We start from the raw sequence: 72,089 nt of genomic DNA, 5'->3' as shown, positions 1-72,089 counted from the left end.
TCCCAGGCCAACGAAATTCAATCATTCAAACCATCAGCAGTTCCTAGATCATCCGGTCCAATTCCCAAGTACCACCGTCTCAAGTACACAAGCACTCATCACTAGCCATGTCCTGTGATTGGACTGTTATTTGTGAGAACTCTGTCAGAGGGCCGCGACCTCGCCACTGAACGCAGCGGAGTCCGAACTTCCTTGCGGGGTCTCTGGTGAAAACTGTTGGTGGTGTTAGACTCCGCTCCTCTGATCAGAGTCTCGTCAACTCCCTCACCTACCTGTGTCCACAGTGCAAGTGCTTTATGAACTGCCCTTACCTGAGACCCCCAGTGTCACGACCACCAGGTCAGCTACCCTAGCTCTCTGTGCTGTCCCAAGCCCACAGACCTCTGACAGGTTAACTCCTGCCCTGGCGCTCGCCTCCACTGCTGATTCCCATGCTGGCTGTCTGGGTTCCGTCGCCTTGTCACCATCAGGTGACAGTGGTGGCGTGCAGTCTCATGCCATGCGGGGTCTGGGTGGCGTGAGGTATGAGACGCCATGATGGGTCTGCGTCAGGTCAGGCCTCTGGCTGGACAGGCCGGCTACAGCGCCTCCACGCACAAACACTGCCGGCTGGTTTCTGTCGCCGCATCTGGCGGCGGACATCTTTTGGGATCCTTCAGCCTATGCTGCACGGCTCATTCAGTGTGGTCACAGATGCGGCCAATCATCTTGCAGCTCACCCTTCAAATACTGACTTGCCGCTTCTGGTGAAATCTTCTCCTATCTCCTGATGATCGTTCACTGCTACCATATCATCACGGAACCCGCTGCCGCCTATACGGATAGGACAAGGTTAACCCCCCAAAGGGGTAATATCTTCTCCCTCATTCCTGATGGTTATTCTCTGTGGTCATCCCTGGTCCTGCAGCTAGGATCATACTCAGCACAGATTCTCTGGACTTCAACCAATTTTCCAATCCTTCAACCAATCTTCCAATCCTTCAACCAATCTTCCAATCCTTCATCCAATCATCCAATTATTCAACCAATCATCCAATCCTTCTTTCAATCATCCAATATTGCAGTTATTCAATTACTCAATTTATCAATCATCTCCAAAGTTCTTCAATAAGCATTGTATATTATTGACTTTACTATTTATCAGAACCTACAGTTTATCATTGTGTCATCACTCATCTCCTGTACCGCAGTATCTTTATTAAATAAGGTTTTATTTTATCCGATTGCTTCACTCCCTTTTGTCTTTCATGCAACAGCCCTACATCAAAGCACCCAGCCTCCGTTACACTCCAGCTGGTGCTTCACGAAACGTGACACCCAGTTTTCAGAACCTAACACTGGCTCACTGCTGCCACAGCCGGGGACACCAACTTTTGAAGGACAGGAAGCAGAACCTGCCACATGAGAGGTGCGTCCATTCTTAAAAAAAAGGTCAGAGGGGGCAGAGCCGAGTGCAGCAAACCCTGTATAGATGCCTAATACACTGATAAAACACATGTGTTTAACTTAAGATTACTAATAATTTTTTTTACCCTCAGTCATGACTCACTCGCAGCAGCAGACACTATGGGGAAAATTTACCAAAATGGATTCGGAGAAAAAAGGTGTATTCGTAGGGAGAAATACACCTTTTTTTCACGAATTTGTATTTTCGGGATTTACAATCCCAAAAATACAACAATTCGTAGTCCTAAAGATGGAACATTCGTATTTGTAGTTACAAATACAAATGCCCTACACCATCGATAGGATACGACAGAAATCACCATTCAAAAGAATGGTGGTTTCTGATTTACTAAGCAGCCGTACTGACAATACGGCTGCTTAGTGGTGTGAAACACCCACGCAAATACGACAGGAAAATAGAACACCATTTTCCTGTTCTATTTGCGTTTTAGCCTGCACGGATCAGTCAGATCCGTGCAGGCTTTAGTGTAAAAAAATAGAAAAATAAATAAATAAAAAAAAAAACCGGCGTGGGGTCCCCCCCACAGCCGAAACCAGCACCAGGCTGAAGGAGCCGGGGCCGGTAATTAAAAATCAGGGAACCCGACAAATAGGGGTTCCCCGATTTTTAACAACCAGCCCCAGGCTCCAGGTCCGGGGCTGGTTCCCAAAATACGGGGGACAAAATGAGTAGGGGTCCCCCCTATTTTAAGAACCAGCCCCAGGCACAACCAGCCGGCAGGGTAATGTCACAGCCGGGGGACACTTATAATATAAGGTCCCGCGGCCAAAACATTCTCCCTACCGACCAGTCAGCCTGGCCAGGGGCCCTGGGGGAGTGGGGACCCCCCCAATAAAGGGGTCCCCCCCCTCCAGGACTTACCTGACCAGGCTGAAGCCTGGTGCTGTCCCCGATGCCCCTGGGCGGTGGGCATCGGGCTGATTATGTTGTAAAAAATAGATAAACCATTGTTTTTTACTGTGGCACTACAAGTGCCAGCAAGCCTCCCCAGCAAGCTGGGACTTGGAGAACCACAAGTCCCAGCCTGCTGGGCATTAAAGGGCCCGCTGGCACTTGTAGTTCTACAGTTAAAAAAATAGTGCACAAAACACACTGATACACTTTTAAAATAAAACTTTATTACACACAAAGCCCACACATACTAATACTTACCTATCTTCTCTCCGTAGGTAGCCCTGATGTCCTGTGTCGGCGTCTTCTGGTCCTGTGTCGTCTTCTTCCTCCATGTCGACCGTCGCTGTCGCCGTCCGGATCCGACGAAATCCATTTGGGAAGCTGTGGAAGGAAACCATACTCACCTGTCCCAGCGCGACGTAGTCCAGGTAAGGGTCTTTGCAAAAAAATAAACCGAACACCCCGAAACCAGACCGGACTGACGGAGACGCACGTGTGTTTGTTTACATCGTGCGGCTCCGCCTCCCGAATGCCGCTATTGGCCGCCTTGCGGCCTAGCGGCTCCTGATTGGCCGCTAGGCCGCAAGGCGGCCAATAGCGGCATTCGGGAGGCGGAGCCGCACGATGTAAACACCGTGCATCTCCGTCAGTCCGGTTTGGTTTCGGGGTGTTCGGTTTATTTTTTTGCAAAGACACTTACCTGGACTACGTCGCGCTGGGACAGGTGAGTATGGTTTTCTTCCACAGCTTCCCAAATGGATTTCGTCGGATCCGGACGGCGACAGCGACGGTCGACATGGAGGAAGAAGACGACACAGGACCAGAAGACGCCGACACAGGACATCAGGGCTACCTACGGAGAGAAGATAGGTAAGTATTAGTATGTGTGGGCTTTGTGTGTAATAAAGTTTTATTTTAAAAGTGTATCAGTGTGTTTTGTGCACTATTTTTTTAACTGTAGAACTACAAGTGCCAGCGGGCCCTTTAATGCCCAGCAGGCTGGGACTTGTGGTTCTCCAAGTCCCAGCTTGCTGGGGAGGCTTGCTGGCACTTGTAGTGCCACAGTAAAAAACAATGGTTTATCTATTTTTTACAACATAATCAGCCCGATGCCCACCGCCCAGGGGCATCGGGGACAGCACCAGGCTTCAGCCTGGTCAGGTAAGTCCTGGAGGGGGGGGACCCCTTTATTGGGGGGGTCCCCACTCCCCCAGGGCCCCTGGCCAGGCTGACTGGTCGGTAGGGAGAATGTTTTGGCCGCGGGACCTTATATTATAAGTGTCCCCCGGCTGTGACATTACCCTGCCGGCTGGTTGTGCCTGGGGCTGGTTCTTAAAATACGGGGGACCCCTACTCATTTTGTCCCCCGTATTTTGGGAACCAGCCCCGGACCTGGAGCCTGGGGCTGGTTGTTAAAAATCGGGGAACCCCTATTTGTCGGGTTCCCTGATTTTTAATTACCGGCCCCGGCTCCTTCAGCCTGGTGCTGGTTATGGCTGTGGGGGGGACCCCACGCCGTTTTTTTTTTTAATTTATTTATTTTTCTATTTTTTTTACACACCGCAGCCTGCACGGATCTGACTTGATCCGTGCAGACTGCTAGAAATAATTCGTATTAGCAGCCGTATATACGGCCGCTAATACGAATCATTACACCATCGGAGGGTTACAAAGCAGTCGTATCTGACTGCTTTGTAAATCCCCCTCCGGAACACGACTTTGCATACGACTTAAACAGTCGTATGCAGTCGTAGGGAAACAACCAATACGAAAAACTAGGTTTTTCATATTGGTAAATTTCCCCCTATGGGTCATTGCACACAATCAGAATTGATAAGAAGACAATGTGTGATTATGTGTCCCCCTGTACCATTGCTGTTTCTCCTGCCAGGGGAGAATGAGAGTTGTCAGCAGGGACTTTGGGATACAGAAATAGAAATCTCCTGCAAGATGCCGGAGGGTAGGCAACTTTCAACTATATATGCTGTAGATGCTAGGTTATGCAAAGTTTCCAGAGTGATGCAAATTCGAGAAATGTCACTGAACACACACAAAGGAGGAAATAATGAGGAAGTGGCCTGATTTCTGGAAACAGGATTTAAATATTTAAAAATTAGGTAGGCACATTCTCGCCTACTCCCTCCGAATTTATGGGAAACCCATAAACTTGGGGGAGATGTTCCCGGTACCCAGGAGAGTAGGCAGCCAGTGGCATAGTTATAATTGGTCCCGGACTGGATAAATTCAATGGTGTCTGTGTGGCGCACCAAATAGTATTCTTGCTACCTGCAGTTCGATATCCATGATGATCATATCTAGCAGATGGCACAGACAGCAGATAATAGGATGCACTGATTGGTAGACTGTGTATATACCCCTCTTGTGGGACTCGGGACTCCTGCCCTGTGAAGAAAAAGGCTGTGACCGTTTCAAAAGTGGAAATGACATTTCTGAGAGCTCCGCCTCCCGTTTTCAGTTACTATGAGGGTTTGCCCAGCCCTCTGTAAGATTAGTGATAGATGATGTGCTGGACACTGCTGCTCGTGAGTGGAACAGAGGGACAGTCCCAAAAAACTTGACTGCTGCACGAAAGAAACGGTACTAGGTTATGCAGGAACATGAGGCGGCAGGTAGGGAGAGCGGCCTCGGTACTAGTTAAGCAGTAAGTGAGCATGGTGGGGATGGCCAGGACATGAGGCAGCAGGTAGGGAGAGCGGCCTCGGTACTAGTTAAGCAGTAAGTGAGCATGGCGAGGATGGCCGGGACAAGAGGCGGCAGGTGGGGAGAGTGGCCTCGGTACTAGGTTATGCAGGAAGTGAGCATGGTGGGGATGACCAGGACATGAGGCGGCAGGTAGGGAGAGCGGCCTCTGTACTAGGTTATGCAGGAAGTGAGCATGGTGGGGATGGCCAAGACATGAGGCGGCAGGTAGGGAGAGCGGCCTCGGTACTAGGTTATGCAGGAAGTGAGCATGGCGGGGATGGCCGGGACATGAGGCAGCAGGTAGGGAGAGCGGCCTCGGTACTAGGTTATGCAGGAAGTGAGCATGGTGGGGATGGGCAGGTCATGAGGTGGCAGGTAGGGAGAGCGGCCTCAGTACTAGGTTATGCAGGAAGTAAGCATGGTGGGGATGGCCAGGACATGAGGTGGCAGGTAGGGAGAGCGGCCTCGGTACTAGGTTATGCAGGAGGTGAGCATGGTGGGGATGGCCAGGACATGAGGCGGCAGGTAGGGAGAGCGGCCTCGGTACTAGGTTATACAGTAAGTGAGCATGGTGGGGATGGCCAGGACATGAGGCGGCAGGTAGGGAGAGCGGCCTCGGTACTAGGTTATGCAGTAAGTGAGCATGGTGGGGATGGCTGGGACAAGAGGCGGCAGGTGGGGAGAGTGGCCTTGGTACTAGGTTATACAGGAAGTGAGCAGTGTAAGGATGGCTGGGACATGAGGCGGCAGGTAGGCAGAGCTGCCTCGGTACTAGGTAATGGAGGAAGTGATCATGGTGGGGATGGCTGGGACATGAGGCGGCAGGTAGGGAGAGCGGCCTCTGTACTAGGTTATGCAGGAAGTGAGCATGGCGGGGATGGTCAGGACATGAGGCGGCAGGTAGGGAGAGTGGCTTCAGTACTAGGTTATGCAGTAAGTGAGCATGGCTGGAATGGCCAGGACATGAGGCGGCAGGTAGGGAGAGCGGCCCCGGTACTAGGTTATGCAGTACGTGAGCATGGCGGGGATAGCCAGGACATGAGGTGGCAGGTAGGGAGAGCGGCCTCGGTACTAGGTTATGCAGGAAGTGAGCGTGGCGAGGATGGCCGGGACATGAGGTGGCAGGTAGGGAGAGCGGCCTCGGTACTAGGTTATACAGGAAGTGAGCGTGGCGGGGATGGCCGGGACATGAGGTGGCAGGTAGGGAGAGCAGCCTCGGTACTAGGTTATACAGGAAGTGAGCGTGGCGGGGATGGCCAGGACATGAGGCGGCAGGTAGGGAGAGTGGCCTCGGTACTAGGTTATGCAGGAAGTGAGCGTGGTGGGGATGGCCAGGACATAAGGCAGCAGGTAGGGAGAGCAGCCCCGGTACTAGGTTATGCAGGAAGTGAGCGTGGCAGGGATGGCCAGGACATGAGGCGGCAGGTAGGGAGAACGGCCTCGGTACTAGGTAATGCAGGAAGTGAGCAGCGTAGGGATGGCCGGGACATGAGGCAGCAGGTAAGGAGAGCGGCCTCTGTACTAGGTTATGCAGGAAGTGAGCATAGCGGGGATGGCCAGGACATGAGGCGGCAGGTAGGGAGAGCGGCCTCTGTACTAGGTTATGCAGGAAGTGAGCATAGCGGGGATGGCCAGGACATGAGGCGGCAGGTAGGGAGAGCGGCCTCTGTACTAGGTTATGCAGGAAGTGAGCGTGGCGGGGATGGCCGGGACATGAGGCGGCAGGTAGAGAGAGCGGCCTCGGTACTAGGTTATGCAGGAAGTGAGCATGGCGGGGATGGCCAGGACATGAGGCGGCAGGTAGGGAGAGCGGCCTCGGTACTAGGTTATGCAGTAAGTGAGCGTGGTGGGGATGGCCAGGACATAAGGCAGGTAGGGAGAGCGGCCTCGGTACTAGGTTATGCAGGAAGTGAGCGTGGCAGGGATGGGCAGGACATGAGGCGGCAGGTAGGGAGAACGGCCTCTGTACTAGGCTATGCAGGAAGTGAGCGTGGCGGGGATGGCCAGGACATGAGGCGGCAGGTAGGGAGAGCGGCCTCGGTAAAGGTTATGCAGTAAGTGAGCGTGGCGGGGATGGGCAGGACATGAGGTGGCAGGTGGGGAGAGCGGCCTCAGTACTAGGTTATGCAGGAAGTGAGCATAGCGGGATGGGCAGGACATGAGGCGGCAGGTAGGGAGAGAGCGGCTTCGGTACTAGGTGATGCAGGAAGTGAGCATGGTGGGGATGGCCAGGACATGAGGTGGCAGGTAGGGAGAGTGGCCTCGGTACTAGGTTATGCAGTAAGTGAGCATGGCGGGGATGGCCAGGACATGAGGCGGCAGGTAGGGAGAGCGGCCTCGGTACTAGGTTATGTAGGAAGTGAGCGTGGCGGGGATGGCCAGGACATAAGGCGGCAGGTAGGGAGAGCTGCCCCGGTACTAGGTTATGCAGGAAGTGAGCGTGGCAGGGATGGCCAGGACATGAGGCGGCAGGTAGGGAGAACGGCCTCGGTACTAGGTAATGCAGGAAGTGAGCAGCGTAAGGATGGCCGGGACATGAGGCGGCAGGTAGGGAGAGCGGCCTCTGTACTAGGTTAAGCAGGAAGTGAGCATGGCGGGGATGGCCAGGACATGAGGCGGCAGGTAGGGAGAGCGGCCTCTGTACTAGGTTATGCAGGAAGTGAGCGTGGCGGGGACGGCCGGGACATTAGCGGCAGGTAGGGAGAGCGGCCTCGGTACTAGGTTATGCAGGAAGTGAGCATGGCGGGGATGGGCAGGACATGAGGCGGCAGGTAGGGAGAGCAGCCTCGGTACTAGGTTATGCAGGAAGTGAGCATGGCGGGATGGGCAGGACATGAGGCGGCAGGCAGGAAGAGCTGCTTCGGTACTAGGTTATGCAGGAAGTGAGCATGGCGGGGATGGCCAGGACATGAGGTGGCAGGTAGGGAGAGCGGCCTCGGTACTAGGTTATGCAGTAAGTGAGCATGGTGACTAGGTTATGCAGGAAGTGAGCATGGCGGGGATGGCCGGGACATGAGGCGGCAGGTAGGGAGAGCGGCCTCGGTACTAGGTTTTGCAGGAAGTGAGCATGGCGGGGATGGCCGGGACATGAGGTGGCAGGAAGGGAGAGCGGCCTCGGTACTAGGTTATGCAGTAAGTGAGCATGGCGGGGATGGCCAGGACATGAGGCAGCAGGTAGGGAGAGCGGCCTCGGTACTAGGTTATGCAGTAAGTGAGCATGGTGGGGATGGCCAGGACGTGAGGCGGCAGGTAGGGAGAGCGGCCTCGGTACTAGGTTATGCAGGAAGTGAGCATGGCGGGGATGGTCAGGACATGAGGCGGCAGGTAGGGAGAGCGGCCTCGGTACTAGGTTATGCAGGAAGTGAGCATGACAGGGATGGCCAGGACATGAGGCGGCAGGTAGGGAGAGCGGCCTCGGTACTAGGTTATGCAGTAAGTGAGCATGGCAGGGATGGCCAGGACGTGAGGCGGCAGGTAGGGAGAGCGGCCTCGGTACTAGGTTATGCAGGAAGTGAGCATGGCGGGGATGGTCAGGACATGAGGCGGCAGGTAGGGAGAGCGGCCTCGGTACTAGGTTATGCAGGAAGTGAGCATGACAGGGATGGCCAGGACATGAGGCGGCAGGTAGGGAGAGCGGCCTCGGTACTAGGTTATGCAGGAAGTGAGCATGGCGGGGATGGCCGGGACATGAGGCGGCAGGTAGGGAGAGCGGCCTCGGTACTAGGTTATGCAGGAAGTGAGCATGTCGGGGATGGTCAGGACATTAGGTGGCAGGTGGGGAGAGTGGCCTCGGTACTAGGTTATACAGGAAGGTGGCATGGCGGGGATGGCCAGGACATGAGGCCGCAGGTAGGGAGAGCGGCCTCGGTATTAGGTTATGCAGTAAGTGAGCATGGTGGGGATGGCCAGGACATGAGGCGGCAGGTAGGGAGAGCAGCCTCGGTACTAGGTTATGCAGGAAGTGAGCATGGTGGGGATGGCCAGGACATGAGGCGGCAGGTGGGGAGAGTGGCCTCGGTACTAGGTTATGCAGGAAGTGAGCATGGTGGGGATGGCCAGGACATGAGGCGGCAGATAGGGAGATCGGCCTCTGTACTAGGTTATGCAGGAAGTGAGCATGGCGGGGATGGGCAGGTCATGAGGCAGCAGGTAAGGAGAGGGGCCTCAGTACTAGGTTATGGAGGAAGTGAGCATGGTGGGGATGGCCAGGACATGAGGTGGCAGGTAGGGAGAGCGGCCTCGGTACTAGGTTATGCAGGAGGTGAGCATGGTGGGGATGGCCAGGACATAAGGCAGCAGGTATGGAGAGTGGCCTTGGTACTAGGTTATACAGGAAGTGAGCAGCGTAAGGATGGCCGGGACATGAGGCGGCAGGTAGGCAGAGCTGCCTCGGTACTAGGTAATGGAGGAAGTGAGCATGGCGGGGATGGTCAGGACATGAGGCGGCAGGTAGGGAGAGCGGCCTTGGTACTAGGTTATGCAGTAAGTGAGCATGGCGGGGATGGCCAGGACATGAGGTGGCAGGTAGGGAAAGCGGCCTTGGTACTAGGTTATGCAGGAAGTGAGCGTGGCGAGGATGGCCGGGACATGAGGTGGCAGGTAGGGAGAGCAGCCTCGGTACTAGGTTATACAGGAAGTGAGCGTGGCGGGGATGGCCGGGACATGAGGTGGCAGGTAGGGAGAGCGGCCTTGGTACTAGGTTATACAGGAAGTGAGCGTTGCGGGGATGGCCAGGACATGAGGCGGCAGGTAGGGAGAGCGGCCTCGGTACTAGGTTATGCAGGAAGTGAGCATGGCGGGGATGGTCAGGACATGAGGCGGCAGGTAGGGAGAGCGGCCTCGGTACTAGGTTATGCAGGAAGTGAGCATGACAGGGATGGCCAGGACATGAGGTGGCAGGTAGGGAGAGCGGCCTCGGTACTAGGTTATGCAGGAAGTGAGCATGGCGGGGATGGCCGGGACATGAGGCGGCAGGTAGGGAGAGCGGCCTCGGTACTAGGTTATGCAGGAAGTGAGCATGTCGGGGATGGTCAGGACATTAGGTGGCAGGTGGGGAGAGCGGCCTCGGTACTAGGTTATACAGGAAGGTGGCATGGCGGGGATGGCCAGGACATGAGGCGGCAGGTAGGGAGAGCGGCCTCGGTATTAGGTTATGCAGTAAGTGAGCATGGTGGGGATGGCTAGGACATGAGGCGGCAGGTAGGGAGAGCAGCCTCGGTACTAGGTTATGCAGTAAGTGAGCATGGTGGGGATGGCCAGGACATGAGGCGGCAGGTAGGGAGAGTGGCCTCGGTACTAGGTTATGCAGGAAGTGAGCATGGTGGGGATGGCCAGGACATGAGGCGGCAGATAGGGAGATCGGCCTCTGTACTAGGTTATGCAGGAAGTGAGCATGGCGGGGATGGGAAGGTCATGAGGCAGCAGGTAAGGAGAGGGGCCTCAGTACTAGGTTATGGAGGAAGTGAGCATGGTGGGGATGGCCAGGACATGAGGCAGCAGGTATGGAGAGTGGCCTTGGTACTAGGTTATACAGGAAGTGAGCAGCGTAAGGATGGCCAGGACATGAGGCGGCAGGTAGGGAGAGCTGCCTCGGTACTAGGTAATGGAGGAAGTGAGCATGGCGGGGATGGTCAGGACATGAGGCGGCAGGAAGGGAGAGCGGCCTTGGTACTAGGTTATGCAGTAAGTGAGCATGGCGGGGATGGCCAGGACATGAGGCGGCAGGTAGGGAGAGCGGCCCCGGTACTAGGTTATGCAGTACGTGAGCATGGCGGGGATGGACAGGACATGAGGTGGCAGGTAGGGAGAGCGGCCTTGGTACTAGGTTATGCAGAAAGTGAGCGTGGCGAGGATGGCCGGGACATGAGGTGGCAGGTAGGGAGAGCAGCCTTGGTACTAGGTTATACAGGAAGTGAGCGTGGCGGGGATGGCCGGGACATGAGGTGTCAGGTAGGGAGAGCAGCCTCGGTACTAGGTTATACAGGAAGTGAGCGTGGCGGGGATGGCCAGGACATGAGGCGGCAGATAGGGAGAGCAACCTCGGTACTAGGTTATACAGGAAGTGAGCGTGGCGGGGATGGCCAGGACATGAGGCGGCAGGTAGGGAGAGCGGCCTTGGTACTAGGTTATGCAGGAAGTGAGCGTGGCGGGGATGGCCAGGACATAAGGCGGCAGGTAGGGAGAGCAGCCCCGGTACTAGGTTATGCAGGAAGTGAGCATGGCGGGGATGGCCAGGACATGAGGCGGCAGGTAGGGAGAGCGGCCTCTGTACTAGGTTATGCAGGAAGTGAGCGTGGCGGGGATGGGCAGGACATGAGGCGGCAGGTAGGGAGAGCGGCCTCGGTACTAGGTTATGCAGGAAGTGAGCATGGCGGGCATGGGCAGGACATGAGGCGGCAGGTAGGGAGAGCGGCCTCGGTACTAGGTTATGCAGTACGTGAGCATGGCGGGGATGGACAGGACATGAGGTGGCTGGTGAAGGGTTAAAATTTGGAACCCATGTAGCATATAAGAATTTGCACGTAGAACTGTTCTCATTATGGTTAGACTGTTTTTCCATGGCTACATTACAAGGTTACAGATAATAAGCCTGAGCGTGCCTTATCACCTCATACTGAGCTTCTACTCCCCACCCTCCCCCTCTTGGAATTGGTATGCAGTGTGTTCATGCATAAACTCCTGTATAATAGAAACCCCCCCCTTTGCTACTCATTTCCAACTGTTAACAGACCAATCAGGATGTAACACGTACATTTTGTATACTCCCATGTATTCTGCTTTTAACTAGCTGCTTTTGTGATATTAAACAGAGCGTTTCTTAACTCGCCACCGTGTGTTTGGTGTGTAGTTTTAAGATACATTCTCACGGGTACCTAAGGGGCCATCAGGTCGAGGGGCTACACATTTATCCTTACAATTTGGGGGCTTCGTCTGGGATTCAGCCGGCCGTCCCCTCCACGGGATTGCGGCCACCTGCTGAATCTGAGAATCTGAACTCACTCCGTGTTCCGGGAACACGTGACAAGGTAATATTTAAGTCCGGGACTTAATATTACGTAATTGTATGTAAGGAAATTTATGACGCCATAAAATGTATCAGGGATACAAGGACCAGGGGTCCACGTCATAAAAAAGGACCAGGGGTCCACGTAAAGGTAATTCAAGTCCGGGATTTGAGATTACGAAACAGGTATCCGGGATACCGCAATTGAACCAGGGGTTCACAGAGAAAGCCTCCTCGATTTGATCGCCTAAATATATGTATGTACATGTTTGTCTGTTAATGTTGCAACTGTGTATTTGTTTAAAACACTCAGTAGACAGGTGGTAAGTGCACGTACGCTGAAGTGTTCTGTCTGCCTTACTGTATGTTTTGTATTAAGGATACTCAGTGAACGGGTGGTAAGTGTACGCCACTGAGTGTTATTGTTGTTTAAGAGCGATTCTAAGTAGATTTGCAAAGTGATTTGGCTACTGAATGTCATTTTGTTTAAAGTGATTTTAAGTACAATTGCGACTTGACTTGTGACAGATATTATTGTGACTATATTGACTGACATACTGTTATATTATGGGATTATATTAGAGTAAAGAAACAGAATATTCCCCGCTTTTACCAGGAGAGACATGTAAAGAATATTTTGCCCGTGTCTCCCCCACAAATTACTATTTTATTAACCCTTGGGTAGACAATTTAGCGGGGTGGATAGGATAATTAAAAATCGTCCCAAACCAATGATAACACCAATAGGATGCATAACATATTTAAAGAAAGCATGCAAAGGACGCAGCTTTACCCAAGAAGGCATAGATGCTATGTGGGATCAACTTGCTGCACATATGAATGAAGTGTTTAAAGCACGCTCATCTCTCCCCATAGCTGTAATTGTAAGCAGAAAGTGTCAGAAACAGTGACAAATTTCTGGAGGAGATTCAAGAAGTGCTGGACCGAGGAAGCAGGTCTGCCGCTTCTGCATAATGATAATTTACTTGTTTCTACTTTCATTAATAATCTGCTGCCGATATATATATCCTCGCTGTGAAGCAGAGTGTTTCAACTTGGACCTCTGATACAGTGAAGGATTTTGAAAAACATTTGTATGAAAAGGAAGCAGCAGGTTGTTTTGAAGTTAAAAGAAACACTGTCACACCATCACATACCCCGTTCACACGCTTCCAAAATCAAAACAATCCTAGGAGACAGAATAAACCATTCCGTTCTCCTAGAGACAGACTACCTCAGAGGGCTCCTGCGGGACCCCCACCCAACAGGCAGACAAGCTGCTATAACTGTGAAAGGGATAGCCATTGGGCTAGAGACTGTCCGTTCCCTTCAAACAAACCCCGACAGGTCAGTAACCCCATGCAGCCCAGCCAACCCAGACCTAGAGACAACCCCAGATTTCAGATTGACTGGCAGGGACAGACCTTAAAGGGCCATGACATAGGAAAACATGAATTTACTGTAATACCTGACTGCCCAAATGAATTTGCTAGGCAGAGATCTTCTCTCTGTGCTGGAAATCACAATCAGTGCATCAGAAGCAGGAAAAGGAATTGATGTTTCTTCCCCACATTTGCTCATGACTGACAGTTCTGACTCAAACCCAGAATTAGACACTGTAAATCCTCAGATATGGTCAACAGGACCTCAGAGCAATAAACCAATTAATTGTTCCCATTGCACCCATTGTACCTGATGTAAACTCACTCATCTCAGCCATCCCTGTAGATGCCGCCTACTTCTCAGTAACTGATTTGAAAAATACATTTTTTAGCATACCTGTGGACACCCAGACACAACTGTTATTTGCATTTTCTTTTGAGGCCAGCAGTTAACATGATGCAGACTGCCACAGGAGTATATTGACTCCCCTGTTGTGTACAGCATCGTGCTCCAAGCCACATTAACTCCCTGGCACCCCCCCTATGGTTCAGTCCTGCTACAGTATGCAGATGATCTGCTTATCTGTAGTTCAACAAAGGAGGCATGCCGAGAGGATGGTATATCACTGTTAAACTGGCTCTGTGAATGTGGGCACAAAGTGTCAAAAAAACAAAAATGCAATGGTGCAAAAAGAATGTTGATTATTTAGGTTTTGTCTTGACAAAAGGGGAAAGGAAAGTCAGACCACAACGCATCCAGTCTGTACTGGGTCTGGTCCGCCCAGCCACTCAGAAAGAAATGCTATCTTTTCTGGGAATGATAAACTACTGCAGACAGTGGATTTCTGACTGTTCCTACTATGATAACATTTTGAGACAAGCCACACTCAATGACAAACCTAAACAGATACAATGGTCACAAGAAATGTTAAATGCATATGAAAGCCTTAAATGTATGTTGATGAAAAGTCCGGCATTGACCCTCCCAAACTATGTACAACCATTTCATTTATATGCAAGGGACAAATGTAAAACCATGGCGGGTGTGCTGACACAAAAAAAAAACATGGAGGTAAGCTGCGCCCCGTGGCATTCTTTTCCAAAGTGATGCCGGTGTCGGTCCAAGGTATGCCTGCCTGTCTTCAGGCACTGGCGGCCTGTGCAATGGTAGCTGAGATGGCAACCACACTCACCCTAGGCTCACCCACTGTTCTCCATACCACACATAATGTTGTAGCATTACTTAAAGGGCTACACACACAACATGTCAGCCCAGCGTTTTAGTGGAGATGAGGTACTGTTGCTAAGAAGCCCCTCACTCACCATTAAATATGCAAACGCATCCTCAGGCCCCGCACCCATTCTAAATGCACTTTTAGGACTAAAGGGCCCCCAGGATGACATTCCTGACGATCATGACTGTTCTGCATCAATAGAGTCAGAGACCTCCCCTAGACTTGACATTTCCCCTGTACCAATACCAGGTTCTGACCATGTATTTGTGGATGGTTCTTGTAGTAGACCCAATGACTCGACATATCAGGCAGGCTACGCAGTGGTACGCCTCCCAAATGACATTTTAGAAGCGAGACCCATTCCATATCAATCAGCACAAGCTGCAGAACTCATAGCGCTCACAAGAGCTTGCCAAATGTAGAAAGATAAACCTGATCACTGAACTACAAAGCTCAGCATCACAAAAAGACTTGGATGACTGGTTATTTCCAATATTGCAGAAAAATCCTATAACAGGATTGATCTGCAAAGAGGGGAAGCCATGCATACCACAATCAAGCGCCCCATTGTTCATTGCTCACTATCATGGGGTAGGACACCATAGCAAAAATCACCACAGCTATACTTTTGAGCAAAGACTTTTATATCACAGATGCTAAAACAGTTGCACGCATACTAACACAAGAAATCATCCCTAGATGGGGATGCCCGCTGCAGATAGATAGCGACAAAGGCACTGCCTTTACAGCAAAAAAAATCACACAAGCTTTAGTGAAAGCACTTCAAATAGAGTGGAAATTTCACATTCCCTATCATTCTCAAAGTTCAGGGATAGTGGAGAAAAGGAATAGGACTTTAAAGGATAAACTTAGGAAAGCAACAGGAGGAACATTTAATAAATGGAAACAAACCCTCCCCATTGTCCTAGCAGAAATTAGAATGACCCCCCACCAGACTCTGGGTTATTCACCTTTTGAAATATTAATAGGAAGACCTTTCCCCACACCCTGGGCTAAGAAACCATTAGTAGTCCAGGAGGGAGACCTAGAACAGATTAGAGAAGAGTATGTTAGGTCCCTCATCACCAGACTTAGTGAAATTGAACATGGTGTTATTTGTAAAAATCTTTTTAATCCACAGGAATCAACACATCCTTTTCGTTGTGAAGGTCCTCGCCAGGAATAAAGGTCCAGGAGACTTCACCTATGGTCCAGAAACAGAGATCGTAGCAGTAACAAGGACGGCTGTCCTTACAGAAGAGAGTCCAGTGTGGATACACGCATCCAGGGTAAAGAGAATCCCGAGTAACGTCCCGGATAGAGAACAGATCAAGGAAGGGGTACTAACGGGAGTAGACAACTCTGACCCCCAACAAGGCGAGGTACTAATGGGGGCAGACAGCCCTGACCTCCTACATGATGGAGAAGACGACTCACCAGCAGATGAGGTCATTCTAGAATTCTGGACGATGGTGGATAACGTATATTATTCTATTGATTCTTGTTTGCCAGATACCTTTGCACAAAAACTGAAGTGGACATGACTGAAAAGGCAGGCGTATACATTTTCTGGTACAATTTTTTCAGCACCGAGGTAGCCGCCTACCAGATAGACTTTTGCACCATTAACCTCTGTGTCTCCAAACGATGGACATAGGGATGTAATAAGAATGGTCACCCAAATGGTATAGAACAGGCCCTTGTTCAATTAACAATCTATATATTGATTATTCTTACAATTATCTGTATTGTTGTTTTTTGCATTATACCATGTTGTAGAAAACTTGCTACTAAAGGTATTGAGAACACCCTTATGTATGAATCCATTGCCCCTGCACACGCAAATTCCCCTGAAGGCTACAAGCAATATCTCGCTAAGCACGGAAATAAGGAATTTGGTAAGAAGAATCATATCATCTAAATTCATGATTCTAAGAGGGGATTGAAGGGTTAAAATTTGGAACCCATGTAGCATATAAGAATTTGCACGTAGAACTGTTCTCATTATGGTTAGACTGTTTTTCCATGGCTACATTACAAGGTTACAGATAATAAGCCTGAGCGTGCCTTATCACCTCATACTGAGCTTCTACTCCCCACCCTCCCCCTCTTGGAATTGGTATGCAGTGTGTTCATGCATAAACTCCTGTATAATAGAACCCCCCCCCCTTTTGCTACTCATTTCTTTGTGTAATATTTTGTATGCCCCCCCTGTTGAATCTGCCCGGCAACTGTTAACAGACCAATCAGGATGTAACACGTACATTTTGTATACTCCCATGTATTCTGCTTTTAACTAGCTGCTTTTGTGATATTAAACAGAGTGTTTCTTAACTCGCCACCGTGTGTTTGGTGTGTAGTTTTAAGATACATTCTCACGGGTACCTAAGGGGCCATCAGGTCGAGGGGCTACACATTTATCCTTACAGCAGGTAGGGAGAGCGGCCTTGGTACTAGGTTATGCAGGAAGTGAGCGTGGCAAGGATGGCCGGGACATGAGGTGGCAGGTAGGGAGAGCAGCCTCGGTACTAGGTTATGCAGGAAGTGAGCGTGGCGGGGATGGCCGGGACATGAGGATGCAGGTAGGGAGAGCAGCCTCGGTACTAGGTTATGCAGGAAGTGAGCGTGGCGGGGATGGCCGGGACATGAGGATGCAGGTAGGGAGAGCAGCCTCGGTACTAGGTTATGCAGGAAGTGAGCGTGGCAAGGATGGCCGGGACATGAGGTGGCAGGTAGGGAGAGCAGCCTTGGTACTAGGTTATGCAGGAAGTGAGCGTGGCAAGGATGGCCGGGACATGAGGTGGCAGGTAGGGAGAGCAGCCTCGGTACTAGGTTATGCAGGAAGTGAGCGTGGCGGGGATGGCCAGGACATGAGGTGGCAGGTAGGGAGAGCGGCCTTGGTACTAGGTTATGCAGGAAGTGAGCGTGGCAAGGATGGCCGGGACATGAGGTGGCAGGTAGGGAGAGCAGCCTTGGTACTAGGTTACGCAGGAAGTGAGCATGGCGGGGATGGCCGGGACATGAGGTGGCAGGTAGGGAGAGCAGCCTCGGTACTAGGTTATACAGGAAGTGAGCGTGGCGGGGATGGCCGGGACATGAGGATGCAGGTAGGGAGAGCAGCCTCGGTACTAGGTTATACAGGAAGTGAGCGTGGCGGGGATGGCCGGGACATGAGGATGCAGGTAGGGAGAGCGGCCTCGGTACTAGGTTATACAGGAAGTGAGCGTGGCGGGGATGGCCAGGACATGAGGTGGCAGGTAGGGAGAGCGGCCTTGGTACTAGGTTATGCAGGAAGTGAGCGTGGCGGGGATGGCCGGGACATGAGGATGCAGGTAGGGAGAGCAGCCTCGGTACTAGGTTATACAGGAAGTGAGCGTGGCGGGGATGGCCAGGACATGAGGTGGCAGGTAGGGAGAGCGGCCTTGGTACTAGGTTATGCAGGAAGTGAGCGTGGCAAGGATGGCCGGGACATGAGGTGGCAGGTAGGGAGAGCAGCCTTGGTACTAGGTTATGCAGGAAGTGAGCATGGCGGGGATGGCCGGGACATGAGGTGGCAGGTAGGGAGAGCAGCCTCGGTACTAGGTTATACAGGAAGTGAGCGTGGCGGGGATGGCCGGGACATGAGGATGCAGGTAGGGAGAGCAGCCTCGGTACTAGGTTATACAGGAAGTGAGCGTGGCGGGGATGGCCAGGACATGAGGCGGCAGGTAGGGAGAGCGGCCTTGGTACTAGGTTATGCAGGAAGTGAGCGTGGCGGGATGGCCAGGACATAAGGCGGCAGGTAGGGAGAGCAGCCCCGGTAGTAGTAGTAGTAGTACGTTTATTTATAAGGCGCCACAAAGTGTCCGCAGCACCGTACATAGCAAACAAAAAAAAACAAATTACAAGGTAACGTACAGGGTGTGTAGAAAGATACAGTATAAATAGGGGTATAGCTGGTAGAACTAAAATCAGCATCAGTTCAGAAGTAGGTGTCAAAATAGTCAAGGAGACCAAAGATGAAGTAGAGGAAGGGAAGAACAGGACAGTAGCACAGGTGAGGTAATGAGGTAGGGTGAGTACGTGAGGAAGGAGGGCCCTGCTCATAAGAGTTAACATACTAAAAATAGGTGGGTGGACGAACGAAATACAATAGGATAAGTAGGAACGGAGGGGAACGGAGGCAGGATAGGAGGATCAAAAGAGGTTAGGAGGAGGGATAGGCTAGTCGAAAAAAGTGGGTTTTGAGGGAGCGCTTGAAGGAGGTAAGGGAATCAGATAGCCTGATGGGTGGCGGGAGGTTGTTCCAGTGCAGGGGGGCAGCGCGAGAGAAATCTTGGACACGGGAGTGGGAGGAGGTGATTAGGTGAGAGGTCAGTCGGCGGTCAGCGATGGAGCGAAGAGGACGGGAGGGAGTGTGGATAGAGATCAGTGAAGAGAGGTAGGGAGCTGTGGAGGAGGAGAGAGCCTTGTAGGTGGTGGTGAGGAGTTTAAAGAGAACTCGGAAAGGAATGGGGAGCCAGTGAAGAGATAAACAGAGGGGGGAGGCGGAGGTAGAGCGGCGGGAGAGGAAGATGAGCCTAGCAGCAGCGTTAAGAATGGATTGGAGAGGTGCGAGGCGGGTGAGAGGTAGCCCAGAGAGAAGGATGTTGCAGTAGTCAAGGCGGGAGATGACAAGAGAGTGAATGAGAATTTTGGTCGCGTCAGTGGAGAGGAATGGTCTGATGCGTGAGATGTTGCGTAGGTGAAAGCGGCAAGACTGTGAGAGAGCACGAATGTGGGGGGTGAAAGAGAGGGAGGAGTCAATGATGACACTAGGTACTAGGTTATGCAGGAAGTGAGCATGGCGGGGATGGCCGGGACATGAGGCGGCAGGTAGGGAGAGCGGCCCCGGTACTAGGTAATGCAGGAAGTGAGCATGGCGGGGATGGCCAGGACATGAGGCGGCAGGTAGGGAGAACGGCCTCAGTACTAGGTAATGCAGGAAGTGAGCATGGCGGGGATGGCCAGGACATGAGGCGGCAGGTAGGGAGAGCGGCCTCTGTACTAGGTTATGCAGGAAGTGAGCGTGGCGGGGATGGCCGGGACATGAGGCGGCAGGTAGGGAGAGCGGCCTCGGTACTAGGTTATGCAGGAAGTGAGCGTGGCGGGGATGGGCAGGACATGAGGCGGCAGGTAGGGAGAGCGGCCTCGGTACTAGGTTATGCAGGAAGTGAGCGTGGTGGGGATGGCCGGGACATGAGGCGGCAGGTAGGGAGAGCGGCCTCTGTACTAGGTTATGCAGGAAGTGAGCATGGCGGGGATGGCCAGGACATGAGGCGGCAGGTAGGGAGAGCGGCCTCGGTACTAGGTTATGCAGGAAGTGAGCATGGCGGGGATGGTCAGGACATGAGGCGGCAGGTAGGGAGAGCGGCCTCGGTACTAGGTTATGCAGTAAGTGAGCATGGCGGGGATGGGCAGGACATGAGGCGGCAGATAGGGAGAGCGGCCTCGGTACTAGGTTATGCAGGAAGTGAGCGTGGTGGGGATGGCCGGGACATGAGGCGGCAGGTAGGGAGAGCGACCTCTGTACTAGGTTATACAGTAAGTGAGCATGGCGGGGATGGCCGGGACATGAGGCGGCAGGTAGGGAGAGTGGCCTCGGTACTAGGTTATGCAGGAAGTGAGCATGGCGGGGATGGCCGGGACATGAGGCGGCAGGTTGGGAGAGTGGCCTCGGTACTAGGTTATGGAGGAAGTGAGCGTGGCGGGGATGGGCAGGACATGAGGCGGCAGGTAGGGAGAGTGGCCTCGGTACTAGGTTATACAGTAAGTGAGCATGGCGGGGATGGCCGGGACATGAGGCGGCAGGTAGGGAGAGCGGCCTCTGTACTAGGTTATGGAGGAAGTGAGCGTGGCGGGGATGGGCAGGACATGAGGCGGCAGGTAGGGAGAGTGGCCTCGGTACTAGGTTATACAGTAAGTGAGCATGGTGGGGATGGGCAGGACATGAGGCGGCAGGTAGGGAGAGTGGCCTCGGTACTAGGTTATACAGGAAGTGAGCATGGCGGGGATGGGCAGGACATGAGGCGGCAGGTAGGGAGAGTGGCCTCGGTACTAGGTTATGCAGGAAGTGAGCATGGCGGGGATGGCCGGGACATGAGGCGGCAGGTTGGGAGAGTGGCCTCGGTACTAGGTTATGGAGGAAGTGAGCGTGGCGGGATGGCCGGGACATGAGGCGGCAGGTAGGGAGAGTGGCCTCGGTACTAGGTTATACAGGAAGGTGGCATGGCGGGGATGGGCAGGACATGAGGCGGCAGGTAGGGAGAGCGGCCTCTGTACTAGGTTATGCAGGAAGTGAGCATGGCGGGGATGGCCAGGACATGAGGCGGCAGGTAGGGAGAGCGGCCTCGGTACTAGGTTATGCAGGAGGTGAGCATGGTGGGGATGGGCAGGACATGAGGCGGCAGGTAGGGAGAACGGCCTCGGTACTAGGTTATGGAGGAAGTGAGCATGGCGGGGATGGCCAGGACATGAGGCGGCAGGTAGGGAGAGCGGCTTCGGTACTAGGTTATGCAGTAAGTGAGCATGGTGGGGATGGCCAGGACATGAGGCGGCAGGTAGGGAGAGCGGCCTCGGTACTAGGTTATGCAGGAAGTGAGCATGGCGGGGATGGTCAGGACATGAGGCGGCAGGTAGGGAGAGCGGCCTCGGTACTAGGTTATGCAGGAAGTGAGCATGGCAGGGATGGCCGGGACATGAGGCGGCAGGTAGGGAGAGCGGCCTCGGTACTAGGTTATGAAGGAAGTGAGCATGTCGGGGATGGTCGGGACATTAGGCGGCAGGTGGGGAGAGTGGCCTCGGTACTAGGTTATGCTTTGAGGAACAGGTGGGAAGTGTGAAGTCCAGGAGCAGAGTAGTTTGTCCCTCCTGGCATGGGTCATGTTGGGAGGTATGCTCACCCCTAGGGTTGCCACCTCACACATCATTGATTCCTGGAGACCCCCCCCCCTCATACTCATGCGTGCGCCGAAGGCTCGCTCGCACCCAGAAAAGTGGGTATGGCCTTGTAAAATGGGCGTGGCATTTGAAATATGTCCATTAAAAGTGGGCGTGGTCAGAAATAAACGGGGCCCAGTAATAACTGTGGTCCGAGCATATTATAACAGCTAGCATCCCTCCCTTCTTCTCCATACTGCAAAGAGTCCTACAGGGGGCCTGTCTGGCAGCCACGAGTTAGGGGCCCATTTATTATTGATCGCATTTACAATGCGATCTGGGCAGAATATTAACGCCCAGGATCACATTGTAAACTGCGATCACATCACAGGGATGTATCATCTCTGAGGGCGCAGGGACAGGACTCAGAAAAGAGCCCGTCCCTGCGATGTCTGGAGCCGAGTGGTCTGCGCGATTAGCGCTGACCCCCCCGCCGATCCCGCTGATCGCACTGCCGCCCTGGCAGTCCGATGTGTAGCCATCGGTTACAATGGGCTATCGCCATCTCAGAATGGCGATAGCCCAGGGGTGCAAAGCCGGGCTGCCTGATGTTCATACATCGGGCAGCTTCGCATCCACCATAGAAACCTATGGGGGATGTGGCCGGCGGCATTGAAGGGGGGGGGGGAATCGCAGCAGGGATCGGAGATTCCCCTATGGTATCTGAGTGATAATATTTGCGGCTAACCCCCAAAAACATCGGTTTAGCCACAAATATTGTTTGATAAATGGGCCCTTTAGCCTGCAGTAAATGCATGTACAGTACAAGTGCTCCCAGTATAGTTGTGTCAGGTGTGTGTGGCTGTCACACACACACACTGTGTGACAGCTACACACACCTGACACAACTATACTGGGAGCACTTGTACTGTGCAGTACTCACACTCACAGACAGCCAGCGCTACCTGCCCTTGCTCCAGTCCCTATGCATGGGGCGAGTAAGGGGCAGCCGCAGCAGCTCACACCAACACCACTCACCATCTTCTGGTGGCTGGTGCACCTACGCCGAATCCCGTAGTCCGACAGCTCACTGAGGCCGGGTAGAGAAGAGGCAGCCGCAGCATGCTGCCCAGAGACTGAGGCGAGTCGTGACCTCACCACACGCCGCCACACAACACCAGGCTATCTGCTGGGGATACGGTCGTATTGTCGACACCACTTAGGTCGACAGTCATTAGGTCAACAGGTGTCAAGGTTGACACGGTTTTATGTCGACACGGGTTATGTCTACAGGTCGGAAGGTCGACATAGTTTTTTTTACTGTTTTTTTGAGCCGACGTGTGCCAACATGTGCCTACCATCCGCTAGGGCGTGGTGGGAGAATGAAATAGTGTCCCAAGCGCAGCGAGGCACCGTGCCCGAAGCATTGCAAGTGATGCTAGGGGCTGCGGTCGACTTCCAACAGTGTCCATGTCGACTGTGCCGACATTCGGGTAAAAAAAAACAGTAAAAAGACCACAAGTTGACCTTCCGACCTAACCTGTGTCGACCTGTAGACATAACCTGTGTCAACCTATCGATGTGTCGACCTCAACCCATGTCGACCTTGTCCCATGTTGACATAGACACTGTTGACTTGCCACATGTCGACCCAACTGTGTCGACATAATGACTGCCGACCTAAGTGGTATCGACAATACAATCCACACCCATCTGCCGCACTGCCGCTGCAGACAAAGACTTGCGAGATGATGATAAAATTGCCTGATAATAAAATTCATTCAAACTTTTCAAGGTCAAAACCACGTGGTCGCACCGGGCGGCACCGGGGGTTACCATGGCGACCAGAGCTACGGCGGCAGCTTCCGGCCCTGGGCTGTTGCCCTCGTTCTCGCGAGACTTGGGCTCCGCCCAGCGCAACACGGCTCGTTATCTCGCGAGATTTGGTGGCGCCGCTGCAGCAGCAGCTTCCCTGGCCTCTGTTCTAGGTGAAGATGTCGGAGTCCGAGCACGGCAGGAAGTGGGACCGGTTCCTGGCTGATGCCACCGTCAAATTCGGTAACGTCCAGCAGAGCCGCCCAGTGTGTCACGTGTCTGTCATGTGCCCATTGTGTAGTGTGACCTCACACTGGTTCACACGTGTGATGTATGTAGCATGTCATTGACCAATATCCACCACACACACATACACACACGTCTATATTACAAAATCTGATAAAAGGGTCGACCACCAAAGGTTGACATTGAAACGAACAGGTCGCATGAATTGGTCAGCATGAGGTTTTCACCGTTTTTGGGTGTCCGTGTCAACACCTGTCGACTCTGACCCCCAATTAGTGTAGCGCGTAGCCTCGCTATGCTTTGGGCTTTATCATTCCTGATTGTAGCCCACGTGGATCGTAAGAGTCCAACAAAATCATGAAAAACTCATGTCGACCATAAGCAATTTGACCTTGTGCTTGTGTCGACATTTTGTCACGGTCGCTCTGTTATCCAGATACCACTGGACTGCGCTTAAGGAGCCATCGATGGTTCCAACCCGGCGGTCATAAACCATCGATGGCCATCCCTGATTTGCTGTGCAGAAATGCTCCGTGTGGGTGTGGAGAGATCCCAGGCGCAGGATCAGTGATGTCACCGCAGCTCAAATAACTGCGCTGTCACATCCCCCCCACCCACACTTGTAATGATGTGCTTATTGGAGGGAAGACAATGATCTACTTCGCAGCACAGCTGCACTGGCGTGTCAGGGTAACCCTGAACAGTGTGTTTTATGTCTGTACTTTGTCATTTTTTTTTTTTTTTTTACTGATTCTCTATGCAGCACCTAAAACCAATTGCAGTATTACACCTGTATAGGTAGGTTAACAAAATTATAGCATCAAAGCATGAAAATGCTAAATATAGAATATTAGTGTTCATTCTAGCACCCGCTATCTTTGAAAACCCATGCAGTTCCTCTTCCCTGCCTGGGGTGTCGCTGTCTGCTGTGGTGTTTCTAGAACAGGTCTGGTTTGCATATCAGTGCTGATATACAGACCACACTGTGCTAGAAGCACTACAGCAGGCAGGAAAGAGGAACTGCGTGGGTTTTCAAAGATAGCGGGTGCTAGAATGAACACTAATTAATAGTCTAGTGCTGGTGTTGCCAACTCCAGCCCTCGAGAGCTACCAACAGTGCATGTTTTCCAGATCTCCTGACAGAATCACAAGTGAAGTAACTACCTCCACCTGTGGATCTTTTAAAATGTGTCAGTGAGTAATGGGTGCACCTGTGCAGCATCTTGGTTGTCTGGAAAATGTGAGCTGTTGGTAGCTCTTGAGGATTGGAGTTGGCTACCACTGGTCTAGTGCATACACATGAGCTGATGTGTACGATTTATAGTTAACAATATTATTATCATACATATCGTTAACGGAAAAGAAAAGTAACTACACATGGGCAAAATAGGATGTGGTCAGAGTACAAACATCGGGATCCCAACAGTCAGAATCCCGCTGTAAGTACAGATGGCTAGGCTGGAAGGTGGGTGGGGTTTGGCTGCGGGGGGGAGGCGGGAAGAGATGCGGAGCCTACGGCCTTCCAGCTGTTGTTGAACTACATATCCCAGCATGCCCCTGCAACAGTTTAGCATGGCCAAATAGCAAAACTATAGCAGGGCATCCTGGGATGTGTAGTTTAACAACAGCTGGAGGGCCGAAGGTTGCACATCCCTGGCTTAAATACTTACCAAGAGCTAACCACACAGTATGACCTCTGTTCTGCGCTAATCCTATTAAATAACCAGCTAACTCTCCTGTTAGTGAGAACCCAAGTACAAGGATAGAAACAATGGGGGTTATCGTAGTGCGCTCTGTTCGGAACCACCTAGCCAATTCCTATAATTATTCACAGGATGCAGTAATCACACTTTGTATAGGTGTTCTTTTGTCACTTTCCGGAATAAGACGTAAACTTCGTTCAAACAGATAGTTCTTTAAGTTACAACCAAACCAACGTGTTTCGTTAGAACGACTTCATCAGGGACGTGGCTAAAGGTGATACATAAAGAAGGGGGCGTTTGCTATTAAGCAGCATGAAATAAAATAAATCCAATAGTTGGAAAATGATATGTGGTGAACGTTAATATATAATTTCTCACCTATCAATTTACAAGGCAAAGTCTTGGGAAAAATAGTCTTTTATACGGCCAAAGAGGGGGCCTAAAATGGAACATAATTTACTAGAGTTCCTACAAGTAATAAAATCCTTTAACAGAACAAACTTATCAAGATCTGTCTGGATTCTCACTACCAGGATTTGGCACCCAACCTGGGCTGTAGGTGGGGCAGATGTAACAGAGAGAGTTAGGGTTCTAGTACGATCTGGCCCCTTTTCACATAATGTTGACCACTTGGGGCAATAAATCGTAAAGTGCCATATCGTGTGACCTTTACTTCCAATGCGCAGTCCTGTACAATAATACATCATATCCTGGGAATGGTATCGCATATGGTACTTTGTATGCAGAAGGTCCACATTCGGTGTATGCTATGTGATCCTAGCTGCCGGGGAGCCCAGGGGGTGGTTGGCGAGTTACCACATGTGAGGGTAAATCAAGTGTATGAGGGCCTTTAGATTAGAGTGGGGTCCTGTGTTCAATCTGAAATCTAAATGTGTATAAATAAATAAATAAAACATCTGTGTGCTACATGCAACAGCAGCCAGTATTTACCCTGCAGAGAAACAATATAAATCTTTGTTCTCTTTGCATTGCAACATAGTTTGTTGAAGATACAAAGTTACATTTTGCTGTGGTTGCTTTCACCTTACGCTGAGCACTGTGATTTCTCCAGGATGCATTGATGGCCAAGAGACTTCATTTTCCCTTCACAGACTCGAAGCCCCCCAAAGCCAGACGTAACCCCAACACATAACCAAACCTCCTCCATGTTTTTTTTTTTTTTTTTTACAGCTTCTTATTTTGGGTGTCTGTGACAGCTTTGCCACCTGTCCCTGTGGTTTCTCAGGCAGTGTTTCATGCCCTACCATCCACTAGGGCATGGAGGGAGAGTATAACCATGTGCCGGACGCATGCCGATTGCAGCAGTACACTGATACGTGTCCGAAATTGGGGTAAAAAAAATAAACGTGAAAAACTCACGTTGACATTTTGACTGTCATCCTTTCTTTTGTTGACTGAATGCTTTTGTCAACCTTCCAACCCTGTTGACCTTAGCTATGTCAACCTATTTCATGTGTCGACATAATCCCTATAGTGCTCGACCTAATGACCCATCCCAATGCCGCACCGTTGTCCGGTGGGGTCGTACACTGACCTATTGTTTCTGGTGCTGTCCCTTTAAGTGAACCAGGCTTGTGGCCGTGTAGACAGCTGGAATAAGAACCAGCGCGTGTGATAAAAGTGAGGCAAGCAGCATTGCACAACCCCCGGGAGCAGAATTCCTGCAGGTGGCTGCGGGCCGGCATATTGCACCGCTTTAATGTCGGATCTGGGCACATTCTTACTGAGATAAGTCGGCTTGTTTTCCATACATCCAATTTCCTGGACTCCAGATTACAGGAATTGGGAGGACCTGGGAAGGTTTTCCGCTAAGCCGTAATAATGCACAGGTTTTATGACCCCAAATCGGACCAAGATGGTCCTGATGATCAGCGGCAGACGTCCAAGATGACAGGGTTTTTCCTCCCTTCCCTGGAGTCGGTGAGTGATGGCCGCCCAGAGTATAGGCCGAGAGTGCAGGCTGTTACTCAGCTTTACTGGTGCAAACTGTCATCTAAACGCCCTTCTCACGGGCGCCATTGGTCTGTGTCCTACTCCTGATTATATCCTTTCCCTGTATAGAAACAGTGGCTTTGTTTTTATGATTGCAGAATGCTTATTAGCATTTACATCTAATGCAGCTTTTTCCGTTCCTAGGCCCTTATTCAGATCTGATCGCAGTACAAATTTGGGTTCACTCTCAGAGGCAAATTCCTTCTCAAATGGACAAAACCATGTGCACTGCAGGTGGGGCAGATGAAACGTGTGCAGAGAGTTAGATTTGGGTGGGGTTTTTCTTCAAAGTGAGATCTATATTGCAGTGTAAAAATAAAGCAGCCAGTATTTACCCTGCACAGAAACAAAATAACTCACCCAAATCTAATTCTCTCTGCACATGTTACATCTGCCCCACCTGCAGTGCACATGGTTTTGTCCCATTTGAGAAGGAATTTGCCTCTGAGAGTGAACTGGAATAAGGCCTTTGATCTCAAAATGGGCAACACCATGCTGCACTGCAGGGGGGCAGATGTAATATGTGCAGAGAGAGTTAGATTTGGGTTTGAGTTATTTTGTTTCTGTGCAGGGTAAATACTGGCTGCATTATTCTTATACTGCCATTTATATTTCAGTTTCAACACACCTCACCCAAATCTAACTCTCTGCATATGTTACATCTGCCCCACCTGCAGTGCAGCATATTTTTTTTCCATTTTGAGCACCTATTTGTCCTGCAATCGGGTCAGAATTAGGCTCTGTGTCCAGACAGCTGTCCTCAGACGCACAATGCCCTTTCCCTCTATGGATACATGTATATGTAGGTTTTGTGCTGGGTTCCTGCTTGTTGATCTGTGTGTCTGATTTAGCGATGCACCCTGCTCCATCCAGGCCATTTAAGGGTAAAGTCAGTTCTCTCATTCCTCAGTTATTTTTGTGTAGAATAATCCAAATATAACCTCCGTGCACAGTGCCAAACAGCTGCAGAATGTTGACAAGCGAGTAACAATTGCAGCTTCGTTATAACCCTGATTTACTAACAAACGTCTCATCCGGGACGGGGCCATTCCCACATGAAATGCACGCTCTGTTCACCTGGGTGTTGGAGTTCTTGATCTCCTCAACTTTTTTGTTTTTAGGGTACGTAACTTTTTTTTTTTTTGCACCAGTCCGCCGTCAGGAGACCTGTAACACCGGATAAGCCGTAGAAGGCGCGAGGGGGAAACCTTGGCGCGGTTCGCAGGCCGAGGTGTTTGCCGACATGGAAAAAGTCTGACAAACCTTCAACTTATTTACGTTTAACTTTTACATCCGTGCTGCCAAGTGCTTACATGGAGAAGGCCACGTATGTTACAGCTGTGCGCTCACGGGCCAAGCACTATTAAAAATAAGTGGAAGTAACGCTGCATAGTCTATGGAAGTAATCAAGGGCCCAAAAAGAGAGCGGACGCCCTGCAGAGTTGTTCTGGGGTATATAGCGCTCCCTTCCTCTCAGCCTGTGTGTTGTGCAAGCAGGGCGCGAGCTGGGTTAGGGGCCCCTGCTGCTATTGTTGGACTGCAGGGGGCCGGTCTTGGTAGTGATTCAATTGCTGACAAACTGATTCCCCTGGCTGAATTTGTGCAGCAACCGCTACACAGAACAATAACCGTCATGTCAGACTTAATGGAACAGCACTTGACTTGCGCCATCTAGTGGCCACTGGCATGCAGAACCCTTGGAGTTCCCCCATAGAGGTGAGGGGCAGTGTCAGGCTTTTGTAATATAGGATAAGTTCTGGGCGGAGCAGAAAGCTTAGGCGGGAGCTGTTCCGGTCGATAGATCTACAGCAGGGCTGGGCAATAGCGGCCCTCCAGATGTTGATGAACTACAGATACCAGCATGCCTTGCATCAGTTTCAGCATGGCCACATAGCAAAACTAATGCAAAGCATCCTGGGATGTGTAGTTCATCAACAGCTTGAGGGCCTCTATTGCCCAGCCCTGATCTACATGGTCTCTAGATAGCCAGATGGCAGGGTCAAAAATGTGGACACGAGTCTTTCATGTTTTTTTTTTTTTTTTAACCGGCTAGTTCTTATTTCACCATCCATTTCGGCATAGAGCAAAGTGTCCGTAATGTGCCCTTAATACAATATACGGTCATAAGGTCTATGTGCGCTTAGGGCTAGCACATGAAATGGGTCGGCAGGGTTAGACTGTCTACGCAAGCATTAGGTCAAGGGTCAAAACAGGAGTTTTTCCCTTTTTTTGTGCCGACGGGGTATTTCATGCCCTACCATCCATTAGGTCATGGAGGGAGAATATAATAGTGTGCCGAGTGTATTGAAGCACCGTGCCCGCAGCATGGCGAGCGCAGCGGTACACCTTGGCGGTGTCCATGTTGACTATATCGACATTCGGGGTGAAAAACTCATGTTGACCTTGCCATTGTTGTTCTTCCAACCCTGTTGACATGTCGACATATGTCATGGATCACCTTAAGCTATGTCGACCTTCAGCGGTCGACTCAATGCATATCAACCTAATGACCCATACCCCTAAATTCGGAGCTGTCCTAGACCCACATCCCCCACCCCCCGGGGACGTCTCCGCAGTCAGTAATATTACACCGATGAGTTTACTAGAAGTTTGTCTCCTGTCCGTGTATCTTGGAGGTAATTCCCTGTGCGTTCGCACTAATCCCGGAACCTCAGGACACACATCCTGCCACAGCCCTGGCCTCGGAAAGGTCTCTGGCACCGTACCCACGCTGTTACTTTTCATTGGTCCGGAAGGGTTTAAATGTCTTTCCTGAAATGATTTAGTTTTGGGAAGTGTTCAGGCCCCAGCTGGCCTGTGGTGTGCCAGTATCACCTTGGCTGGCAGCGATGTGAAAGGTGATCTTTATTATGTGTGACTCGCGCTGGGCAGCCAGCACTCTCACCACCTCTGCGAGTATCCCTCCTCGTCCCATGTGCCTGTCTGTCTTATACGCTTCTTACCTGGCGGTGGCGTGCTATGATCCGTTACAGCGGCAGTACTTTCTAACACTTAATTATAACGGCAAACGCTGAAATAATTGCACGCCAACACCAACTTTTAACAATGAATGACAATGCTTTACTTAAAACATGGCTCGTTTACAGGTGTTTGTAAATGCAGACGAACACAAGAAACATGAAACTGATTGTCTTATACTAAAACAATCCAATCAAAATGGAAACCTTCCAAGTACAGTAATCAGCCATAATAACCTCATACGTTACCCCCAGCCCCCTTCCTCCTCTTCCGCTGCCTACCCCCTCCTTTTCTATGGCCAATATTTATACCTTACTCCATTTAAATAATTATTTAAATGTGTCAAATTTCCATATGCACAGCAATGCCTTCGATCATAATGTCACAATTCACCCAACTTACTATTGCTGGGGAAAGATTCGGTGGCCTTGGGGGTCTATGCTAGTGTTCCCGTTAGGCTGTTTTAGTGGGGCGCTGCACCCTGTCCGATTTTTATTTTTTATTTTTTTTAAAGGCCCATCTAGCCCCAAGAGCCTGCTGCCTGTCCCTCCAGTGTGCCCCGGGGAAGCCCAGTACCGCCGTAGATGGCGATGCCCGGCGCTTCCGGGAGCTCAGGGACTTAGTCGTGGCCGGGCCTGCCCCCCTTTATTGACACCACGGCTAGGGGCTTGTGCAACTAGCAATGCCTTCTGCAGCATTAGGACATTTAAGTAAATATAATATATATGTATTGATGAGCTGCTGGAGGAATGTGTATGCCGATATATTTCTATTTCATCAACTTGTACTTGCGCCATTGCTGGTCATAGTGCTCTATAGAAAGGCATTGGAATGGGAGGGTTTATTTATCCATCTGCTGTCACTTGGCGGGTTCACATGATTGGTTATCGGCTGCAGGTGACCTAACCTGTCTGAGCTTGGCTCCGCCTACTTCAGGCTTTGACTATCCTGGTTATAAATGGGTTCAGGCACCAAAAAATGTGAAAAACTCATGTTTGCCTTTATGCTCGCCAACTCTTTGTCACGGTCTACCTTGCGCATTAGACACTGCCGAAATACATCAGGACTTCCCGTCCCGTGGGCAGACTTCCCCCCCCCCCCCCCCCCCCACACACCTTATATGGCTCTTCTCCCCCTATACCATCCAGCGGCCGGTCAGCGCTCATATAATGTGTTTTCTCTATGCCCTGGAACTTAGCAGGGAAGAGCTTAGATCCGGATGAGAATAAGAGACTTTGTAGCCTGTCCAGCTCTCATTTATTTTCCAAAGTTTTATTAAATGTGCTTCACTATTTTTGGAAATAAATAGTCACGGTGCCCGGAGAGGCGAGCCAGAAGTGAGACCTTTCTTTGTGTGTCCATTCCGGAAAAACAGCTGCATGGAATCTGACAGAATTGGCAGTTTAATAGCTGAGAAAACGTATCGCCCAGCGCGCTCCCAGCATATGGCGGCTTCAGAGCGTTAAACCGTCTTCTTCCTGGCATGTATGATGCACCTTACCTTTATGTTTTTGTGTTACTATATTTGTGTGCGCCCCCCCCCCGACCTCACCTCAGAGTTGAGGACAGAAAAAAGCATCTGAGCCAATTTTAAGTTCAGCCAATGCCATAGTTTTAGGTAACCGTTTGTATTCCAGGTGTTGCCAGGGATACCCTGCCAGTGAGTGCATGCTTGTCCGATGCTCTACCTCCAGATACAAACATGCGAATTACATGACTACCGCAAATGTTCTATCATCACAAATGTCACCGGTATGTCTATTCTAGCATCCTGCACCCTTTGCAGTTCCTCTTTCCTGCCTGGGGTGTCACTCTCTGCTCTGGAGCTTCTAGCACAATCTGGTCTGTACTTTGGAGAGATACAGTACAGACTGTGCTAGTCTACAAACCACATGGAAATATTTCTGTGTACGAGGACAATAAAGAGATATATTCCAATAAAATCCCTTTATTGTGCTGAAATATTGTTTGTCTAAAATATATGTACTGAATGATTCAATCAATAATTTAAAGGACCAGATAAAGAAATGAAACGGGATTGATAAGGGGTTTACTGTTTATAACCGAGACTACAGCAGACAGCGACACCCCAGGCAGGGAAGATGACCTGCATGGGTTTTGAAATATGGCGGGTGCTAGAATGAACACTAATTGATTTTGGAAATGAGTGCAGCTGCTTAATGATCTGGCTCAGAAATAGTTTTGCTTGTATTTGTTAATGGTTGTTTGTGTTGCTGATCTGTACAAACCCCCAGTGTGTAATTACACAGCCTTGTGTTGTATACAGATGACATTCCTTGATATAGTCCCTATAAACTATTATCATCTGGAAGCGTGCAGGCCCGTCGTTGCCGTGGCCACCACCTATTCCGTTCCCTGCCAAGTGCGGGAAATTCCCCGTTAGCTGGTTACAGGCTGCGCTAAGCACGGTGCAGAAATGCAGTACTTTGTTGTAGAAATAATTCTGTTTCACGTACCGTTTCCAGGCGTGCGTCTGGTGTATAGCCCGCTACCAGCCGCAGGACAACTCCCCCCCAGATGATGTGGTCGCCCAGCAGGAATTGTTTGGATTAGTTGTGTGTGTGTGCAGATTGGTAATGGGCCCTGTCAGTATGCCCTCATGAGCTTAACGCCCCATACCCTATGCAACTTCTCTGAGGGGAAAAGTCGCATGTGATGCCCTTTTATAGATCGTACGTGTTCCCAATCCCCTCTGCCGGGAGGCTGTTCTGTGTATAGATGGCGGAGCCTTCTTCTGCCCCTCCTGTCCCCAGTGCGGTATGTACCGGGGTTCCCGTATATAGATGGCAGAGCCTTCCTCTGCCCCATCCTATTCCCCGTGCGGTATGTACCGGGGTTCCCGTATATAGATGGCAGAGCCTTCCTCTGCCCCCTCCTGTCCCCCGTGCGTTATGTACCGGGGTTTCCGTATATAGATGGCGGAGCCTTCCTCTGCCCCATCCTATTCCCCGTGCGGTATGTATCTGGGTTCCCGTATATATAGATGGCGGAGCCTTCCTCTGCCCCCTCCTGTCCCCTGTGCGGTATGTACCGGGGTTCCCGTATATAGATGGCGGAGCCTTCCTCTGCCCCATCCTATTCCCCGTGCGGTATGTACCGGGGTTCCCGTATATAGATGGCGGAGCCTTCCTCTGCCCCCTCCTGTCCCCCGTGCGGTATGTACCGGGGTTCCCGTATATAGATGGCGGAGCCTTCCTCTGCCCCATCCTATTCCCCGTGCGGTATGTACCAGGGTTCCCGTATATAGATGGCGGAGCCTTCCTCTGCCCCCTCCTGTCCCCCGTGCGGTATGTACCGGGGTTCCCGTATATAGATGGCGGAGCCTTCCTCTGCCCCCTCCTGTCCCCCGTGCGGTATGTACCGGGGTTCCCGTATATAGATGGCGGAGCCTTCCGCTGCTCCCTCCTATTCCCCGTGCGGTATGTACCGGGGTTCCCGTATATAGATGGCGGAGCCTTCCTCTGCCCCATCCTATTCCCCGTGCGGTATGTACCGGGGTTCCCGTATATAGATGGCGGAGCCTTCCTCTGCCCCCTCCTGTCCCCCGTGCGGTATGTACCGGGGTTCCCGTATATAGATGGCGGAGCCTTCCTCTGCCCCATCCTATTCCCCGTGCGGTATGTACCGGGGTTCCCGTATATAGATGGCGGAGCCTTCCTCTGCCCCATCCTATTCCCCGTGCGGTATGTACCGGGGTTCCCGTATATAGATGGCGGAGCCTTCCTCTGCCCCATCCTATTCCCCGTGCGGTATGTACCGGGGTTCCCGTATATAGATGGCGGAGCCTTCCTCTGCTCCCTCCTGTCCCCCGTGCGGTATGTACCGGGGTTCCCGTATATAGATGGCGGAGCCTTCCTCTGCTCCCTCCTGTCCCCCGTGCGGTATGTACCGGGGTTCCCGTATATAGATGGCGGAGCCTTCCTCTGCTCCCTGCTGTCCCCCGTGCGGTATGTACCGGGGTTCCCGTATATAGATGGCGGAGCCTTCCTCTGCTCCCTCCTGTCCCCCGTGCGGTATGTACCGGGGTTCCCGTATATAGATGGCAGAGCCTTCCTCTACCCCCCTCCTATCCCCTGTGCGGTATGTACCGGGGTTCCCGTATATAGATGGCGGAGCCTTCCTCTGCCCCCTCCTATTCCCCGTGCGGTATGTACCGGGGTTCCCGTATATAGATGGCGGAGCCTTCCTCTGCACCCTCCTATACCCCATGCATTGGTAAAGGGTTAACAGGTCCCAGCCAGCGGGCCCAGCCCACTTCCCTTCCACAGGAAGCTCTCGTAGGTGAGATGAAGCTTATTAAATGGAAAAATAGGGCTTGGCATGGAGCGGGCAGTTCCGTGCCTGCGTGCCAATGTGCTGGAGTATTGTACTCTGAAGCGAAGAATATTTTTTTCCGTTTCCTAGAACACTAAAAGCCATTTTCTTGGCCCTGTGCAGTGGCTCGGCGGGATCTGCCACGAGAACTGCTGGCATCTGCCCATCAGTCCCCTCCCCACACCCCATCCAGCATTTGTCCGGGAAATGTGCTTCTCAGAAATCCCCCCCCTCACCCCCTCACCCCCATACCTTACTGGGCACCCTCTAGTGATGTGGCCATTATTATACTAACCAATGAGAGGCAGCCTATACTGCTAACTAGCCAATCAGTGACTACAACAGATGTTTTCTTGTTTCCAGTATGGCTGAGGAGTCTGCGTGGGGCATTACCACGGGAGAAGCTGACATCCCCACACTGACCCACCTGCAAGCTGACACCCCAACACTGACCCACCTGCAAGCTGACACCCCCACACTGACCCACCTGCAGGCTGACACCCCCCACACTGACCCACCTGCAAGCTGACACCCCCCACACTGACCCACCTGCAAGCTGACACCCCCCACACTGACCCACCTGCAAGCTGACACCCCCACACTGACCCACCTGCAGGCTGACACCCCCCACACTGACCCACCTGCAAGCTGACACCCCCCACACTGACCCACCTGCAAGCTGACACCCCCCACACTGACCCACCTGCAAGCTGACACCCCCCACACTGACCCACCTGCAAGCTGACACCCCCACACTGACCCACCTGCAGGCTGACACCCCCCACACTGACCCACCTGCAAGCTGACACCCCCCACACTGACCCACCTGCAAGCTGACACCCCCCACACTGACCCACCTGCAAGCTGACACCCCAACACTGACCCACCTGCAAGCTGACACCCCCACACTGACCCACCTGCAGGCTGCCACATACCACAGGGGGATGCTGACTCCCCCACACTGACCCACCTGCAGGCTGCCACCCCCCACACTGACCCACCTGCAGGCTGCCACATACCACAGGAGAAGCTGACTCCCCCACACTGACCCACCTGCAGACTGCCACATACCATAGGGGGATGCTGACTCCCCCACACTAACCCACCTGCAGACTGCCACATACCACGGGAGAAGCTGACTCCCCCACACTGACCCACCTGCAGACTGCCACATACCATAGGGGGATGCTGACTCCCCCACACTAACCCACCTGCAGACTGCCACATACCATAGGGGGATGCTGACTCCCCCACACTGACCCACATGCAGACTGACACATACCACAGGGGGATGCTGACTCCCCCACACTGACCCACCTGCAGGCTGCCACATACCACGGGAGAAGCTGACTCCCCCACACTGACCCACCTGCTGACTGCCACATACCATAGGGGGATGCTGACTCCCCCACACTGACCCACCTGCAGACTGCCACATACCACAGGGGGATGCTGACTCCCCCACACTGACCCACCTGCTGACTGCCACATACCACGGGGGGATGCTGACTCCCCCACACTGACCCACCTGCAGACTGCCACATACCACGGGGGGATGCTGACTCCCCCACACTGACCCACCTGCAGACTGCCACATACCACAGGGGGATGCTGACTCCCCCACACTGACCCACCTGCAGGCTGCCACATACCACGGGGGGATTCTGACTCCCCCACACTGACCCACCTGCAGACTGCCACATACCACGGGGGGATGCTGACTCCCCCACACTGACCCACCTGCAGGCTGCCACATACCACGGGGGGATGCTGACTCCCCCACACTGACCCACCTGCAGACTGCCACATACCACGGGGGGATGCTGACTCCCCCACACTGACCCACCTGCTGACTGCCACATACCACGGGGGGATGCTGACTCCCCCACACTGACCCACCTGCAGACTGCCACATACCACGGGGGGATGCTGACTCCCCCACACTGACCCACCTGCAGACTGCCACATACCACAGGGGGATGCTGACACCCCCACACTGACCCACCTGCAGACTGCCACATACCACGGGGGGATGCTGACTCCCCCACACTGACCCACCTGCAGGCTGCCACATACCATAGGGGGATGCTGACTCCCCCACACTGACCCACCTGCAGACTGCCACATACCACGGGGGGATGCTGACTCCCCCACACTGACCCACCTGCTGACTGCCACATACCATAGGGGGATGCTGACTCCCCCACACTGACCCACCTGCAGACTGCCACATACCACGGGGGGATGCTGACTCCCCCACACTGACCCACCTGCTGACTGCCACATACCACAGGGGGATGCTGACTCCCCCACACTGACCCACCTGCTGACTGCCACATACCACAGGGGGATGCTGACTCCCCCACACTGACCCACCTGCTGACTGCCACATACCACAGGGGGATGCTGACTCCCCCACACTGACCCACCTGCAGGCTGCCACATACCACAGGGGGATGCTGACTCCCCCACACTGACCCACCTGCAGACTGCCACATACCACAGGGGGAAGCTGACTCCCCCACCTGCAAGCTGCCACATACCACGGGAGAAGCTGACTCCCCCACACTGACCCACCTGCTGACTGCCACATACCACGGGAGAAGCTGACTCCCCCACACTGACCCACCTGCAAGCTGCCACATACCATAGGGGGATGCTGACTCCCCCACACTGACCCACCTGCAGGCTGCCACATACCACAGGGGGATGCTGACCCCCCCCCCCCACACACTGACCCACCTGCAGACTGCCACATACCACAGGGGGATGCTGACTCCCCCACACTGACCCACCTGCAGACTGCCACATACCACAGGGGGATGCTGACTCCCCCACACTGACCCACCTGCAGGCTGCCACATACCACAGGGGGATGCTGACTCCCCCACACTGACCCACCTGCAGGCTGCCACATACCACAAGGGGATGCTGACACCCCAACACTGACCCATCTACAGGCTGTCACATCCCACGGGGGGAAGCTGCCACCCCCCCCCCACACACACTGACCCACCTGCAGACTGCCACATACCACAGGGGGATGCTGACTCCCCCACACTGACCCACCTGCAGACTGCCACATACCACAGGGGGATGCTGACTCCCCCACACTGACCCACCTGCAAGCTGACACCCCCCACACTGACCCACCTGCAAGCTGACACCCCCCACACTGACCCACCTGCAGGCTGCCACATACCACGGGAGAAGCTGACACCCCCCACACTGACCCACCTGCAGGCTGCCACATACCATAGGGGGATGCTGACTCCCCCACACTGACCCACCTGCAGACTGCCACATACCACGGGGGGATGCTGACTCCCCCACACTGACCCACCTGCTGACTGCCACATACCACGGGGGGATGCTGACTCCCCCACACTGACCCACCTGCTGACTGCCACATACCACAGGGGGATGCTGACTCCCCCACACTGACCCACCTGCTGACTGCCACATACCACAGGGGGATGCTGACTCCCCCACACTGACCCACCTGCTGACTGCCACATACCACAGGGGGATGCTGACTCCCCCACACTGACCCACCTGCAGACTGCCACATACCACAGGGGGATGCTGACTCCCCCACACTGACCCACCTGCAGGCTGCCACATACCACAGGGGGATGCTGACTCCCCCACACTGACCCACCTGCAGACTGCCACATACCACAGGGGGATGCTGACTCCCCCACACTGACCCACCTGCAGGCTGCCACATACCACAGGGGGATGCTGACTCCCCCACACTGACCCACCTGCAGACTGCCACATACCACAGGAGAAGCTGACACCCCCCACACTGACCCACCCCCCCCACTGACCCACCTGCAGACTGCCACATACCATAGGGGGATGCTGACTCCCCCACACTGACCCACCTGCAGACTGCCACATACCACAGGGGGATGCTGACTCCCCCACACTGACCCACCTGCAGACTGCCACATACCACAGGAGAAGCTGACACCCCCCACACTGACCCACCTGCTGACTGCCACATACCACGGGAGAAGCTGACTCCCCCACACTGACCCACCTGCAGACTGCCACATACCACGGGGGATGCTGACTCCCCCACACTGACCCACCTGCAGACTGCCACATACCACAGGGGGATGCTGACTCCCCCACACTGACCCACCTGCAGGCTGCCACATACCACAGGGGGAAGCTGACCCCCCCCCCCCCACACTGACCCACCTGCTGACTGCCACATACCACAGGGGGATGCTGACTCCCCCACACTGACCCACCTGCAGACTGCCACATACCACAGGGGGATGCTGACTCCCCCACACTGACCCACCTGCAGGCTGCCACATACCACAGGGGGAAGCTGACCCCCCCCCCCCCACACTGACCCACCTGCTGACTGCCACATACCACAGGGGGATGCTGACTCCCCCACACTGACCCACCTGCAGACTGCCACATACCACAGGGGGATGCTGACTCCCCCACACTGACCCATCTACAGGCTGTCACATCCCACGGGGGGAAGCTGCCACCCCCCCACACACACTGACCCACCTGCAGGCTGCCACATACCACAGGGGGATGCTGACTCCCCCACACTGACCCACCTGCTGACTGCCACATACCACAGGGGGATGCTGACACCCCCCACACTGACCCACCTGCAGGCTGCCACATACCATAGGGGGATGCTGACTCCCCCACACTGACCCACCTGCAGACTGCCACATACCACGGGGGGATGCTGACTCCCCCACACTGACCCACCTGCTGACTGCCACATACCATAGGGGGATGCTGACTCCCCCACACTGACCCACCTGCAGACTGCCACATACCACGGGGGGATGCTGACTCCCCCACACTGACCCACCTGCTGACTGCCACATACCACAGGGGGATGCTGACTCCCCCACACTGACCCACCTGCTGACTGCCACATACCACAGGGGGATGCTGACTCCCCCACACTGACCCACCTGCTGACTGCCACATACCACAGGGGGATGCTGACTCCCCCACACTGACCCACCTGCAGGCTGCCACATACCACAGGGGGATGCTGACTCCCCCACACTGACCCACCTGCAGACTGCCACATACCACAGGGGGAAGCTGACTCCCCCACACTGACCCACCTGCAAGCTGCCACATACCACGGGAGAAGCTGACTCCCCCACACTGACCCACCTGCTGACTGCCACATACCACGGGAGAAGCTGACTCCCCCACACTGACCCACCTGCAAGCTGCCACATACCATAGGGGGATGCTGACTCCCCCACACTGACCCACCTGCAGGCTGCCACATACCACAGGGGGATGCTGACCCCCCCCCCACACACTGACCCACCTGCAGACTGCCACATACCACAGGGGGATGCTGACTCCCCCACACTGACCCACCTGCAGACTGCCACATACCACAGGGGGATGCTGACTCCCCCACACTGACCCACCTGCAGGCTGCCACATACCACAGGGGGATGCTGACTCCCCCACACTGACCCACCTGCAGGCTGCCACATACCACAGGGGGATGCTGACACCCCAACACTGACCCATCTACAGGCTGTCACATCCCACGGGGGGAAGCTGCCACCCCCCCCCCACACACACTGACCCACCTGCAGACTGCCACATACCACAGGGGGATGCTGACTCCCCCACACTGACCCACCTGCAGACTGCCACATACCACAGGGGGATGCTGACTCCCCCACACTGACCCACCTGCAAGCTGACACCCCCCACACTGACCCACCTGCAAGCTGACACCCCCCACACTGACCCACCTGCAGGCTGCCACATACCACGGGAGAAGCTGACACCCCCCACACTGACCCACCTGCAGGCTGCCACATACCATAGGGGGATGCTGACTCCCCCACACTGACCCACCTGCAGACTGCCACATACCACGGGGGGATGCTGACTCCCCCACACTGACCCACCTGCTGACTGCCACATACCACGGGGGGATGCTGACTCCCCCACACTGACCCACCTGCTGACTGCCACATACCACAGGGGGATGCTGACTCCCCCACACTGACCCACCTGCTGACTGCCACATACCACAGGGGGATGCTGACTCCCCCACACTGACCCACCTGCTGACTGCCACATACCACAGGGGGATGCTGACTCCCCCACACTGACCCACCTGCAGACTGCCACATACCACAGGGGGATGCTGACTCCCCCACACTGACCCACCTGCAGGCTGCCACATACCACAGGGGGATGCTGACTCCCCCACACTGACCCACCTGCAGACTGCCACATACCACGGGGGGATGCTGACTCCCCCACACTGACCCACCTGCTGACTGCCACATACCACGGGGGGATGCTGACTCCCCCACACTGACCCACCTGCTGACTGCCACATACCACAGGGGGATGCTGACTCCCCCACACTGACCCACCTGCAGACTGCCACATACCACAGGGGGATGCTGACTCCCCCACACTGACCCACCTGCAGACTGCCACATACCACAGGGGGATGCTGACTCCCCCACACTGACCCACCTGCAGACTGCCACATACCACAGGGGGATGCTGACTCCCCCACACTGACCCACCTGCTGACTGCCACATACCACGGGGGGATGCTGACTCCCCCACACTGACCCACCTGCAGACTGCCACATACCACGGGAGAAGCTGACTCCCCCACACTGACCCACCTGCAGGCTGCCACATACCACAGGGGGATGCTGACTCCCCCACACTGACCCACCTGCATACTGCCACATACCACAGGGGGATGCTGACTCCCCCACACTGACCCACCTGCAGGCTGCCACATACCACAGGGGGATGCTGACTCCCCCACACTGACCCACCTGCAGGCTGCCACATACCACAGGGGGAAGCTGCCACCCCCCCCCCCCCCTCACACACTGACCCACCTGCAGACTGCCACATACCACGGGGGGATGCTGACTCCCCCACACTGACCCACCTGCAGGCTGCCACATACCATAGGGGGATGCTGACTCCCCCACACTGACCCACCTGCAGGCTGCCACATACCACAGGGGGATGCTGACTCCCCCACACTGACCCACCTGCAGACTGCCACATACCACAGGGGGATGCTGACTCCCCCACACTGACCCACCTGCAGGCTGCCACATACCACAGGGGGAAGCTGACTCCCCCACACTGACCCACCTGCAGGCTGCCACATACCACAGGGGGATGCTGACCCCCCCCCCCCACACTGACCCACCTGCAGGCTGCCACATACCACAGGGGGATGCTGACTCCCCCCCCACTGACCCACCTGCAGACTGCCACATACCACAGGGGGATGCTGACTCCCCCACACTGACCCACCTGCAGACTGCCACATACCACAGGGGGAAGCTGACCCCCCCCCCCCCCACACTGACCCACCTGCAGGCTGCCACATACCACAGGGGGAAGCTGACCCCCCCCCCCCCCCACACTGACCCACCTGCAGGCTGCCACATACCACAGGGGGAAGCTGACCCCCCCCCCACACTGACCCACCTGCAGGCTGCCACATACCACAGGGGGATGCTGACTCCCCCACACTGACCCACCTGCAGGCTGCCACATACCACAGGGGGATGCTGACTCCCCCACACTGACCCACCTGCAGGCTGCCACATACCACAGGGGGATGCTGACTCCCCCACACTGACCCACCTGCAGACTGCCACATACCACAGGGGGATGCTGACTCCCCCACACTGACCCACCTGCAGACTGCCACATACCACAGGGGGATGCTGACTCCCCCACACTGACCCACCTGCAGGCTGCCACATACCACAGGGGGATGCTGACTCCCCCACACTGACCCACCTGCTGACTGCCACATACCACAGGGGGATGCTGACACCCCCACACTGACCCACCTGCAGACTGCCACATACCACAGGGGGATGCTGACTCCCCCACACTGACCCACCTGCTGACTGCCACATACCACGGGGGGATGCTGACTCCCCCACACTGACCCACCTGCAGACTGCCACATACCACGGGAGAAGCTGACTCCCCCACACTGACCCACCTGCTGACTGCCACATACCACGGGAGAAGCTGACTCCCCCACACTGACCCACCTGCAGACTGCCACATACCACGGGGGATGCTGACACCCCCCCCACTGACCCACCTGCAGACTGCCACATACCATAGGGGGATGCTGACTCCCCCACACTGACCCACCTGCAGACTGCCACATACCATAGGGGGATGCTGACTCCCCCACACTGACCCACCTGCAGACTGCCAAATACCACAGGGGGATGCTGACTCCCCCACACTGACCCACCTGCAGACTGCCACATACCACAGGAGAAGCTGACACCCCCCACACTGACCCACCCCCCCCCACTGACCCACCTGCAGACTGCCACATACCATAGGGGGATGCTGACTCCCCCACACTGACCCACCTGCAGACTGCCACATACCACAGGGGGATGCTGACTCCCCCACACTGACCCACCTGCAGACTGCCACATACCACAGGAGAAGCTGACACCCCCCACACTGACCCACCTGCTGACTGCCACATACCACGGGAGAAGCTGACTCCCCCACACTGACCCACCTGCAGACTGCCACATACCACGGGGGATGCTGACTCCCCCACACTGACCCACCTGCAGACTGCCACATACCACAGGGGGATGCTGACTCCCCCACACTGACCCACCTGCAGGCTGCCACATACCACAGGGGGAAGCTGACCCCCCCCCCCCCACACTGACCCACCTGCTGACTGCCACATACCACAGGGGGATGCTGACTCCCCCACACTGACCCACCTGCAGACTGCCACATACCACAGGGGGATGCTGACTCCCCCACACTGACCCACCTGCAGGCTGCCACATACCACAGGGGGAAGCTGACCCCCCCCCCACACTGACCCACCTGCTGACTGCCACATACCACAGGGGGATGCTGACTCCCCCACACTGACCCACCTGCAGACTGCCACATACCACAGGGGGATGCTGACTCCCCCACACTGACCCATCTACAGGCTGTCACATCCCACGGGGGGAAGCTGCCACCCCCCCACACACACTGACCCACCTGCAGGCTGCCACATACCACAGGGGGATGCTGACTCCCCCACACTGACCCACCTGCTGACTGCCACATACCACAGGGGGATGCTGACACCCCCCACACTGACCCACCTGCAGACTGCCACATACCACAGGGGGATGCTGACTCCCCCACACTGACCCACCTGCAGGCTGCCACATACCACGGGGGATGCTGACTCCCCCACACTGACCCACCTGCAGACTGCCACATACCACAGGGGGATGCTGACTCCCCCCCACACTGACCCACCTGCTGACTGCCACATACCACAGGGGGATGCTGACTCCCCCACACTGACCCACCTGCTGACTGCCACATACCACAGGGGGATGCTGACTCCCCCACACTGACCCACCTGCAGGCTGCCACATACCACAGGGGGATGCTGACTCCCCCACACTGACCCACCTGCAGGCTGCCACATACCACAGGGGGATGCTGACTCCCCCACACTGACCCACCTGCAGACTGCCACATACCACGGGAGAAGCTGACTCCCCCACACTGACCCACCTGCAGGCTGCCACATACCACAGGGGGATGCTGACTCCCCCACACTGACCCACCTGCAGACTGCCACATACCACAGGGGGATGCTGACTCCCCCACACTGACCCACCTGCAGGCTGCCACATACCACAGGGGGATGCTGACTCCCCCACACTGACCCACCTGCAGACTGCCACATACCACGGGAGAAGCTGACTCCCCCACACTGACCCACCTGCAGGCTGCCACATACCACGGGAGAAGCTGACATCCCAACACTGACCCACCTGCAGACTGCCACATACCACAGGGGGATGCTGACTCCCCCACACTGACCCACCTGCAGGCTGCCACATACCACAGGGGGATGCTGACTCCCCCACACTGACCCACCTGCAGGCTGCCACATACCACAGGGGGAAGCTGACTCCCCCACACTGACCCACCTGCAGGCTGCCACATACCACAGGGGGATGCTGACTCCCCCCCACACTGACCCACCTGCTGACTGCCACATACCACAGGGGGATGCTGACTCCCCCACACTGACCCACCTGCTGACTGCCACATACCACAGGGGGATGCTGACTCCCCCACACTGACCCACCTGCAGACTGCCACATACCACAGGAGAAGCTGACACCCCCCACACTGACCCACCTGCAGACTGCCACATACCACGGGAGAAGCTGACTCCCCCACACTGACCCACCTGCTGACTGCCACATACCACAGGGGGAAGCTGACTCCCCCACACTGACCCACCTGCAGGCTGCCACATACCACAGGGGGAAGCTGACTCCCCCACACTGACCCACCTGCAGGCTGCCACATACCACGGGAGAAGCTGACTCCCCCACACTGACCCACCTGCAGACTGCCACATACCACAGGGGGATGCTGACTCCCCCACACTGACCCACTTGCAGACTGCCGGTAAGAGGCAAGTTCTATATGAAGATGAGATGTTGCCCATAGCAACCAAATAGATTGTACTTTCTAAATAATAATAGGTACAATCTTAATAAATCGACTCCATAGTCTACGGGGTACGGGGTCATTGGGTCGACCACTCAAGGTCAACGGGGGCTTAGTTCAAAAGATGAAATAGATGGACTTGGCTTAGGTAGACATAATTGGAAGGTCAACACAAGATCTTCAGTCCAAAGCTGGACATACGACCTCCCAGCCCTGTCGGCCACAGCTGGACATACGACCTCCCAACCCTGTGGACCACAGCTGGACATAAGACCTCCCAGCCCTGTGGGCCACAGCTGGACATACGACCTCCCAGCCCTGTGGACCACAGCTGGACATACGACCTCCCAGCCCTGTGGACCACAGCTGGACATACGACCTCCCAGCCCTGTGGACCACAGCTGGACATACGACCTCCCAGCCCTGTGGACCACAGCTGGACATACGACCTCCCAGCCCTGTGGACCACAGCTGGACATACGACCTCCCAGCCCTGTGGACCACAGCTGGACATACGACCTCCCAGCCCTGTGGACCACAGCTGGACATACGACCTCCCAGCCCTGTGGACCACAGCTGGACATACGACCTCCCAGCCCTGTTGGCCACAGCTGGACATACGACCTCCCAGCCCTGTTGGCCACAGCTGGACATACGACCTCCCAGCCCTGTTGGCCACAGCTGGACATACGACCTCCCAGCCCTGTTGGCCACAGCTGGACATACGACCTCCCAGCCCTGTTGGCCACAGCTGGACATACGACCTCCCAGCCCTGTTGGCCACAGCTGGACATACGACCTCCCAGCCCTGTTGGCCACAGCTGGACATACGACCTCCCAGCCCTGTTGGCCACAGCTGGACATACGACCTCCCAGCCCTGTTGGCCACAGCTGGACATACGACCTCCCAGCCCTGTCGGCCACAGCTGGACATACGACCTCCCAGCCCTGTCGGCCACAGCTGGACATACGACCTCCCAGCCCTGTCGGCCACAGCTGGACATACGACCTCCCAGCCCTGTCGGCCACAGCCATTTCCACCTATATCAGATGTCGATCTAGATAGGGTGGCTGTATACCAGTGTGCGGAGAAGGCGGCATATATATATATCTCCGATAATGTGATGCCATGTGGCAAATGACTGATTGGCTAATGGTTGCCGTCCTGAGCTGGAGCACTACTAGTACCAGCTATGCTTTCCCTCCAACACCGTCCTGAGATCTGGGACTGTGTTGCAGTTACTGACATAAGACGTCCGGCACCGTGTACAGGGCGCTTGATGGTGCATGGGGTTAGGTATCCCGGGGTGCCAGCTGCTGTGTTAGCCCCTGCCCCGAGGATGGATTGGGCACCCCCCCCCCCCTCAGCTATCCGCATAGACTACGTCCAGGCAGAGACCGAGAACATGGAGACTTTCCAAGAGAATATTTTCCTAATAATGAGGAACCGATAAATCATCGTCTGCCTCGCCCAGATGCTTTCCTGGCAGCGCAGGTGCGCTCGGCCCTCTGTGATAGCGAGGCGTTAATGTGTGTCCTGCGTGCATTGCTGGCGAGTCACCAGCTCCATGCGGTTTCCACCTCCAGGCAACTTTACTGTACTGCTTGGTACAGAACTTCCTGCAACTTTTATCATTTTGTTTGCTCATCAATCCTTTTACCAAAGACGTCATATTGTCTATAAAGAGCTGCTGGGCTCCTCGGTTCTGCCAAGCGGTGCCCAGGCCTGGGTCCGGGCCTAAATCTCGGACCATGGTAACAGGCTTCTCCGAGAGGACTCAGACCCTGAAATTGCCTCTGGCTGCCCCCCTCCCCTCCTCACTGCGTCCTCCCTCCCCTCTGTGTCCCCCCACTCCTCACTGTTTTACTCTCCATCTCCAAAATAAGTAAAAATTCTAGAAGATTTGGCAGCGGCCGGACAAAGTGCTTTTCCCTGAAACTTGTATTTTCTGTTCTGTAAAATTGCTATTTCTTTGTGTTCTGCCAAAGAGTCTGCTCCGATATGTAACAGAATGGCTGATAAGAGCAGAGGCTTCAAACACAATTCCATTTAATGTTTAAACATGGCCTTAATCTTTGCCATTTACTAACAGAGTGTAAACTGGCAACCAATCACACGATCCCTTTGCGTGCTGCGGTGCCAGGTGCTCATGGTGGGCATGACATTCCACCTTTTATTTAGGGGTCCACAGCGCCATATGGGTTACACACAAACCCCAATAATAGTACAATAAACACACCCTTACCAAGAGAGTACATACAAACTCTGCACACGTGTGAGCCAGCAGTGGTAACCTGTAACCTTCATAGGTACATCTGCAACGTTGGTACAGACTGCCATCCTAAATGGCCTCCACGTGTCCAGTATAATTGTGTGGCTATGGGCAGCTGTGTGGGGTCCGCTGGAGACCTGTTATCCTGCCTCGTACAAGCTGATCTCTACCTGGAACCACTTTACACGCGGTTATCGCTGTGACATCACTTTATAGGCCTTGTCCCCCAAATGGAAGGTTGGCACATACGCTGAGGGTTCTGCTCTGGCAAGGCTGGGGTTGTATGGTGTGTTCTCTACTGACGGCTGATGACAGCTGTCACTCTCCCGGGGTAATGAAGACAGGTGATGTGTGTGCAGCTTTCCCCTCTGTACAATGCTTTCTTCACTCTGCTTAAATCCCTGTTCCCGACCAGATCTGGGCGTTTTCAGTGCTGGATGCTTGGCAGGGGCTGTGTTATTCTGGTCCCGCACCTCTATGTTCCCTACCTGCCAGGCCTGATATTGCCTGCCCACATGGCCCACGCGTTGTTATTCCCCTCTCTGTGCACCTCGGCAGATGCACGGCTCCTGTTGTATTGCTGTCATACAGATTACACTGTGTAGTCTCATGCTGACCTCTGGACGGAATCTGCCTAGAGACCTCTAGGAGGAACTGCACCCAGATGGATTGGATGTCACATTCCTGCTGATGCGGTGCATGTCTCTCTGGTGATGCCGTCATCCAAATTCATTGTATCATTGTGCAATTAGCCAAACCCTTCCCCAAGCTGCTTCTAACAGTACTCTGTGACACTGATCATATTAGGGGGGTGTTTGATGTCCCAACGATGTGTACAGTGCTGGGATTGGGGATTGGATGAGTACGCCATCATACTGTCAGTATGCTCCTTGCTGGGTACAGTGCTGGGATTGGATGAGTAAGATGAGTACGCCATCATACTGTTAGTATGCTCCTTGCTGGGTACAGTGCTGGGATTGGATGAGTAAGATGAGTACGCCATCATACTGTCAGTACGCTCCTTGCTGTGTACAGTGCTGTGTACATCATACTGTTAGTTTTCTGCATTTGCTTGGACTGCAGCATATAGAGACTTGATCCTGAGCATTCTAATATACTAGATAAACTCTCCACCCCCCCAGTCCCTATCTGTTCCTACCTCCAATCTCTGTCCTCACAGCTCCCTCTCTCTCCATATCCAGCAGGTGTCAAATAATTGGTGTCCATGCAAAAGTTGCTTTCACTTTCTGATCTGACATCTTTTAGCACAAACAGGAGTAATTTGGTCTGTCGTGTGGCCTCTACTGGTCTCTCAGGTGAGGATTAGTTTGCGTTTTATATATACAGTAGATTGGCCTGAAGCGAATTGTGATATAAAGGAGGATTAGAACCATCCAAATCAGGGGGCTCGGAATCTGTCTATGCAATTACCCTTGGAGGCATAGCGAATACATTCTGCCAGTGGGGGGGTAGACGTATATATTCATTATATTTATGTTATTTCAGGATTATTACATGATATCGGCTGGTGTAATTGTGCTACGCAGTAAGGGAATGTTTTCACTGAAGTATGAAGTAACCGTTCCCAGAAGCGCTGTTTGTAGGTTGTACATGTGCTGGACATCTGCATTGTCCTTCGCTTTCCGTATATCGCACCTGGGATATCGCAGCTTCTCTCTGCTCCTATATGTAGGGAAAGCGACGTATGTGACTGGGCGTATGGTCCCTGCTCGGCTTCCTGGGATACGTGCGCTCTGTTAGGTGCGTGAGAACGCCGGAGCGATTCATACGCAGTGTTGTCACAACACATGTTGCTGTGTACGGTTCTGCTTCTAATTTTCCTCTGCTCCCATAAAATCCAGATGCCGTCCGTGTAGAATGCGTCCTGCTGACTCGCACTCTTGTCCCGGTCGGATCTGCTTTCTCTCAGCCATTAATCTGAGTGCAGGATAGTGCGTACGGCATCTGCGGATTACAGGTGGAGCCAATCTCACTTTTATGCCTTTGGCCCAGAATGGCGTCTCTGAGCCGGGACTGCCGGCTATGGTCACAGAATACTCTGCCGATGCGTTCCAGGTGTGCGATCGGAGCAGACGGCCAGTACTGTTGTTTTGCTGAACTGGCTGAGGAGCTGTATAGACACAAGGGAAATGGGGATTACTGGATTGCACTAATCATGATTAAATCTCTCCTAAAACGCCTTAAGACCCTACGGGGAGCAATGAACGCGGCTAGCATCGACTCGCAGACACCCCTACATTGTATGTTGGCAGTCGCTGCAAATCTGTCACATCGCTTACTAGGCGTGCAATGGAGTTCTTATTCTGATAGGCTGAGACAATGGGAGGTCCGTGGGCACCATAGTCACTGCCCTCTGTGGCTGCTGGGACCCTCCTACTACTACCTACCTTACCGCCCAGCAGTGGTTGGGACATCCCCTGCCACCACCAGTCCTGGAGTGTCGCGCTGGGCCGTGACATCCTTTCCCAGCGCCATACTTTAGTTACCGCGACATGGAAGCTCAGTCCATCTGGTTTTGATGGTTTATGGCAGGGGTGGCCAAACCTGTCCTCAAGATCTACCAACGGTGCAGGTTTTCCAGGCAACCTGTGGATCTATAGTAGGAATGAATGCAGCAGGTTTTAAAATGTGACAGTTAGTAATGACTACAGCTGTTCACTAGCTAGGTGATCTGGGTCATGTGACAGTTAGAAATGACTACAGCTGTGCAGCAGCTAGGTGATCTGGGGAATGCAACAGTTAGTAATGACTACAGCTGTGCACCAGCTAGGTGATCTGGGGAATGCGACAGTTAGTAATGACTACACCTGTGCACTATCTACGTGATCTGGGTCATGTGACAGTAATGACTACAGCTGTGCACTATCTACGTGATCTGGGGAATGTGACAGTTAGTAATGACTACAGCTGTGCAGCAGCTAGGTGATCTGGGGAATGTGACAGTTAGTAATGACTACAGCTGTGCAGCAGCTACGTGATCTGGGTCATGTGACAGTTAGTATTGACTACAGCTGTGCAGCAGCTAGGTGATCTGGGTCATGTGACAGTTAGTAATGACTACAGCTGTGCAGCAGCTAGGTGATCTGGGTCATGTGACAGTTAGTAATGACTACAGCTGTGCAGCAGCTAGGTGATCTGGGGAATGTGACAGTTAGTAATGACTACAGCTGTGCAGAAGCTAGGTGATCTGGGGAATGTGACAGTTAGTAATGACTACAGCTGTGCAGCAGCTAGGTGATCTGGGGAATGCGACAGTTAGTAATTACTACAGCTGTGCAGCAGCTAGGTGATCTGGGGAATGCGACAGTTAGTAATGACTACAGCTGTGCAGCAGCTAGGTGATCTGGGGAATGCGACAGTTAGTAATGACTACAGCTGTGCAGTAGCTACGTGATCTGGGTCATGTGACAGTTAGTAATGACTACAGCTGTGCAGCAGCTAGGTGATCTGGGTCATGTGACAGATAGTAATGACTACAGCTGTGCAGCAGCTACGTGATCTGGGTCATGTGACAGTTAGTAATGACTACAGCTGTGCAGCAGCTAGGTGATCTGGGGAATGTCACAGTTAGTAATGACTACAGCTGTGCAGCAGCTACGTGATCTGGAGATTGTGACAGTTAGTAATGACTACAGCTGTGCAGCAGCTACGTGATCTGGAGAATGTGACAGTTAGTAATGACTACAGCTGTGCAGCAGATAGGTGATCTGGGGAATGTGACAGTTAGTAATGACTACAGCTGTGCAGCAGATAGGTGATCTGGGGAATGTGACAGTTAGTAATGACTACAGCTGTGCAGCAGCTAGGTGATCTGAGGAATGTCACAGTTAGTAATGACTACAGCTGTGCAGCAGCTAGGTGATCTGGGGAATGTGACAGTTAGTAATGACTACAGCTGTGCAGCAGCTAGGTGATCTGAGGAATGTCACAGTTAGTAATGACTACAGCTGTGCAGCAGATAGGTGATCTAGGGAATGCGACAGTTAGTAATGACTACAGCTGTGCAGCAGCTACGTGATCTGGGTCATGTGACAGTTAGTAATGACTACAGCTGTGCAGCAGCTAGGTGATCTGGGTCATGTGACAGTTAGTAATGACTACAGCTGTGCAGCAGCTAGGTGATCTGGGAAATGTGACAGTTAGTAATGACTACAGCTGTGCAGCAGCTAGGTGATCTGGGAAATGTGACAGTTAGTAATGACTACAGCTGTGCAGCAGCTAGGTGATCTGGGGAATGTGACAGTTAGTAATGACTACAGCTGTGCAGCAGCTACGTGATCTGGGTCATGTGACAGTTAGTAATGATTACAGTTGTGCAGCAGCTACGTGATCTGGGTCATGTGACAGTTAGTAATGACTACAGCTGTGCAGCAGCTAGGTGATCTGGGGAATGTGACAGTTAGTAATGACTACAGCTGTGCAGCAGCTAGGTGATCTGGGGAATGTGACAGTTAGTAATGACTACAGCTGTGCACCAGCTAGGTGATCTGGGGAATGCGACAGTTAGTAATGACTACAGCTGTGCAGCAGCTAGGTAACCTGGAAAACGTGGACCATTGGTAGATCTCGAGGACGGGTTTGGCCACCCCTGGTTTATGGTATTACAAATGTCCGTAAGTATTTGTGATGTTGCAAAACCAATGGCAGGAGTGGATAAAGCCTAGGTTGGCAAGTCATGCTGGGAGTTGTGGTTCTGCTGCTGCCGTAGTGGTTTATGTGCCCTATGCATCTGGCCTTTGTCCATTTTCTGGGCAGTAGTATTGAGCTAGCTGCCTCCCCCCCCCCCCCCATGATCAGCTCAAAGGAAATTGTTCACCAATATCTTTCATGTATTCTAGAGCAGGGGTCCTCAAACTATTTTGCTCTGTGACCCCATCAGACAATAAAAATAATTACGGGACCCCAGAAAGTTACTGCAGAAGATCACATAACATGTGTAGTCATCAGAGAGCACCTGCATGGCAGCATCGTGGAGGCACAACATGATGGGAAGAGTCTAACATAAACAATTCAACAGATTTTTGAATAGTTGCAACCCCATACTGAGAAGGTCGGGACCCACTTGGGGGTCAGGACCCACAGTTTGAGAACCGCTGTTCTAGAGTGTATGGGCCTTAAATTGGCCAATTTGTCTGTAGGACCAATTTGTGTCTGTTTTCTATGTTTAGGAGCTAATGGTCAATTGTCATTTGCTCCCCAAAATGTCCAGATTTTCATTCCAACCAGCCTGATTGGAAAGATAATCTTCTAGTGTGTATGGGCCTTAAGACTTCTTGAGATCGTATGGTCCGAATTCCATGATAGGGGGGTGTTTACAATGGATGGACATGATCCGATTGGAGGAATAATACTGGTCAGGTTATGGATCCCCCTCCATAAGGGGGATCCCGTTCAAAGATCTTACACAAATCTAAAGTTAGTAACTAATAATAATAACTGTAGGTGACACTTTATATGAATTAGAAGTTGATGTATTATCCATTTATAAAGCACAATACTAACCCATTACATGCCGTGATATGAAATAAAAGTTAAATTGGTTCTGTACAAAAGAGCTTACAATCTAAAGCGGTGGACACGGTGCTATTCTGGTTATCGATTTGGACTTGATAGTGAAAATTGAATAGAACGTTAGTCTGGATTGCACAGTGTTCGGCGGCAAGCGGACACTAATTTGGGGTCCACGTGGTGATATGTATAAATTGGCATAAAAAACGCCCCCAAAAATTCATACGTCAACAATTTTGCCTTTGTCGACCTATTGACAGTCACCCTTTATACCACACAGTCCGTGAGATCCTTGCTGCGGTCAGATGGGGATTAGAATGGCTCCCTCTATTGGCAGAATGGCCACCCTGCAGCGCTACAGTAGTGCTGTGGCCGGGAATACTATAACAATAGACCTACAGTGATCACTGGACCCAGGGGTGTCTGTCATGGTCTCTGGGGTCTGTGAGATCCTTGCTGCGGTCAGATGGGGATTATAATGGCTCCCTCTATTGGCAGAATGGCCACCCTGCAGCGCTGCAGTAGTGCTGTGGCCGGGAATACTATAACAATAGACCTACAGTGATCACTGGACCCAGGGGTGTCTGTCATGGTCTCTGGGGTCTGTGAGATCCTTGCTGCGGTCAGATGGGGATTAGAATGGCTCCCTCTATTGGCAGAATGGCCACCCTGCAGCGCTACAGTAGTGCTGTGGCCGGGAATACTATAACAATAGACCTACAGTGATCACTGGACCCAGGGGTGTCTGTCATGGTCTCTGGGGTCTGTGAGATCCTTGCTGCGGTCAGATGGGGATTATAATGGCTCCCTCTATTGGCAGAATGGCCACCCTGCAGCGCTGCAGTAGTGCTGTGGCCGGGAATACTATAACAATAGACCTACAGTGATCACTGGACCCAGGGGTGTCTGTCATGGTCTCTGGGGTCTGTGAGATCCTTGCTGCGGTCAGATGGGGATTAGAATGGCTCCCTCTATTGGCAGAATGGCCACCCTGCAGCGCTGCAGTAGTGCTGTGGTCGGGAATACTATAACAATAGACCTACAGTGATCACTGGACCCAGGGGTGTCTGTCATGGTCTCTGGGGTCTGTGAGATCCTTGCTGCGGTCAGATGGGGATTAGAATGGCTCCCTCTATTGGCAGAATGGCCACCCTGCAGCGCTGCAGTAGTGCTGTGGCCGGGAATACTATAACAATAGACCTACAGTGATCACTGGACCCAGGGGTGTCTGTCATGGTCTCTGGGGTCTGTGAGATCCTTGCTGCGGTCAGATGGGGATTAGAATGGCTCCCTCTATTGGCAGCACCCTGCAGCGCTGCAGTAGTGCTGTGGCCGGGAATACTATAACAATAGACCTACAGTGATCACTGGACCCAGGGGTGTCTGTCATGGTCTCTGGGGTCTGTGAGATCCTTGCTGCGGTCAGATGGGGATTAGAATGGCTCCCTCTATTGGCAGAATGGCCACCCTGCAGCGCTGCAGTAGTGCTGTGGCCGGGAATACTATAACAATAGACCTGCAGTGATCACTGGACCCAGGGGTGTCTGTCATAGTCTCTGGGGTCTGTGAAGGAGGTGCAATAGTTAAATCGTTCCCTGCAGCCGCTCTCTCTCTCTCGCTGTGTGGCCTGACGTTTACCCAGCTGCAGAGCGTTCCTCTGTTTTCCTTCCTCTGCTGAAGCCGTCATGTATTTGGAAGCTGGCAGATTATCTGGTGCTCGGAGGTGCCAGGGTTTCTGAAGTGTACGCTGCAAAGTCAAATAAACAATCCCTAGTAATACTGGCACGCTCAGCCACGCGGAACGTCCAGACTGGCGGTGCCAGGTAACCACACACCAGATCCTCTGGCAAAAAGTATAGTGTCATTCTACCTGGCTGCAGCATGCAGGTCCTAACTCCCCCCCTCCCCCCCGGTGTGAGCGCGTGGTACACGTGGACTCCTCAATGTATAATAGTGATCATTCTAGCACGCTGCATCTTTCAAAACCCACCCTGTTCCTCTTCTTGCCTGGGGTGTCGCTGTCTGCGGTAGTGCTTCTAGCACAGTGTGGTCTGTATCTCTGTTCAGCGATACAGACCATACTGTGCTAGAAGTACCACAGCAGGCAGCGACAACCCAGGCAAGAAGAGGAACTGGGCGGGTTTTCCTAGTATATTCTTAGATATTTGAAAACATACAGACTCCACACAGAGCTGTGGCTGTAAATGAAGCTCCTGATCCCAGTGCTGGTATAGGTACAGGCCCTGACATAATGCTTAGAACAGAGCTAAAACCCCTCTTTCTATCCGTCTGTTGGGGGGGACTACAAATTCCAGCATGCCTGGCATTGCCGATCCTAGCATGGCCTGCTGAGATTTGAGGGTCCACGGCCGCCTGCAGTCACTCCCAAACGTGGAATGTGCTACACGCCTGGATGCTGCCCCGGGGGCTGAGTGTGCGGAGGGGGCTCACTGCTAGAACCAGGCCCTGATATTCCTGGAGCTTGTGTCAAGTTGCACATGACAGCACGGGCGGATAGCACGGGAACGCCTGGAGGACCATAAGGAGCAGCACTCCTCGCAGATCTCACGTCCGTGGTCAGGGGGGATCTGACCACAGCTGCACCTGGTCACCGGCCAGGATTCTTCCATGTGTCACAGGTTAAAGGGTCACACTGAACTGCGGGAGGAAGCCGAGTAACACACTGTACAGAGCAGGGCCCCTGAGAGCCGTCCACAGCCGCCCTTCCCTGTAATGCTCTGACGTTCTCTGCACCTCACATGCTGGGAGTTGCAGTTCCACAGCAGTTACAGGACGACCGCTGGCCCGATGTATCAAGCTTCAGAAAGTGATAAAGTGGAGAGTGGTAAACACCCAGCCAATCCGCTCAGAACTCATGTTTCACACATGGAGCAGATGTACTAAGCCTGGAAAAAGAGATCAAGTGGAAGGAGATGAACTGTTTGAAAATGGCAGTTGGGAGCTGATTGGTGCTTTCTCCTTTAACTTTATCTCCACTTTATCTCTTCTCCAGGCTCCATACATCTGCCCCATAATCTGTAACATGACAGTTAGGGGCTGACTGGCTGGCTATCACTCTCCACTTTATCACTACTGAAGCTTGATACATGTGGCCCTCAGTGTGTATTTTGGAACTGCCCCCTTCCCACACGGTTCCCTCAGAAATTGTTTACCCTTCATGCCTGGAAAGTTCTCCCAGTGGGCACGACCGACGCCACAGCGGACTGCGCACCCTGCATTGGATGGCCTTATTCTGAGTCCCCGCTGATCAGTCGGTACTGCAGCTCTGCCCACACCGTGCACATGAGCAGCAGCAAAGTCTCCCCAAGTCACGTGACCACCGACATTGCCTCCAGCTCGGTTCCTCATGGTGGTTGGCCGCGCACATCACTGTACACCGCAGTAGCCCCCTCAATGTTAGCTGAATGGCTTGGGTACCATATAACTGCTCCTCAATACAGTTGTATAGCTAAAGAATATACCCAGAACGTCTGGTATGTACCCGGTGGAAGCAGTCTTCATCTGGCAGCGGCCTGTCTCGTGTATCGGGCCCTGTGGGTTGCATGGGGCCATCTCTAATGTGACCTACAGTAGTAACTAGACGTTGTCTGTGAGCCTCCCGGATACCATTTACTTCAGATACCAAACAAAATATTTCTCCTCCTACAGTTAAAACCTATTATAAAAAAATAATTGTTCCTACGAACAGGAAGTTCAATGAGCGTGGACAAATTCTTCCCCCATGATTTCAGTCTTATCTAAAGTCCGTGTTTAGTGTTTCAGGCCACTTTGTACACATTTGGGACTGTTGCGCTCCATCTGCTGAGCGCGCGGTGGAGGAAGCCGCAGAGCACTCGCCGCTGGGGGCCGGATATGTACTGATGAGAGAGATTGATGGATGAGTGGATTGATGTGGTGTAACACTCGTGGCAAGGGTTAGACGTTAAGATCTGGAAATGAGGAGGCCTGCTCTTTCCTCACCGCGCGTTCCATCGGCCAAGGTGTAATTCCACCCCCATCCCATCGCGCCGTTATCTGGGGGGGTTGGCATGTGGCTGGTTAATGCTGAGCAGTAAATGAGCCAGCTCTGGGCTGTTTTTCCTATTGCGCGTTTGAAGCGGTCACAGAGAAGGTGTAAATGCCCCTCTCCCCTGCTCCCCGCGGCTCTGCTCTCTCCTGTTAGGCCTCTCTGTTCCTTTTTATTAGAAGATAAGCCTTTCATGTTTTATTGTTATGAGTTTAAGGCTGTCCTGGAGGTGCCGCTGCTTAGTGGAAACATCTGCGGCGGGATCAGGTGCCAGCAGGCACCAGGTTTCGGCTGCTGTTTAACCCCTTGGCCGCCGTAGGCGCCCCTTGTTCTGGCTAAACCACTCGTGCTTAATGACGTGGCCTCTTTATGGTCCACTAACCACAGTGAGGTCGCCCACAAGCCGCCTCTACGTTATTAAGGTCTTTTCTGTGTTCCCTGCATGCGGAATTAACACTTTTCCTAATGTTGGTACTTCCGCCCCCTGCCTTCACTACGCACCAGGTAAAAGTTGCTTTGTTAGCAATGTTGTACATTAGATATCGCATGTGTATCCCTATGCATTTCATGGACACTAAAGGTCTAAGATGAGGGTCCAAGTATTGTTTTATTACTGTGCACTTCCTGCCTGTAAGCTATAAGGGGCGTTGGGCGAAACGCGTTGGTGCGTGAGTGGTGTGATATGTTTTGGAAGAAGTCTGTGACTCCTACATTGATTCTGAGTTGGTCATATATTGAACCTGGGACACCACTAACCTTCTGTAATGTTCATTGTAGCACCTGCGCCTGTCGCATCCCATGCACTTCCTCTTTCCTGCCTGTGGTGTCGCTCTTTGCTCTGGTGCTTTAGCACACTCTAGTCTGTATCTCCGCACTGGGATACAGACCAGAGTGTGCTGGAGGCACCACAGCAGAGCGCGACACCACAGGCAGCTGATGTAACATCTATGAGCGACATGGGTTTCCGCTTACACCGCATTAACCCTGCGGAATCTCGCAGTAAAACGGGCTCCCGCGGCTGGTTCCCGTAATAATCAGCCGCATGAAAGAGGTCGACATGGTTTAGATCATGGGTCTTCAACCTGTGGCCCTCCAGATGTTGTGAAACTACATGTTCCAACATGCATTGCCACATTTTTTCCTATGAGAGCATGCCAAAATTGTCAGGGCATGCTGGGACATGTAGTTCTACAACATCTGGAGGGCCACAGGTTGAAGACATGTGGTTTAGATTGACTGTGACAAAATGTCGACACAGGAATGGGTCGCCATTAATTTTTACATTATTTGGGTCTGTGCAAATCTGCCAACATGACCACCGTATAAGTGTACCCCGCTACGGGCATACTATTATAATATAATGCTATGCCCACTTGGTTTGTGGAGTAAGAACAATTTGGCTTAAACGAATAAACAGGAAAAACCCACGTCAACCTTTTCCTGTGTCGACAAATAGTGATCTGTTGACCATTCCACCGGATCTGGGCTCCTCCGTGTAATTTATGTAAGTACAGGGACTCTGTGCGAGAGATTCTACCCACTTGGCATGTAGTTCCTGGCATGACGGGTGATCTGTGGCATAAGACATTCACCCTGCAGCAGGTATAGCACTGGTTTATGCCCATTGAGGTACTGGTGGGCACGTTCTCAGACAACCCTTGGGTGTACACACTGTAGTTGCTTGGGCATGGAGGGGAGGGAGGGGGGTGCCAGTGACCCCCAGCATATGGGGGCAGCATGCCCGTATCCCCGTCCTGTTCAGCAGCGTTGGATCAGCTGCGTACTGGGATCTCAGGATTAGGGGAGGGCACAGGTCAGGCAATTTGTCCACTCCATGAATTCTCTCAGATAGTAATTATCGCTAATGGCATAAACGCTCGGCAAGGCCGCAGCCAGCTGTGCTATTGTAATGGCACCAGAGAGACGAGGACGGATTAAAGCCGCACTTGGCAGCGGATACGAGAGGCTTGTACGTGGGGAGTGGGAGGGGGGGGGGGGGCAGCGGCGATGCCTGTACAGGAATTATTAGCTATTTCCATCGGGTTTTTTTTGTTTTTCATTATTTCGCTTGATCCAACCGGTTTTGGAGGATGAGACTTTGGGAAAGTTTTATTATTATTTTAATTTGGTTCCAGAACTCTGATGTGTCTCCATCTGGCAGGCGAAGGAGGTCTCTCTGACTATCCTTAAAAAAATAAACAGGAACATACATGAGCGGGTGAAGCGCTGCGGTCTCATAGATGACATGCAGCGGCGCAATTCTCGCACTGCGCGTTTCCGCTGGTAACTTATCCTATCCGTGCTGTAGACGTGTCCTCGCTGATGTTTATCTGGCTGTTAGGGGCTACACACAGAATTGGTGCACATGGATGGGTGAAGGGGGGTGTATTAGTGTCCGTTATGCTGCGTTAATGGGAAGAAGATGTTCCTCTCCGGCGACTCCAGATCCCGGCACATTATGTAACCCATTATATTGTGAGGCTATTTCTGTCCGCGTGACTAATGCTGTTTCCCCGAACAGCCTGCAGCCTTTGGTGAGAGAACCCGAGTATCTCTCCTCACTGAGTTATCCTGCCCGTGCCTCCGTTATCTAGTCACTAATGTGTGGCTCATGCCTCAGCGAGGCACCGGACGAATTAGGCGGTATACAGAGTGCCCCCACAACCGCTGCATCTACTGTGTAATGCCCGTCTTTACAAATGGACAGCGGCTGCCGGAACGGGAACCCTATGATCGTGTAACGTTAAATTAAATCATTGAAAGCCAATAATTGGTTAAAAACCTCAGCAATGCAAATATGGGACATCGTCTCCCATAATAATACTCTAATGACATAGATAAAGGCCTGGAAGTGATATCAGAATAATCGGATGACATCACTATACAGCAGTGATGACATCAGAGCTCGCAATTATAAATGAGTACTATGTAGTTATATTCCTACTGTGGTAATAGGCCTCCTCAGCGAACACTGATATACGTATATGACCGTATGGAATGAATTGTTCCTGTATATAACTGCGTGTCGGCTGTCACTGTAATAGTTTCTGTTTTTCGTTCCACAGGTGCCGGCCTTGGTTTGGGGATTATATTTTCAGTTGTCTTCTTTAAAAGTAAGTATTACCATTTCGTCAGACTTCTCCATAACTACTGATAATGCAGCTTGTTTTCAGCGTGTCCCTCAGCCATGTATATATAGGATCAGATGGCTGTGTGTTTCCGGTTTACATCCCCATTGATATGATGATTTTTGTGTCTGGACACCGCTAAATGCAATGCGAGAAGCAGAGCTAGGTTACGCTGTCTCTAAGGGCAACAGAAATAAACACACACAGACACACACACACAGACACACACACACAGACACACACACCTGAAGAGCAGGAGAAAATAAAACAAAAAAGTAAAAGATGCAGGAGGGCGCATTAAACAATTGGAGTTTTGTGAAGGCTGTATGATGGGGCACTCATAGTACTCCTGCCAGGGGGGATCCGTACCCCAGAACGGCCTCTGACAACTGCAAATAATGTCATACAGGAACTGCTTTCCTGCTTATTACTGGCTTCTGACGTGTACCCTGAAGGGGACTGACCATCAAACCTGAGCCCACATTATGCCAGTCCCCCCCTGCCAGACCCCAGCCATATGAGCCCAAGCGTTGGGTATATTACATTTTGGGGGTACAGTAAATAGGCTACGCCCGTGTGTAAATTGTCTGCTCCCTAAATACTAATTCAGGGATATATTAAAATGGAATAAACGTTGGCGATGGGAATGTGCTTTATAGTCCTGTGTTTTCAGTGATATAAGTTTCCATTAAAATTCTCATTAAACTAAAGACAAAGAGATTTGTGTTCCCGGAGAGGGTTAATTGCCCACATGTGACCGACGTAACCTATAAACCTCTCTCGCACAGGAAAGACGTGGCCCATCGCCTTCTCCTCCGGGATTGGCTTAGGAATGGCCTATTCAAACTGCCAGAAGGACTTCCAGTCTCCGTACCTTCTCCACGGCAAGTTCGTCAAAGTAAGTGCGGGCCGTCGTGTGGTGGCATGGTTATCGCCGGCTGGGTAATATACGGGCAGCCCAGGAACGGTGTGATAAGGGCAGATGACTTGGTTCCCCCCCCGGCACTAACAGAACCTCCTTTATACACTTGGTGTGTGCGTGGGACAGAACACAGTATTTGTACAAGCCTCCGATCGCAGTCACTAAAACACCAAAGACTGTCGGTTTCCCGTCCACCCCCCCATTGCTGCTAAATATACCCTACGTGGGCCGGGGACTGATGTCTTCTGCATTTCTATCTGCACATTGCAGCAATAATAAGCAGGACCTACATCAGAACGCACAGGGCCCTGGAACAGTTAAATCCCTAATTGCCTCCAAATGTGTTGTGGCGGTTAATCGCTCAACGACTGCTAACTACCTAATTATTTAATGGCTGCTGGGGAACAGTGTGGAAACTATTAGAGAGCTATTGGAGCGGTTATTCAGAGCAGGGGAGCCTGGGAAACTGGGCGGGGCCTCCCGGCTGCTTAAAGGTGCCTTCCCCACACTAAGCGTCATGTCCCGGGCTGTGTTCTCTAGGCAGATGCTTAAAGGGGAACCAAGCGTTCCTCCTGGAAATACACCAGAACATTTACTGCAAACCGGCTTCTGCCACTGACAGTAATGTACTCCGAGCCTGTCTACAGCTAGCCAATGACAGTGTGGGTCAATAGGTCGGCACCATATGGTCAACACATGACCAATACCAGGGATAGGGAAGCTTTGGCCCTCCAGTTGTTGTTGTTGTTGAACTTGATGTCCCAGAATGCCCTGCTACAGTTTTGCTTTTTGGCCATGTTAAAACTGTTGCAGGGCATGCTGGGATGTGTAGTCCAACAACAGCTGCAGGGCCACAGGTTCCCCCATCCCTGCTTAATACCATAACCCTGCAGGAGTGAGCATTACTGGTTGCTATAGGCAACGTTCTCCGCTCTGCAACCACTGGGCTTCTACAGCCAATGACATTTTGTGTCACGTTATCCTCCGGTGTTTGCGCTGCGTGTGTGACGTGATTACATGTACATGTGACGTGATGACTTTGTTGTGATGTGATTACATGTGACGTGATTACATGTACATGTGACGTGATTACTTTGTTGTGCCATGATGACATGTGACGTGATTACTTTGTTGTGCCGTGATTTACATGTGACGTGATTACTTTGTTGTGCCATGATGACATGTGACGTGATTACTTTGTTGTGCCGTGATTACATGTGACGTGATTACTTTGTTGTGCCATGATTACATGTGACGTGATTACTTTGTTGTGCCATGATTACATGTGACGTGATTACTTTGTTGTGCCATGATGACATGTGACGTGATTACTTTGTTGTGCCGTGATTTACATGTGACGTGATTACTTTGTTGTGCCATGATTACATGTGACGTGATTACTTTGTTGTGCCATGATTACATGTGACGTGATTACTTTGTTGTGCCATGATGACATGTGACGTGATTACTTTGTTGTGCCGTGATTTACATGTGACGTGATTACTTTGTTGTGCCATGATTACATGTGACGTGATTACTTTGTTGTGCCATGATTACATGTGACGTGATTACTTTGTTGTGCCATGATTACATGTGACGTGATTACTTTGTTGTGCCATGATTACATGTGACGTGATTACTTTGTTGTGCCATGATTACATGTGACGTGATTACTTTGTTGTGCCATGATTACATGTGACGTGATTACATGTGACGTGATTACTTTGTTGTGCCATGATGACATGTGACGTGATTACTTTGTTGTGGTGTGATTACATGTGACGTGATTACTTTGTTGTGCCATGATTACATGTGACGTGATTACATGTACATGTGACGTGATTACTTTGTTGTGCCATGATTACATGTGACGTGATTACATGTACATGTGACGTGATTACTTTGTTGTGCCATGATGACATGTGACGTGATTACTTTGTTGTGCCGTGATTTACATGTGACGTGATTACTTTGTTGTGCCATGATGACATGTGACGTGATTACTTTGTTGTGCCATGATTACATGTGACGTGATTACTTTGTTGTGCCATGATTACATGTGACGTGATTACTTTGTTGTGCCATGATTACATGTGACGTGATTACATGTGACGTGATTACTTTGTTGTGCCATGATGACATGTGACGTGATTACTTTGTTGTGGTGTGATTACATGTGACGTGATTACTTTGTTGTGCCATGATTACATGTGACGTGATTACATGTACATGTGACGTGATTACTTTGTTGTGCCATGATTACATGTGACGTGATTACATGTACATGTGACGTGATTACTTTGTTGTGCCATGATTACATGTGACGTGATTACTTTGTTGTGCCATGATTACATGTGACGTGATTACTTTGTTGTGCCATGATTACATGTGACGTGATTACTTTGTTGTGCCATGATTACATGTGACGTGATTACTTTGTTGTGGTGTGATTACATGTGACGTGATTACATGTACATGTGACGTGATTACTTTGTTGTGCCATGATGACATGTGACGTGATTACTTTGTTGTGGTGTGATTACATGTGACGTGATTACATGTACATGTGACGTGATTACTTTGTTGTGCCATGATGACATGTGACGTGATTACTTTGTTGTGCCATGATGACATGTGACGTGATTACTTTGTTGTGGTGTGATTACATGTGACGTGATTACATGTACATGTGACGTGATTACTTTGTTGTGCCATGATTACATGTGACGTGATTACTTTGTTGTGCCATGATTACATGTGACGTGATTACTTTGTTGTGGTCTTGTTGCAGGAACAATGAGTCTGTGTGATCCTGGATCCAGGAGAACTGGCGCAGTACTTACCATCCACAGCCGTGACCGATACCCGCGGACCCCTCGTCCGGTCCTGACAACTTCTTTCTTTTATACTGTTTGTCACAACAATTAGGATAATAAAGGAAACAAGCAGAGAATATGTCTGGCAGCCGGGTCGGAGTCCTTTATACTTATTACTCCATGACTGGGAATTGGGAGAAGCCGGGGAGCAGATTTCTTGGCACGGGATACGGGCATTAGGTCTACAGCAACTAGGACGACAGGCAACAAGGTCCAAATGGGTCTAGGTCGACACAAGCATTTCGTCGCCATGGGTCAAGGTCAGCATGGGTGTAGGTCGACACAAGCATTTGGTCGACATGGTCAAGGTAGACAGTCAAAATGTAAACATTTTTTTTTGAGCCGACATGTGCCGACAGGCGGTATTTCATGCCCTACCATCCACTAGGGTGTGGTGGGAGAATAAAATAGTGTGCCGACCGCAGCTATGTCGACTGTTAACATTCAGGTCAAAAGACAGTGAAAAACCCCATGTCGACCTAATGCTTGTGTTGACCTTGACCCAGGTCAACCTAGTAGTGTCGACGCAATGCTTGTGGACCTAGTTGTTGTAGACCTAACAACCCACGCCCCTTGGCATGGGGTGGGAGACGCAGGAGGAGGGTGATATTATTAGAAGGGTCAGAGAGTGATTATATGATGTAATGGGCGATATTCAGGCATTTTCTGAGCGAATCTGAACAAATCACTCAGAGAATGCCTAAAAACGCATGTAAATCGCTGTGTGTATATAGCCGCCATTGCCCCGCCCCATAGAGCTTGCTATATTAGCCAGCTCGAGACAGGGTAGGGGCAGTCAGTCCGACGGCAGAGGAGAAGAGCTCCTGAAGTCCTGGGAGGCGCGGCCAATGAAAAAGAGCTTAAAAGGCTGACGCCCCCAGGTGACAAACACAGATGAAGAAGCTGAAGCCCTGGGCGGCGCGGCCAATGCAAAAGAGCTTAGGGAGAAGGCACCGCAGAAGCCCTGGGGGGGGGCTGAGCTTCCCTGGGTGAAGAAAGAAGAAACCAGTTTAATAAAATATTTTAAAACCAGGTGTTTGTGTTTTATTTTAATATTTCCTTTACAGGGGGGGCTATAGGTACCAGCAGGCCTTTAATGGCCCCGCATGCTGGTACCTGTGGTTCTCCCAAGTACCAGCATGTGGGGCAGGCTTGCTGGGACCTGTAGTCCCACTGTAAAGGACAATTTTACTGTTGAAACAAGCAATCAACCCTGCACCCACCACCCAGGGGTGCAGGGGATAGCCCCGGGCTTCAGCCCTGGCCTGGGGTGCCCTCGAGAGGGGGGACCGCTTTATTTGGGTGGGGGACCCCGCACCATTTTTTTTTTTTTTTTATAAATATATTTTTCTATGCCACTAGCCACCAATGTTTATGTGGCTGGGGGAGGGGGGACACACTATGACACCAATGTTTATTTATTAAGGAAATTATTTTTTTTTATTTATAAAGGAAATTAATGTCTATACCATATGACATTATGGTACTTATGTATTATCTGGGCTCCCATGTTAAATGCACCCCATTTTTTCATACCCCTACTATCCAACTACGCATGGAGTTGATTTTATATAGTGTGGCAAGCGGACGCGGTCTCTAGTGACCTGCAGAACATCACTCTGTCCCATCTACCCCCTGACAGGTACATAGTGATATATCCTGCAGACTATTACATTACTAGCCTCTCTAGTGATCTGCAGAACATCGCTATGTCCCATCTACCCCCTGACAGGTACATAGTGATATATCCTGCAGACTATTACATTACTGACCTCACTAGTGATCTGCAGAACATCGCTCAGTCCCATCTACCCCCTGACAGGTACATAGTGATATATCCTACAGATTATTACATTACTGACCTCTCTAATCTGCAGAACATTGCTCTGTCCCATCTACCCCCTGACCGGTACATAGTGATATATCCTGCAGACTATTACATTACTGACCTCCCTAGTGACCTGCAGAACATCGCTCTATCCCATCTACCCCTGTCAGGTACATAGTGATATATCCTGCAGATTATTACATTACTGACCTCCCTAGTGACCTGCAGAACATCGCTCTGTCCCATCTACCCCTGACAGGTACATAGTGATATATCCTGCAGATTATTACATTACTGACTAGTGATCTGCAGAACATCGCTCTGTCCCATCTACCCCCTGACAGGTACATAGTGATATATCCTGCAGATTATTACATTACTGACCTTTCTAGTGATCAGCAGAACATCGCTCTGTCCCATCTACCCCCTGACAGGTACATAGTGATATATCCTGCAGACTATTACATTACTGACCTCTCTAGTGACCTGCAGAATATCGCTCTGTCCCATCTACCCCTGGCAGGTACATAGTGATATATACTGCAGACTATTACATTACTGACCTCTCTAGTGACCTGCAGACCATCGCTCTGTCCCATCTACCCCCTGACAGGTACATAGTGACATATCCTGCAGACTATTACATTACTGACCTCTCTAGCGATCTGCAGAACATCGCTCTGTCCCATCTACCCCTGACAGGTACATAGTGATATATCCTGCAGACTATTACATTACAAGCCTCTTTAATGATCTGCAGACTATTACATTACTAGCCTCTAATGATCTGCAGACTATTACATTACTAGCCTCTCTAATGATCTGCAGACTATTACATTACTAGCCTCTAATGATCTGCAGACTATTACATTACTAGCCTCTCTAATGATCTGCAGACTATTACATTACTAGCCTCTAATGATCTGCAGACTATTACATTACTAGCCTCTCTAATGATCTGCAGACTATTACATTACTAGCCTCTCTAATGATCTGCAGAACATCTACTTAGAGAGATTATATATCGTAATATCAAATTTGCCAAAAAAAATCTCATGTCAACATTTCCATGTGTCGGCCGCTTCCATGTTGGCCTTTTTCTTGTGTTGACCTTTCCCCATGTCAACTGTTTGGGGTCCACCTAGACACTTGACCTTTTGATCCACACCCGCCAATAAGTATAACGTGCTTCTCTGGTGGCGCCACCTACTGGTGTGAACAGTATAGTGCACCTGGCTGACCAGTGGTGCGGGACACGGTCACTAGGTCTACAAGCATGACAGTCGACATGGGTATGGTCTACAGTCCAAAGGTCGACATGGTTTTTTTTGCGTTTTTATTTTAACCGACACGTGCCGACGGGCAGTATTATATGCACTACCATCCACTAGGGCGTGGTGGGAGAATAAAATAGGGGGTTATTCTGATTCACTCGGAAAGGAGCTACGTTTTAGTGTCCATGTCGACGGTGTCGACATTCCCCCCCCAAAAAATGAAACCCCCCTATGTCGACCTAATGACCCTGTCGACCTAACCCATGTCGACCTAGTGATTGTCGACCTAGTTGCTGTCTATCCAATGATCCATACCCAGTAGTGCACCCCCCATAGGTGCACAGTATCCCCGGCACAGTACCGGGGCGGGGATACTGATAGATGCTGCTCAGTCACGTGACAGACCGGTTGATACATTGTTGTGGCAATGTAACAGAAGCCAATACTGTGGTGGTACTGTGCATGGGAAGTGGTACAGTGCGGGTAATGTGGTGGTACTGTGCATGGGAAGTGGTACTGTGGCGGTAATGTGGTGGTACTGTGCACAGGAAGTGGTACAGTGCAGGTAATGTGGTGTACTGTGCATGGGAAGTGGTACGGTGCAAGTAATGTGGTGGTACTGTGCATGGGAAGTGGTACGGTGCAGGTAATGTGGTGGTACTGTGCATGGGAAGTGGTACGGTGCATGGGAAGTGGTACGGTGCAGGTAATGTGGTGGTACTGTGCATGGGAAGTGGTATGGTGGGGTAATGTGGTGGCACTGTGCACAGGAAGTGGTACAGTGCGGGTAATGTGGTGGTACTGTGCATGGGAAGTGGTACGGTGCATGGAAGTGGTACGGTGCAGGTAATGTGGTGGTACTGTGCATGGGAAGTGGTATGGTGGGGTAATGTGGTGGCACTGTGCACAGGAAGTGGTACAGTGCGGGTAATGTGGTGGTACTGTGCATGGGAAGTGGTACGGTGCATGGAAAGTGGTACTGTGAATGGGAAGTGTTACTGTGGCGGTAATGTGGTGGTACTGTGCACAGGAAGTGGTACAGTGCGGGTAATGTGGTGGTACTGTGCATGGGAAGTGGTACGGTGCAAGTAATGTGGTGGTACTGTGCATGGGAAGTGCTACGGTGCAGGTAATGTGGTGGTACTGTGCATGGGAAGTGCTATGGTGCAGGTAATGTGGTGGTACTGTGCATGGGAAGTGGTACTGTGCATAGGAAGTGGTACTGTGCATGGGAAGTGGTATGGTGCAGGTAATGTACATGAGACGTGGTACTGTGCATGGTAAGTGGTACAGTGCGGCTAATGTGGTGGTACTGTGCATGGGAAGTGGTATGGTGCAGGTAATGTACATGAGACATGGTACTGTGCATGGGAAGTGGTACAGTGCGAGTAATGTGGTGGTAATGTGCATGAGAAGTGGTACTGAGAATGGGAAGTGTTACTGTGGCGGAAATGTGGTGGTACTGTGCACGGGAAGTGGTACAGTACGGGTAATGTGGTGGTACTGTGCATGGGAAGTGGTATGGTGGGGTAATGTGGTACTGTGCATGGGAAGCGGTACAGTGCCGGTAACGTGGTGATACAGAGTATGGGAAGTGGTACTGTGCAGTTATGTGGTGGTACTGTTCGTGGGAATGGTACTGTGCAGGTAATGTGGTATTGTGCGGGTAAAGGGGTACTGAGCTTGGGAATTGGTACTGTGCGGGTAATGCGGTGGTACTGAGCATGGGAAGTGCTACTATGCGGGTGATGTGGTACTGAGCATGGGAAGTGCTACTGTGCGGGTAATGTGGTACTGATCATGGGAAGTGCTACTGTGTGGGTAATGTGGTACTGAGCATGGGAAGTGCTACTGTGTGGGTAATGTGGTACTGAGCATGGGAAGTGCTACTGTGCGGGTGATGTGGTAGTACTGTGCAGATGATGTGGTACTAATCATGGGAAGTGCTACTGTGCGGGTAATGTGGTACTGAGCATGGGAAGTGCTACTGTGCGGGTGATGTGGTATTGTGCATGGGAAGTGCTACTGTGTGGGTAATGTGGTACTGAGCATGGGAAGTGCTACTGTGCGGGTGATGTGGTGGTACTGTGCAGGTGATGTGGTATTGTGCATGGGAAGTGCTACTGTGCGGGTAATGTGGTACTGTGCATGGGAAGTGCTACTGTGCGGGTGATGTGGTGGTACTGTGCGGGTGATGTGGTATTGTGCATGGGAAGTGCTACTGTGCGGGTGATGTGGTACTGAGCATGGGAACTTGGGAAGTGCTACTGTGCGGGTGATGTGGTGGTACTGTGCAGGTGATGTGGTACTGAGCATGGGAAGTGCTACTGTGCGGGTAATGTACTGATCATGGGAAGTGCTACTGTGTGGGTGATGTAGTACTGAGCATGGGAATTGGTACTGTGCGGGTGATGTAGTACTGAGCATGGGAATTGGTACTGTGCAGGTGATGTGGTACTGAGCATGGGAAGTGCTACTGTGCGGGTAATGTACTGATCATGGGAAGTGCTACTGTGCGGGTGATGTAGTACTGAGCATGGGAAGTGCTACTGTGCGGGTAATGTACTGATCATGGGAAGTGCTACTGTGTGGGTGATGTAGTACTGAGCATGGGAATTGGTACTGTGCGGGTGATGTAGTACTGAACATGGGAATTGGTACTGTGCAGGTGATGTGGTACTGAGCATGGGAAGTGCTACTGTGCGGGTAATGTACTGATCATGGGAAGTGCTACTGTGCGGGTGATGTAGTACTGAGCATGGGAAGTGCTACTGTGCGGGTGAGGTGGTACTGAGCATGGGAAGTGCTACTGTGCGAGTGATGTGGTGGTACTGTGCAGGTGATGTGGTACTGAGCATGGGAAGTGCTACTGTGCGGGTAATGTTTTACTGATCATGGGAAGTGCTACTGTGCGGGTGATGTGGTACTGAGCATGGGAACTTGGGAAGTGCTACTGTGCGGCTGTTGGGATTCCCAGCAGCTGCTCCCTATGGGATGCATGATTGGGGGATATATCTGTACTGAGGGTGTGTAACCACCCTGGTGCCTCAGCCAGCAATTCCACAGAGCGCTCCCCTGTGGTGTCAGCCAGTACCTGCCCCCCCTGGTCACACAGAGGTGCTGCCTCTGTCCCCCCCTTCCCCTCCGCACTGGGCAGAGGAGGATTTGGGATGTCTCTCCCCTATTAGGAGAGGCGGGTTCTGCTGCTCTGCACTCCTGACTTGTGCTCTGCAGCTGCAGCTCTGCTCTCTCTTGTTTTCCAGTCGCTGCAGGAGCCCTGGATGGCTGGTACACCCTATTCCCCCTGGCTCTTCTCCTGGTGAGTACCAGCTCCCAGGGGCACCCACATGTCTGCAGGGTATAGAGGGGGGCTGTGTGCCGCTTTATCCTCTTCATTCAGGGGCTTAGCTGAATGGCAATGGTAAGCTCTTGGGGCAAGGACCGTTGTGGTCTATGCCCCTGTAGTTCTGCTTCAGTTCCGTACAAGTTAACCCCTTGGTGGCTGCAACACTCCCCCGTGCAGCTGACATTCTGCTGTGAGGATACAATGTAACAGGTTATTACTGCCAGAGGTTGGGGTGCCCATACCCCCCCAGAGATGCACCCCTCTGTATCTGCCCTAGGAGACTGTGTGCTATGGAGGAGATGTGGGGGTAACTTCACCTGTGGGGTAATGACAAGTAAGAGAATCACTGCCCTGCACTTCTATCACCGCTCCTTTGTTACCTACTGTCCCCAATGTCTTTACCCCTCTGTGTCCCCATCAGCACTGCCCAAAATCAGGTCTGATCAGTCCCACGTATTATATTGTTTTGCTGTTTATTTTATTAGAGTAAAAGTCTGTAGCATCCGAGTTACTGCAGTCCTACAGTATATCTGAGACTAACTCTGCTCCCCCCAATACTGGACCTCATTACCTGCCCCCCCCAACTGGCTAATCACACATCACCTGCTCCCCAATACTGGTCCTCATTACCTCCCCCCCCCCCCCACAACTGGCTAATTATAATTACACATCACCTGCTCCCCAATACTGGTCCTAATTACCCCCCCAACTGGCTAATTACACATCACCTGCTCCCCAATACTGGTCCTCATTACCTGACCCCCCCCCAACTGGCTAATTACACATTGCCTGCTCCCCAATACTGGTCCTAATTACCCCCCCCCCCCCAACTGGCTAATTACACATCACCTGCTCCCCAATACTGGTCCTCATTACCTACACCCCAACTGCTAATTACACATCACCTGCTCCCCAATACTGGTCCTCATTCCCTACACCCCAACTGCTAATTACACTATGCCTGCCCCCCAATACTGATCCTCATCACCTGCTCCCCAATACTGGTCCTCATTACCTGCCCCCCCCCCAACTGGCTAATTACACATCACCTGCTCCCCAATACTGGTCCTCATTACCTGCCCCCCCCCCCCCCAACTGGCTAATTACATATCGCCTGGTCCCCAATACTGGTCCTCATTACTTACCCCCCCCCCCAACTGGCTATTACACATCGCCTGCTCCCCAATACTGGTCCTCATTACCTGCCCCCCCCCCAACTGGCTAATTACATATCGCCTGCTCCCCAATACTGGTCCTCATTACCTGCCCCCCCCCCCCAACTGGCTAATTACATATCGCCTGCTCCCCAATACTGGTCCTCATTACCAGCCCCCCCCCCCCAACTGGCTAATTACACATCCCCTGCTCCCCAATACTGGTCCTCATTACCTGCCCCCCCCCCCCAACTGGCTAATTACACATCGCCTGCTCCCCAATACTGGTCCTCATTACCTGCCCCCCCAACTGCTAATTACACATCGCCTGCTCCCCAATACTGATCCTCATTACCTACCCCCAACTTCTAATTACATACCACCTGCTCCCCAATACTGGTCCTCATTACCTGCCCCCCCCCCAACTGGCTAATTACATATCGCCTGCTCCCCAATACTGGTCCTCATTACCAGCCCCCCCCCAACTGACTAA

The 72,089-nt window shown here is 52.3% G+C and overlaps 2 protein-coding genes across 2 annotated transcripts in view; both read left to right on the top strand.

The window, feature by feature from the left end:
- The first annotated feature begins 23,484 nt into the window (after positions 1-23,484).
- MICOS10 (mitochondrial contact site and cristae organizing system subunit 10) lies at positions 23,485-64,073 on the top strand. Its single transcript, XM_083161930.1, has 4 exons — positions 23,485-23,640; positions 60,134-60,181; positions 60,985-61,094; positions 63,910-64,073. Exons 1-4 carry the CDS (start codon positions 23,577-23,579, stop codon positions 63,916-63,918), a joined length of 231 nt encoding a protein of 76 aa, XP_083018056.1. The 5' UTR covers positions 23,485-23,576; the 3' UTR covers positions 63,919-64,073.
- A 6,198-nt stretch (positions 64,074-70,271) lies between these two features.
- Positions 70,272-72,089, top strand: part of NBL1 (NBL1, DAN family BMP antagonist) — an 18,423-nt gene continuing 16,605 nt past the window's right edge. Inside the window, exon 1 of the mRNA XM_083161929.1 lies at positions 70,272-70,415. The gene's annotated coding sequence lies outside the window, so the exon portion shown is untranslated. The remainder of the gene's footprint in view (positions 70,416-72,089) is intronic.

This window comes from Crinia signifera, chromosome 19 (assembly GCF_055691185.1).
Source record: "Crinia signifera chromosome 19, ASM5569118v1, whole genome shotgun sequence".
Lineage (NCBI taxonomy): Eukaryota > Metazoa > Chordata > Amphibia > Anura > Myobatrachidae > Crinia > Crinia signifera.
Note: the sequence above shows the minus strand (reverse complement) of the source record. Positions and strands in the feature narration are given on the sequence as shown.

Bases quoted from the DNA above. Each gene is read 5' to 3' on its own strand.
- MICOS10 (XM_083161930.1), top strand. From the start codon at position 23,577: ATGTCGGAGTCCGAGCACGGCAGGAAGTGGGACCGGTTCCTGGCTGAT. The intron at 23,641-60,133 runs GTAACGTCCAGC...TTCGTTCCACAG, and splicing joins TGATGCCACCGTCAAATTCG to GTGCCGGCCTTGGTTTGGGG. The intron at 60,182-60,984 runs GTAAGTATTACC...TCTCTCGCACAG, and splicing joins TTCAGTTGTCTTCTTTAAAA to GAAAGACGTGGCCCATCGCC.